The 50966-nt window shown below is 47.0% G+C and overlaps 1 protein-coding gene across 1 annotated transcript; it reads left to right on the top strand.

Annotated features, from left to right (window-relative positions):
* Nucleotides 1–3245: 3245 nt before the first annotated feature.
* LOC108519539 (deleted in malignant brain tumors 1 protein-like) lies at nt 3246–28312 on the top strand. The gene is made up of 13 exons (XM_017858615.1): nt 3246–3441; nt 3806–3913; nt 4542–4574; nt 8430–8583; nt 8878–9080; nt 9566–9886; nt 10457–10477; nt 11448–11477; nt 11769–11919; nt 14368–14576; nt 15568–15752; nt 24681–25078; nt 27729–28312. The coding sequence occupies exons 1-13, from the start codon at nt 3246–3248 to the stop codon at nt 28003–28005; spliced, it is 2286 nt and encodes a 761-aa protein (XP_017714104.1). The 3' UTR covers nt 28006–28312.
* Nucleotides 28313–50966: the final 22654 nt, after the last annotated feature.

The raw sequence follows: 50966 nt of genomic DNA, 5'->3' as shown, positions 1-50966 counted from the left end.
CCAGACTTTCCAAACCCAAGAGTGGGCTCCCTCTCTTGGAGTGGAGTTTGCTCCAGAGGAAAGTCCTAATTACATTCTAATCTCCTCACTCGAAGCTTCTTCTATGTTTCCTATGTTTCTGAAGACTTGTTAGCTCTCTGCTAGGAATCCATATGAATTCACTGCCTGGTGTTCCTATGATCACTTAGGAGAGGGGGCGAAACTCAAACAACAATCCAGAGTTTATCCCCTTCCTGAGGCAGTGCAAGGAGGAGGCAGAAGAGAAAACTGCTGGCTCCCCAGGGTTCCATTTCTCCCCTGCTGAGTAACACTGGGTGAGGGTATGGTAGCCACTGCACAGACAGCGTGGCAGAGGAGGGATCCTCTCCTTGTGAGAGGCTCATGGTGAGGGAAGGACATATGTTGGGGTAGGGAATTCTCACTTAAGGCCCCAGTAAGGAGCATTTTGATTGGAGGCATATGGGCTAGGAGTGCAAATGGGTAGCTGTGCCTGTGTGACCTGGTTCTTGGTCAGTTTCAGCTCCTTCCAAAGAACTGAAGTGCATTGTCTATCTAGCAAGCCTGGTGTTGGGAGGGCAGCCCCCATGAGATCTGCCAGGCAAACCCTTGTTATTACCTGTGGTTTGGGATGGAAGATTACACAGGAGATTTTTGCTGGAGTGGTATCCTGAGACTTGCTGACTTGGTGAATTGCTAAAACCTGCAAGGGAAAGGGTTGGTTTTGCTTCAACTTGGACATCACATCCAGACACAGAGTTAATCACCTTGGAGCTGGAAATGGTGGGCAGAATCTGCTTGGACCCCTTCTAAGGAGTATCTTTGAGTCCAGCCAAAGCACTGGCATTCAGCAGGTCTGGGTGAAACTCCTGGGTCTTGCTTAAAGCCTCTGGCCACTCCCTACCTCATTCGATGTGGAAGATTCCCTTATTTACCGGTTGTCAATTGATCTTTAAAGAGGATTTATTATTAGGGATGCTTTTGTTTGCACATGGCAGGAACTCAACTCAAACTCTCTTAAGCTAGAAAGGAATTCATTGGCTCAGGTATCCAGAATGTTTAGTGGTGGATCTGGAGCTTCAGGTACAGCTGGTTCCGGAAGTTCCAAGTCTTTTTTTCCCTATGCTTTGCTTACATCTACTCTTTTATCTGTGTGGGCTTCACTATCAACTTGCTTTTTGCATATGGCTGAAAGACAGCAGAGGGCAGCCCCAAGTCTATATCCCATTAGGAGAAGGAGTCAGTCTGTCCCAGTACCTCTGGCTGACAAGGCCTGGGAGGACTCTGATTGACCTGCTTGTCAACAGGTGCTTTCTTCCAAACCATCTCTATTAGCTCTGATGGCTCAGCCAGAGTTCTATACCCATCTTTGTGTTCCCTTGGGGCGATGGGAAGGATGGGGGCACTAGGCTGTACTTGAATCTTGTAGGATGCTACTTTTTAAAATAGGAATGACTGTTTCTATTAGAATAAAAAACAGGCAGGATGTTTGAGACAGAGACAGCAGTCCCTTAGTTGGACCCTTCCTTTCCTTTGATACTCTCTGCTCTTTGCTGGCTGATGTTACCCCTCTATCCCAAGATGGAACCTTCCCTCTCCCTGGCTGTTGTCCATGTTCATTACCATCATCTCTATCTAGTTCCAGGACTTTTTCATTATCCCCAACTGAAAGCTCTTACCCCTTAACCATTCATAATCCATTCCCCTTTCCCTCAGCTCCTGGCAACCACTAATCTGCTTTCTGTCTCTGTATACAGATTTTACTAAGAACCCTGATCATTTTCTGTGAATGGAATCATAGCCTTTTCTTTCTGGCTTCATTCACTTAACATAATGTTTCCAAGGTTCATTCATGTTTTAGCATGTGTCAGAACTTCATTACTTTTAATTGCCAACTAATATTCCATTGTATGGCCATGCCATTTTTGTCTATCCATTTATCAGCTTATGGACATTTGGGTTGCTTCCATCTTTTGGCTGTTGTGAATAAGGCTGCTATGAACATTAGTGTATGATTTTTTGTTTGCTCTTGTGTTTCCAGTTTTGGGAGATATATACCTAGGAATGGGATTGCTGGGTAATAGGGTAATTATGTTTAGTTTATTGTGGAAACACCGAACAGTTGCCATAGCTGCTGCATCAATTTGCTTTTGCCCCAGCAATGCCTGAGAATTCTGATTCCTCCATATCCTCACCAACACTTGTTATGATGTCTTTTTCATCGTGGCCATCCTAGTGGGTGTAAGGTGGTATTTCATGGTGTTTTGATTTGCATTTCCCTGATGACTAATGATGCTGAGCATCTTTTCATGTGTTGGTGGGCCCTTTGTATATATCCTTGGGAGAAGAGTGGCTTTTTTATAGATACTAAGCTGAAGACCAGAAGAACTAGACTAATGTCAGTATCTTAGCCCAGCTCCCAGGCTTACAGGACAGGGTTCAGTTACACAGAGGGATCAGGATGCCTGGCCTAGTGTTGTGTCTAGCATGTGACATTCCTTCATGGAGGCCTAACTCTGCCATTTTTCCTCCACTCTCAGGCATAGGCACCTCTAGGTATGCACAACTAAGTTTTATCATAGTCACTTCTGCCCACTGTCCCTGGAGCTCATGGTATTCAGTGGGTCCAGGTTTTGTTTCAGATTGAAGGCAAGCTGTGGGTTTGAAAGTGACTCAGGAACAAGCCTCAGGCTTGATGGGGTGGTCCCTGTGAGCAGAGTGAGTCAGCCAGAGGTGGAGAGCTGGAATCTCCCAAGAACCAGGTCCTAGGGCTGCACCTTGCCAGGCAAGTGGGAGCTGGTCTCGGTTGCATCCTGCTGCAGGGGTGCTTGAGCCCAGTGGTCCCTGCAGATCCAGGCTGATGGCTCCTGCACTTTAACCTCTGAATCTGAAGGCCTGGCTCAGCACTTGAATTTCTGGGCACTGGGATAACTCCATTGGAGAACATGCACAGCTCAGTCCATGCCCAAAGGTTCTGGAAGACAGCCCTTAAGGATAACATGTTGAAGAACAGGCTTCTGTCAATGTCTATGCTGCTGGAGAACATTGACTGGAGACCCAGAAACCTTGGCCTTCTGGAAGAATTCAGAACTTCACTCTGACCTCAGATCCTCTCCCTTTAGGAGATACAGGAGAGAGTGAATTTTCCTGTCTCTTCTAGAATCCAATTCTGGTGTGGCCCTGAGGCTGGTGAATGGAGGTGACAGGTGTCAGGAGTGGAAGTCCTATACCAAGGCTCCTGGGGCACCATGTGTGATGACAGCTGGGACACCAATGATGCCAATGTGGTCTGCAGGCAGCTGGGCTGTGGCTGGGCCATGTCAGCCCCTGGAAATGCCCAGTTTGGTCAGAGCTCAGGACCCGTTGTTCTGGATGACGTGCACTGCTCAGGGAATGAGTCCTACCTGTGGAGCTGCCTCCACAACGACTGGCTCTCCCACAGCTGTCAGCATAGTGAAGCCACTGTCATCTGTTCAGATGGGCCTCTATTTTAGTGCATGGTTTTCTCCATGACAAGGCTTCTCTTTGCACTAGCCTCCTCCCAGCCTGAGCTTCTCTTCTAGATGGCCAGTTTCTCTGATACCTCAACAGGGCAAGAACATCAGCAAATGTTGTCGGTGTCTTTGACTTTTATGGGTAGGCACTAGCTTCTTCCTTACATAGGTTCCTATAGCAAACAAGGGTTCAGTCCACTTTCAGCTGTAAGAATGAATTCTTCAAACACCTTTTTTTGAGATTAACCCTTAATGTTTATGTCTACTGTTCCACTCTCCTGGATGACTCTTGGGGAGCATTTCTAAGTGACAAGGTGGGGACAGACACTCAACATTACTCTCGCTCATCATCCTGGGCACTGGGACTGACTCATGTTTTCTTCTTTTCCTTGCAGCCACCCAAATAAATTCTACTACGACAGGTGAGTCTGCTCCACCCCAGCCTAGCAATATTTCTCTTGGAAATTCCACCCTCTCTTGTTTCCAGAAGTAGGAGGAGTAGGGTAAGTTCCCCCTGAGGGGTAATTTCTCTCTAAGGACTCAGACCTTTGTTAGGGTGATGAGCTGAGTTCCCACTGCCATCACTCTCATGTCTGGCTCACCGCAGAGAGCCCCTGTGGCCTCCTGCTATTGCCTGCTGATAGTGCTAAGTGCTGGCAGAGATGCTGCTGCAGAAGGAGGCTTTGGTCCTCCCATTATTTCAGATGAAAATAACTGTCTATATTAACCCATGGAAAATTAGGACCTTCATTTTAGAAACATAGCCAAGCCATACTTCTGCACGTATTTGTCAAATAAAGAATTCTTTCACTTTGAGGGAGCCATCCCCAACGTGTTTTTGTGCCACAGTGAAAATATCCTGGGCCAAATATGTTGGGAGGTGCTACGTACTCTAAACCTTACTGGCCATGAACAGTGTAAACTGGAATGGTGAAGGCTCTGAGAAGTCCTGTACTAAGGAAAAGGATTTAACTTTGTCAGTCAAACAAATGAATATGGAATGGAAAAATTATCTAGTAAATTCCTAAACAGCTTCATTTTTTGTTCTAGATTGGTGGCATCCAACAACTACAACCACTACAAGTAAGTATCACGTTTTCCACCCGAACCATAGGTCATGCATTTCTTGTCCTCAAGCTTGGCTATCCATGAGTGAATGCTCTGCCCCCACCCCAGCCTTCCTCAATCTGCACATAGCCCTGGCCTGTCCCACTACACCCTTCATCTCTTCGTTTGAATCAATGAGATAAGTATTCTTAAAATAATCGACTTAAAGGCTTTTATTTTGGGGGTATCTCTAAAGCTTTGGGAAGAAGAAGGGAGACAAATAGTAAATGGATAATTTTACTACAAACTATGCTTTTCCATGTCATTTTTATTTCACTATATGGATATGTTTCAATAGATTTTCATTGCTTTTAAAAAACAGTAGGACTACTTTTCTGTGTTATTAAATCTTTTCTCACAATCATTTTAAGTGCCTGTATTGTGTTCTGCTATAGAGATATGCCATGAATTATTTGACAGATCCTCAGATACTAGATATTTGTTTGTATTTCTTCATTACTGTAAATGATATTGTGATGAAGAATATTTTTATAGACAATTTTTTTTGCATATCTCACTAATTTTTCCTTTAGGATATAAATGGGTGTACTGGACTAAAGTCAACATCAACATAGTGCCTGGTACATAGAATGTACTTCATACATACTAACTTTTACTGTGTTAGGTATTTTAAGATCTTGCTGTGTGTATGGTCCAACTACCATCAAGAATGGTTGTAAAATTATGGAATGATGTAAGAGACAAAGTGATCTTCTTCCTCAGAGCTCACAATATTATTTAATACCCAACCAACTAGAAAATTACAGTTGTGACAAGTGTCTCCAAGGAAAAGTTCAGTGTGCAAAGAGGAAGTATTAGTAGAGATCTTCCTTGACTGGGGGGTTAGGGGAAGTTCCTTATGGAAGTGACATTTAAGCTGGGAGTTAACAGAGGAGCAGGTTCATTTGCTGAAGTGTCTTCTAACTAGAAGGAATGCTTTGAAGGCCCTAGGCTGGGAAGGAGCTTGGCTCTTTGAAGGAGGGTGGGGTGGGGGCAAGGAGGGACTGCAGGAAATCTGTTGGGTGAGGCCAGATCATTCAGGGCCTTGTGGGTGGGTTAAGACTTCCATCTTTATCCTAAAGGTAGGGAGGCTGTGGAAAGATTTTAATCTTGAGAATTAGCTAATTGGAAATATATTTGCAAAAGATCATGTTTATCTTTTCTGCCAAACTGCATTTCCTGAAGGCAGGGGCCGTGTCTGCCTTTTCCATAATGTATCCTTATTATGCAGCGTTGTGTCTGCCTTTCAAGAACTATTTATTGAAAGAATAAATGAATGAATGGATAAATTAATGAATACATACATAATTACTGTTCGCATCTTGGCATACATTCCATGCACTATACACACACACACACACACACACACACACAGTATGGCATGCTTTATATCCCATTGTATAACCCATCATTTTCATTTAAGTGTATATAATACTTTTTATGACCTTAAAATTAGCATTTTTATAGCATTGAAATTATTTGTATAGAAGAAGGTTTAATGACTACACAATTTTCCACTGTATAGATATACCATCATTTAGTTAAACAGTTACTAATTGTGGGACAAAAACATTGTTTCCAATTATATTTTATAATGTTAAGTGACTACATACAATAGCATATTTTATAACCATTTCTATTTAATGTTTAGAAATATGTAATTCGTATCCTTGCCTCTGAAAGTTTGACTTTATCCTTAATTATTTCCCAGTGTAGAAATAGAATGGCTGGGCAGGCCACACGATCTTCAAGAAACACTGTATTCCCACCAAATGGGAGAACACATTTCTGTCTCATAAGGGACTTGTACCTAGGATATGTAAGTGACTCTTGTAGTCAATGATAAAAAGTCAGATAACCCAACTGAACAATGAGCAAAAGACCTAAAAGATATTTCTCTACAGAAGATTCACAGATGGCAGAGAAAGCATTGGAAAGATGCTCAATGTCATTAGCCATCAAGGACATGCAAATGAAACACCCAGTAGGTGGGTCGTAGTCAGAAAGCCAGATCATAGCAAGTGTTGATGAGGATGTGGAGAAATTGGAAACCTATGCATGGCTTCAGGGAATGTAAAATGGTACAGCCACTTTGAGAAGCAGTTTGGTGGCTCACCAAAAGGTTAGACCTGGAGTCACCATATGACCCATCACTTGAACTCCTAGGCATATACCCAGGAGACATGAAAACATATGTCCACACAGAAACTTGTATGTGAATGTTCAGGACAGCTTCATTCGTAGTAGCCAAATGTGAATGCAGTGCAAATGTTCCTCATGGTAAATCAAGAAACAAATATGATACGTCCATGCAATGGAGTATTATTTGGCAATAAAAATGAATTTAATAGTGGCTGGACGCGGTGGCTCATGCCTGTAATCCCAGCACTTTGGGAGGCTGCGATGGGTGGATTGGCTGAGGTCAGGACTTCGAGACCAGCCTGGCCAACATGGTGAAACCCTGTCTCTACTAAAAATACAAAAATTAGCTGGGCGTGATGGTGGGTGGCTGTGATCCCAGCTACTTGGGAGGCTGGGGCAGGAGAATCGCTTGAATCTGGGAAGCGGAGGTTGCAATGAGCTGAGATCATGCCATTGCACTCCAGCCTGGGCTACAAGAGCGAAACTCTATCTCAAAAAAAAAAAAAAAAAAAAAAAAGAATTTAATACTGATTTATGCTACAACATGATGAACTTTGAAAACACATTGAGAAGTAAGTAAAAAAAGACTACCATATTGTACAATTTGTTTTATATGAAATGTCCAGAATAGGCAAATCTGTAGAGACAAAAAAGTAGATCAGTGGTTGCCAGGAATGGAGGGTGTTGAGAAGAAATGGGGAGTGATTGCTGATGGGTACAAGGTTTCTTTTTAGGGTGACGAAAATAATCTAAAACTGTGGTGATTTCAGAGCTCTGAGTATACTAAAAACCAGGGATTTGTCCCCTTAGAAGAAGTAAACAAAGAGTTATGAAAAAGAAAAAAAAAAACGTTTTAATTTATATCACTGAGTGTGCACGTTTTAAATAAGTTTTTATTGCTATAAACCACCAACAAAATGTTTGACTGTTTAGTATTTATCCCTTTCTGATAAATAGCAATAGCTAATATTGCTGGGTGCTTATGTGCCTGGCACTCTCTAAGAGTTTATATAGACATAGAAACATATCTCATGTTTATGTGTAAATGTTCATATATACATATCTTATTTAATACCCATAAGAGTCTGATGAGGCAGATGCCATTACCACTCTCATTTTTCTGATGAGGAAACTGAGGCAGAGAGGTTAAGTAACTGGCTCTGGATCATGGAGCTGATGGAGGCAGAGCCAAGATGCAAACCCAGGCTTCTTGTTGCAGAAACCCTGCTCCTAACCCAACGTTGTGCTACTTGTGAATTGACAGAGTCCTGTGCTCATGGAAGACGCTAGGGAACACCTTGTATTATGGAGAGCTCTCCACGGGCCAGCGCTGTGCTCAGCCAGGAGTATCCCACGTCCCTGTCTGTAGCTGATTGAACAATGATAGCAGTCACTTTGTTGCTTTCTTGGCATTTTTGCTAGAGGTGACACATGCTCCCTCTGAAGCTTAGGTCACCTCCTCCCAGAGGATTGCTGTCCAGGCCCAACAGGGAAAGCAGACTCGAATCAAAGCTCCTAATGTTGGGCCACCTCGAACCAGGCCCAAGAGAGGGGACTTGTTTACAGGGAAAGTTAAGTCATGTTATAAAGTGCAGAAGATGAAACTGGATGATACTTACACAGACGATTGCTTATCACAAAATACCTGAAGACCTGGTACAATGGAGATGTCCCCTCTCTCCTCTCTAGGACCCTCTTCAAATTGTGGTGGCTTCTTATTCAGTGCCAGTGGAACATTCTCCAGCCCATCCTACCCTGCATATTACCCCAACAATGCTAAGTGTGTTTGGGAAATAGAAGTGAATTCTGGTTATCGCATAAACCTGGGCTTCAGTAATCTGCAGTAAGTAATGCCTGGTCATCTGATGAGGGGTGAGTCCCTCTTTAGCACACCCAGTGGTTTAGACTGTGTCCTGGGCTGGGATGTTTTTCACTCTTGTGTGCTGTGGACAAGCTTTTGGTGGCTTTGGTTCTTATCATAAAGAATCAAGGAATACTGATGTCCTTTGACTTAATTGAGGAAGAGCTAGAAGAAAAACCTGTATTCAGTGGCATCACTCGTAAAGTCCAAACTATTTAAAAAATGGAGGGCCAATAGGAATTTCAATGTTGACTTGAATACATTTTCTCCATACAGGTTGGAGGTGCAGTATAACTGCAGTTTTGATTATGTTGAAATCTTTGATGGATCATTAAATAGCAGTCACCTGCTGGGGAAAATCTGTAATGATACCAGGCAAATATTTACATCTTCTTACAACCGAATGACTATTCACTTTCGAAGTGACATCAGTTTCCAAAACACCGGCTTTTTGGCTTGGTATAACTCCTTCCCAAGCGGTAAGTGCACACTAGACCATGCCTTTGAGGCTTGGTGGATTTACCCAGCTGCCTCTTTGGGGGCATCATGGTTCCCCAAGGAAATCAAAGAAGGGCCTCATCAATGCATTGCCCATTCTCCTTCTCTTGGCACTGACTGTGTGAGCCTCAAGGAGGGGCAGGCCCTTGGGAAGGCAGCAAAGGGTACAGACTGGGGGGTCACACCTGGCCTTGGGTCTGCCACTAACTTTCCGGGGGACCTGGTGACTCTCCTTGCAGAGCCACCCCTCTCTGTCTGGAGGTGAGGAGATCTGAGCTTGGCGATGTCTGGAGCCCCTTTCAGCTCTGCATGGAGTGGTCCAGTACCTCCACTCCAGCTTTTCCACATTTCTATTTGATGACTTTGGAGGTGGGGAAAGGCCTGTGGGATGCTTGGCCTTTGAGGTTTGTTGTGGGACATTTGTTGTGGGAAATGGCCATGATTTCCCAGTTAATGTGTCTTTCAGATGCCACCTTGAGGTTGGTCAATTTAAACTCATCCTACCGTCTATGTGCCGGGCGTGTTGAAATTTACCATGGTGGCACCTGGGGGACAGTTTGTGATGACTCCTGGACCATTCACGAAGCTGAGGTGGTCTGCAGACAGCTGGGGTGTGGACGTGCAGTTTCAGCCCTTGGAAACGCCTATTTTGGTGCTGGCTCTGGCCCCATCACCCTGGACGATGTAGAGTGCTCAGGGACGGAATCCACTCTCTGGCAGTGCCGGAACCGAGGCTGGTTCTCCCACAACTGTCGTCACAACGAAGATGCTGGTGTCATCTGCTCAGGTATGGCCCAATGCCATGGAAGGCCCATTTCACCTGTAACCTGCTATAAAGGGAGAGCTTAAGGCCAGTGGCTGATGGTGTCTGTGGCCCAGGCAGGAGCTGGTCATGTGTGCTCGTGGCCTGTGCACTCCAGAAGAGCATGCAGGGGGCTGCTTTATCTTTGGCCAGTTTCTGGACCCAGGGCCATTATGCCGAACACTCATCTGACGAAAGGACCTCCAGCAATGATTCAACTTCTTTATGCTTCAGTTTCCTTGACTGTTGAGTCGGGGTGGCTATGATAGTACTTGCTACCAGTGACAGTTGGGATGATTTTAGAACAGTCATGGTCAAGGAGAGAGTGATGGGTGTTATGACCTCAGCTGTAATCCTGATGACCACAAGTATGACGGGACTTAGGGAGCATCTGGGGAAGCTGCGAAGGCTTCTCAACAGCAATTGCTCGGTGGACCGGGGGGTCCTCGGCGAGGGGGTCAGGTTATGAGCTATGTACGTGTATCTCTGCCTCATTCTGGCCCCTCCTCAAAGCCACACGTCTGTGACCTATGCTTTTCTTCTATTCCTTTTCAGGAAACCCACTATCGACACCTGGTAAGTCCCCCCGATTTCCATTCCACTTCCCTGGTCTCCAGATCTCTCCATTGCTGCTGCCTAGACTGTGCATGGCATGTTGCTCACTCTCCAAGGAGTTCATCTGTGGTGCCCTCCTCTACAGCCCCTGTCCCCTCCCCTGCCAGCCACCAGGACGGTGTGCCCCTCTCTGTGCTTCAGTGGCTTGGCCCACCTAAGAGTAGGATCTCCAGCCAGTCCCAAGGTGAGGCCTGCCACCTGTCAGATTTGCCTGTCCTCGCAGACACCAGACCCTGACCAGTGTTGGCCAAATGGGGCCCACTGCATCGCTAAGCTCCTCCCTACCTGCTCCTGAGCTGCTCTGAGTGTTCCCAGCATGGCCCTGGCACTTGAGGTCTTTCCTTTCCAATACCACCTCCCACCGCTGCTTGCCTTGTCATCTTCTGGCCTCCCACAGCGGCAGCTTCAGGCCTGCCCCCTCATCCATTCTCCACTGTGCAGCCCCTTCAAGTGATTCCTCAGGGTCTTCTGGTGGTGACCCCCTCCTCAGCACAGCATGACTGCCAGGGTTCCCTATGCTTGGTGCCCTCTCACCCTCTGCTGCTGCTCCATCCACATGGAGGTTCCCAAATCTCTTCCACCTGGGTGCAGTTGCACCTGCTGTTCCTCTGCCTGGGACACCCCGTTTCTACCTCTTTGCCTGCCCTCTAATTACTGCCCTTTTTTCCCCACTCCATCTGGGGCAGGGGCCAGACTTTCAGGCTCCTCTCCTTCCCCAGGCTTTGGTCAATCTCAGCCTCTTCCTACTCTGCTGGGATTCGCTCTCCTCCAGACCTCCCCAAGGGCAAGTGAGCTCCCCAAAGGCAAGGCCTGTGTCCAGCTCCTCCCTGTGGACTCAGGCTTGGCACAGCATCTGCACAGCTCACGAGCAGTTGACAGCTGTGCCAGGGATGCCGGAAAACTGATCCTGATCTTTTCTTTTTGTCAACAGCTCCTTTTCTCAGCGTCACCAGTCCAAACAGTAAGTTCTGAGCTCCCTGATGAGTCTGTGGCAGAGTGGCCTGGAAATCCCCCTTTCCATTTCCTCAGTGACAATGGGGCTGGGGAGGAGATGGCTTCCCCAAAAGTGGTCTCCCTGCCCCGCCAGCCCTCAGTGGATGGTCCAGATCTAGGCCACCTCTTGCTTTTATTTGGTTTCTGTCTTGGGAATTATTTTTTAAATTTTTAAAGTAATTTAAATTTAAAATAGTCCCCAGGTGACTGTGCAGTGTGCTCTGAGGGTCCCCGACATTCCCATTTTTTGTCCTGACAGCAAATTATTCCTGTGGAGGGTTCCTGTCCCAACCATCAGGGGACTTTTCCAGCCCATTCTATCCCAGGAACTATCCGAACAATGCCAAGTGTGTGTGGGACATTAAGGTGCAAAACAACCACCGTGTGACAGTGATCTTCAGAGATGTCCAGTAAGTGTGCGCCAAGAAGAGTGCCTTGGGGCCTCACAGACCTTTCAAGAGGGAATAAATGGTACTTAGAACATCAGGAGAGATGTTTGCTGGAAGACATTTCTGACCTAGCCCAGAGGCATCCCGTGGAGAGTTGGGGAGGGGGCACAAAAGCCTTGGACTGGACAAAAGATCTGGTTTCAAGTTCTAGGTCTGCCACCAATTTGCTGTGTGACCACAGGAAGTCACTCAACTTTCCTGAGCCTCAGTCAAAAGAGGGGAATAAAATACCTGGTCTCCTCACCTTATTGGTTACTGGGAAGGTCACGAGAAAGAGAGAGGAGAGAGAGGGAGAGAGATGTGAAAATATTTACAAAATGTTGTCCAATGGAAAAGATGGTTGTTAAGTAGTAATGATAGACTTAGGGGCAATAATAGCACAAATAATCCTATTAGCAACCACACTGGTCAGGTATGGTGCCTCAGGCTTGTAATCCCAACAGTTTGGGAGGCTGAGGCAAGAGGATCACCTGAGCCCAGGAGTTCAAGACCAACCTGAGCAACATAGGGAGACCCCCATCTCTATGGAAAAAAAAAATACGAAAATTAGCTGGGTGTGGTGGCCTGCACCTGTAGTCCCAGCTACTCAGGAGGCTGAGGTGGGAGAATTGCCAGAGCCCTGGAAGTTCAAAGTTGTGGTGAACTATGATCGCTCCAGTGCACTCCAGCTTGTGGAACAAAGCGAGACCCTATCTCAGGAAAACAAAACAAAAAGAACAATTGTATCGGTTTTGTGGAACCCTTTCTCTCCACTCTCTCCTTTCTTCATGTGAGTTCCCCAGGGATCGGGCAGAGATGGAGGAATTGCTGCTGCAGAGGGTAGGGTATCTGCTCTGCATCCAATCACAAGTAGAAATCATCGTTTTAAGCAGAGGGGACATTACTAAAAGCACTTTTCTTTTCTTTTCTTTCTTTTTTTTTTTTTTTTTTTTTTTTTTTTTTTGACACGAAGTCTCGCTCTGTCACCCAGGCTGGAGTGTAGAGGCACGGTCTTGGCTCACTCTAACCTCCGCCTCCTGGGTTCAAGCGATTCTCCTGCTTCAGCCTCTCAAGTAGCTGGGATTACAGGCACATACCACAATGCCTGGCTAATTTTTGTATTTTTATTAGAGATGGGGTTTCACCATGTTGGCCAGGCTGGTCTTCAACTCTGACCTCAGGTGACCCTCCCACCTCGGCCTCCCAAAGTGCTGGGATTACAGGTGTGAGCCACCATGGCTGACATCAAAAGTACATTAATACATGATTTATCCAAGGAGGTGGGTGGCCCAGCTGACCGCGAAGAGGCACCAGTATTTTCTAGTGTCCTGAACGAGGGGCTACACTAATTTCTTCTCTAACAGCCACTATTGAACAAAATAGTTTGCCCTGTTGATTTCTGTTTGCAGTGGGTTTTGGAGTCTCTGCTTTAGTAGTTCATTTGGGATTTTGCAAAAGATACATCATTTTATTCTCTTTGTCATTACAATACAAAGATTGCACTTAAAACTTATGCAGTCCTATGGGAAAAGGTTGACCATGACTGGTTCCTCTAACCAGCATCTTGACAGCAATGACCATCACCATTTGTGACATTTTACAAAGCCCTTTTCTGTATGTTGTTTTATTTGAGCTTCACCATAGCCCTCTTCAGCATGTATGGATCAGATTGTTTGGCCTTTGTAAATAGGAAAAGCTTTAGAGAGATTATTTGACTTGCCCAATATTTATTCAGTTATTTATTTCTCTCACTATGAACTCATGCATATTGATTTTATTCTGTGGGGGCACCAGGGACTTTTCGATAGAAGAAAAATGGTCTAGATCAGGATGCGAGCCCTTCCTTTCCTGATGTAAAGGGCTGACACGTGAGGGGCTGTAGATGTCGTATTTGTGACTGCAAAGGGCAGGACTGAGACCCAGGCATGGAGGTTGAGGGAAGATGAGACTCTCTTGATTTAAGGAGACCTATGGCTTTCTTTTCTTCAATTTTCTTTTCTTTTAGTTTTTGAGACAGGGCCTTGCTCTGTCACCCAAACTGGAGTGCAGTGGCACGATCTGGCTCACTGCAACCTCTGCCTCCCGGGTTCAAGTGATTCTCCTACCTCAGCCTCCTGAGTAGCCTCCCTCACACTACAGGCTTGTGCCACCACACCCAGCTAATTTTTGTATTTTTAGTAGAGACAGGGTTTCACCACATTGGCCAGGCTGGTCTCGAACTTATGACCTCAGATGATCCACCCGCCTCGGCCTCCCAAAGTGCTGGGATTATAAGCGTGAGCTACCGTGCCCAGCCAGGGAGACCTATGACTTTCATTGATGAACTTTGTCAGAGTTTCTGGCACAGAGGTGCAACCCCACCCTGAGATATGACCCCTGTGTCAAATTCTGGGAGGAAATGAAGCCAAATGGTGTTTCCTGTCTTTGCAGGCTTGAAGGTGGCTGCAACTATGATTACGTTGAAGTTTTCGATGGCCCCTACCACAGTTCCCCTCTCATTGCTCGAGTTTGTGATGGGGCCAGAGGCTCCTTCACTTCCTCCTCCAACTTCATGTCCATTCGCTTCGTCAGTGACCACAGCATCACGAGGAGAGGGTTCCGGGCTGAGTACTACTCCAGTCCCTCCAATGACAGCACCAGTAAGTCCCCTTGTGGGAATGATCTGTTGGGACTGGGGACATCCTGAAAGCATCTGTGGCTCAACTGTCCTGTGGTTGTGAAATAAGAAATGAAGGAACCCTTTCAGGTCACCAGGGCTTGATTTTCAGCTGAAAGGGGCCAGGAGTAGTGGGCCTCAGGACTCTGGCTGCCCAGAAATGAAGTCAGGACTAGAACTAGCTGAGAGGTGCTGATTGGCCTTTCTGTGGTCAGCAGAGACTAAGTGGAGGGTCCCAGATGATGCTCTTAGTGGAGAGTGATGAGTCAGTGCCAGAGGCAGAGGTGACCTCTTGGCTTGAAACCTTGTGACCTTCTCAGAGTGTGGGACACTGTGTCCATGGCCTGAGACCTAACACATTTGGCTTCTATCTGAAGATAGACTGAGCTGGGTGGCTGGAAGTGGCTGAGATAAGGTCACTCAGCCACTTCCAGCAGAGCCTGTATGGCTATGATTTGAGTTGCTGTATGGACTGATGTATAGATTGGCCAAGGGCCAGGCAAGGTGACATCCAGGGTCTCTTATGCAGTCAGGATTAAAGATTGACTTGCTTCATGGCTAAGAGGCCTTGTTTCATGACATTCCCACAATTTGACCATGCAGTTACTTTCCTTTAGAGATAAATGGTAAACATTTATTATGGTAAACAAAATGGTAAACAAATATTATCTATAAAGGATAAATATTCCACTTATTGGCCAAACATTCCACTTATTTGCAAATGCTGCCTCCAATTCTCCATCAGAGAAATCCCGAGTCCACGTGCTCTCCCTGGGCTTTCATAAGGATGGGGCTGACTTGACCCTAGGGTCCTTGAGGGATTGCAGTGAAGTCTGTGCCCACACCCTGGGTGCCCACCCTCCCTGTCAGCCACCCTGGCCTGTGCACTTTTTAAGTGGAAAGGGCATCTGACTCCGTAGGACTTGTGGAGTCCGGGGCAATGACTGAGTGCCTTATCTGTCCTTGTCGATCAGACCTGCTCTGTCTGCCAAATCACATGCAAGCCAGCGTGAGCAGGAGCTACCTCCAATCCTTGGGCTTTTCTGCCCATGACCTTGTCATTTCCACCTGGAACGGGTACTACGAGTGTCGGTCCCAGATAACACCGAGCCTGGTGATATTCACAATTCCCTACTCAGGCTGCGGCACCATCAAGCAGGTAAGCCTGGGGCTTCCCATTCCATTTCTCAGTGCACGCGCTTTCTTATAGTGGTATGTGCTGTGCTTCTTGAATTCTGGGGATGCAGAAATTATGATTTTGGCATAATCAGGACATAATTGGAATAAATGAAGATAAAAAACGTTTGGTTTTTTTCCATCAGCAATAACAACAGCAGCTCCTGGAGCAGCTCCAGATTTTGCAGGGCCTGAAGCTTATACAGTTAGGGTTGGGGGTGAGGGGCAGGTGTTGAGAGGGGCAGGGGCCTCATTAAGTCAAAGAGTGCAATATCTATGAACTTTTATAAACTTTGTGACAACGTATGGCTGTGCAAACACATTGCCAGGCCTTGGATGAGGCCCGCACATTGCACCAGGCGGGGAAGAGGGGCCTGAAAGCTGCAGCTTCATTAGCTCCACAGTCAGTTGGCCTCTGCAGCTGCCATTTGTTGAGCTATCACCATCTAAGATGGCCCCCTGCATCCAATTTTGGGTGAAAGTGAAGCCAAAATGGTGTGTCCCTTCTCTATAGGCTTGAAGGTGACTGCAACTATGGTTATACTGAAGTTTTCAACAGCCCCTACCACAGATTTCTGTGATTTGCCTGGGACTTTGCAGATTTTAGCATAGAAAGTCCCACATTCCAGGAAATGAGGCAAACGAGGACAGTTAGTCACCCTACAAGTGGCAGATGCTGTGATTAGTCCTTGTCACACTCCCCCAGTGAAGGCTCGGCCTTAATTGTGTTGGGTTCTGGCTTGCTGTGAGTTTGGTCAGTGGAAGTCAGTTCACTGAAGGTGACCATTGTTCCTGTGCCCAGTGTGTAGCCTGGAGCTTGCCACCTGAGCAGCCCTGCTGAGAGCCCTTCACACCTGTTCACACCTGTTCCCACTCATTCACACCCATTCACACCCATTTGGAGCAGCCAGACAATTCTGTCAGCCCTGTTTCTTCTAACTTGGCTGATTATGCACAGCACATTCTACATTCTTATTCCTCCACTTATTCATTTATTTTTATTTTAATATTTTAATAATAGGTTCTCATTCTGTTGCCCAGGCTGGATGCCCAGGCATGGGTGCATCATAGCTCACAGCAGACCTGAACTCCTGGGCTTAAGCGATCTTCCAGCCTCAGCCTTCAAAGTAGCTAGGACTACAGGCATGCACCACCACACCCAGCTAATTAAAAAAAATTTTTTTGTAGAGGTGGGATCTTGCTATGTGTTCAGGCTGGTCTCGAACTCCTGAGTTCAAGTGATCCTCCTGCCTTGGCCTCCCAAATGCTGGGATTATGGACATGAACCACCGCTCCTGGCCTCCTCTATTTCTTTAAATAACCATATTGCCTATCACACTGAGTGCCTCAGGGGCAGGGCCAATGTTTTGTTCATCTTTGCAACCCCCAGTGCCCCTGGTCCTGAGCCTGAGAGTTGATATAGTGTTATTAATAGCTCATACAGATATCAGACACTGAACTAAGTGTACTATATAACTTTTCAAATTCTCAGGACAACTTTATTCCCACTTAATTATGAGGCAACGGAGGCTTGCAGAAGGTAAGCCACTTGCCCAGGACCATATGGCCATGAGCTGCGAGTCTAGGACACAGAGGTAGGGTTGTACCATCCATGGCTGGAGCTTCCCACAGCTCCACCAGGCTGGCCTGCGATAATGAATCTTAATCTAAAATTAGAACTGCTTCTTCTGACCAAGAAATAAATCTGCACTCCACATTCATTGGAGTGGATTCAGAATTTACCTCCATCGTAGGCAACATAGGCAAATGTGACGTCCATGCAAATGATCATGTTAATGTACAGGGTTCAATGGGAAGCACCTGAGAGTATCTTTGAAAGACTAAGAAAGGTCATACTGTCACGCGCATCTGTGTGAAAAGACCACCAAACAGGCTTTGTGTGAGCAATAAAACATTTTAATTACCTGGGGGCAGGCGAGCTGAGTCTGAAAAGAGAGTCAGCGAAGGGAGATGGGGTGGGGCCGTTTTATGGGATTTGGGTAGGTAGTGGAAAATTACAGTCAAAGGGGGTTGTTCTCCAGCGGGCAGGGGTGAGGATCACAGGGTGCTCAGTGGGATAGCTTCTGAGGCAGGAGAAGGAATTTCACAAGGTAGTGTTGTCAGTTAAGGCAGGAACTGGCCATCTTCACTTTTTTGTGATGTTTCAGGTACTTCAGGCCATCTGGATGTATACATGCAGGCTCGGGCTCAGAGGCCTGACATTCCTGTCTTCTTATATTAATAAGAAAAATAACGTAAAATAGCATTGAAGTGTTGGGGCAGCGAAATTTTTTTTGGGGGTGGTATGGAGAGATAATGGGCGATGTTTCTCAGGGCTGCTTCGAGCAGGATTGGGGCAGTGTGGGAACCTAGAGTGGGAAGGATTAAGCTGAAGGAAGATTTTGTGGTAAGGGGCGATATTGTGGGGTTGTTAGAAGGAGCATTTGTCATATAGAATGATTGGTGATTGCCTGGATGCAGTTTTGTATGAATTGAGAAATGAAACGAAAGACACAAGATCTGAATAAGAGAGGGAGGAAAACAGGTATTAAAGGACCAAGAATTGGGAGGACCCAGGACATCCAATTAGAGAGTGCCCAAGGGGATTCAGCATAATTATTTGCTTGGTTGGTGAGTTTTTGGGCTCTATTCTTGAGTTTTTTTATGTTGTCGTATGCCAGGCCAGATTGATTTAGGTAAAAACAACACTTTTCATTAAAATACAGAGTCCCCTTTTTTTAGTAGTGAGTAAGTTGGGGCTTCGGCGATTTTGGAAGAAAGAGAAATGCAAAGCCAGCAACTGTTTCTTAAAGAAGGATTAGAAACGGCTAGGAGAAAGTGAGAGAGATTGATAGTGTGGTGGAGATAGCTGGGGAGAGGTAGAGGGTGGCATAAGAATGGGAACAAGAATAAGATTGTGAGCATAAAAGTAAAGAATAGGACTTCATCAGGGTGAAAGTATTGGAGCATACTTCCTGTCAGCAAAGATTATCTATCCACTTTAAGAGAGACTTAAGGGTGGTGGTTTAAGATAAAACCAGGACATATCAGTTATGATGGTTTGAAGGAAAAGTGTAAACCGGCAGTGTAAACAAGGGCAAGGTATTTATGAGTAGTTGAGAATGGTGAATAGGAGTATGACTAGACAGAAGACCGTAGGGATGACAAGTTTTTGGGGTGCAGTTCAAGTCGGGCTGGTGTCTGAAATGAGACTGAGGCCTAACAAAAAGGAGCGTCCATACAGGAGCTCAGATGGGCTGTACCCTGTAGCATCCCAGGGACAGGCTCTAATTCTGAGAAGGGCAAGAGGTAAAAGTACTGTCCAGTCCTTTTTAAGTTGGAGACTGAACTTGGAGAGGTGTGTCTTTAAAAGACTATTAGTCCGTTTTACCTTTCCTGAAGATTGAGGACAGTAAGGGGTATGAAGGTTCCACTGAATACCAAGAGCCTGAGAAACTGCTTGGGTGATTTGACTAGTAAAGGCTGGTCCGTTATCAGACTGTATAGAGGTGGGAAGGCCAAACCGAGGAATTATGTCTGACAGAAGGGAAGAAATGACCGCGGTGGCCTTCTCAGACCCTGTGGGAAAGGCCCCTACCCATCCAGTGAAAGTGTCTACCCAGACCAAGAGGTATTTTAGTTTCTTGACTCTGGCATGAACTGGTTTCCTGAACTGGAACTGGTCAATTTCCTGAACTGGTCAATTTGCCAGTTCTGGGTGGGAGTAAATCCCCAAGCTTGATGTGTAGGGAAGGGAGGGGGCCTGAGAAATTCCTAAGGAGTAGTAGGATAGCAGATGGAACACTGAGAAGTAGTTTTTTGAGGATAGATTTTTATGATGGAAAGGAAATGAGAGGTTCTAAGAGGCAGGCTAGCAGCTTATAACTTACATGGAAGAGGTTATGAAATGACGACAGACTAGAATGGGCCTGTGAGGCTGGAAGGAGATATTTTCCTTGGTCCAAGAACTATTTACCTTGTGTGGGAAGAGATAGATAGGTGGCAGTTTCAGTGGGGGAGTAGGTGAGAGTGAGTGATGAGAAGGAGAAAAACTGGCCATAAGGGACAGAAGTTGGAATGCTAGCTGCTCCTTTAGCTCCCTTATCAGCATAAGCATTGCCCTGAGCGATGGAATCTGACTTCTTTTGATGGCCCTTGCAGTGAATGACTCCAGCTTCCTTTCAAAGTAAAGCAGCCTTGAGAAGAGTTTTTATTAAAGAGGCATATGATGGAGGACCCTTGGTAGTGAGGAAACCTCTTTCTGCCCATATAACAGCATGGTGGTGCAGGATATGGAAGGCATATTTAGAGTCAGTATAAATATTGATGTATAGTCCTTTTGCAAGAGTGAGGGCCTAAGTTAAGGCAATGAGTTCGGCTTGCTGAGAGGTAGTGGACGGGGGCAGAGCAGTAGCCTCAAGGATAGATGTGGAAGATACTATAGCATAGCCTGCCTTTGCTGGTGAGTAGTGATTAGGCCTGGTGGAACTGCCATCAATAAACCAAGTGTGATCAGGGTAAGGAACAGGAAAGAAGGCAACATGGGGAAATCGTGAATGTCAGGTGGATTAGAGAGATACAGTCATGGGGGTCAGGTGTGGTATCAGGAATAATTTGGGAAGCTGGATTGAAGTCCAGGCCAGGAACAATGGTAATTGTGGGAGACTCAAGGGGTATGAGTGAATATAGTTGAAGGCGCCAGGGAGCAGAAAGTATATGCATCAGGTGTGAGGAAGAAAATAGATTTTGGAGGTCATGAGAACTGTAGAGAGTGAGTTGAGCATAGTTTGTGATTTTGAGGGTCTCTAAAAGTATTAGGGCAGTGGCAGCTGCTACACGCAGACATGAGGGCTAGGCTAAAACAGTAAGGTCGAGTTGTTTGGAAAGAAAGGCTACAGGATGCAGTCCCAGCTCTTGTATAAGAATTCTGACTGCACAGCCCTGTACTTCGGCTGTATGTAACGAAAAGGATTGGGATGAGTTAGGGAGAGCTCATGTGGGAGCAGCTTTTATGGCTGTTTTTTAAGGATGGAAAGGGGAGTGAAGAAAGGATTTAGGATTTATGGGGTCAACTAGCATTTTTTTTGTGAGTTTATGTAATGGTTTAGCCAGGATGGTAAAACTAGGTATTTAAAGGCAGAAGTATCCAACCATGCCCAGGAAGGAAAGGAGTTGTTGTTTTGTAGAAGGGGTTGGGGTTTTGGAGATTAGCCAGACATGATTAGCAGGGAGAGCACATGTGTTTTTATGAAGAATTATACCAAGATAGGTAATGAATAAGGAAGAAATTTGGGCTTTGAAGGGGGATACGCGATATTCTTTTGAGAATAGATGTTGGAGGAGCAGAAGGGTGTCCTGTTGGGAAGATTTGTAGGAGGGGCTATAAAGTAGAAGGTTGTCAAAATATTTAATAAGGTGAGAAGCAGATGGATGGAAAGAAAGTAAATCATGAGAAAGGGCTTGGCTGAAGTAATAAGGGCTGTCCCTAAAGCCTTGCGGCAGTACAGCCCAGGTGAGCTGCTGGGACTGATGGGTGTCAGGGTCAGTTCTGGTAAAAGCAAAGAGAGGCTGGGACGAGGGGTGCAGGGGAATAGTGAAAAAAACATCTTTAAGATCAAGAATGGAATAGTGAGTTGTGAAGGAAGGTATTGAGGACAAAAGAGTGTACGGGTTGGGCACCAGGGGGCGGACAGGCAAAACAATTTGGCTGGTAAGGTGCAGATCCTGAACTAACCTGTAAGACTTGTCTGGTTTTTGGACAGGTAAAAGGGGAATTGTAAGGAGAGTTTATAGGCTTTAAAAGGCCATGCTGTAATAGGCGAGTGATAATGGGCTTTAATCCTTTTAAAGCATGCTGTGGGATGGGATATTGGCGTTGAGCTGGGTAAGTGTGATTAGGTTTTTAATGGGATGGTAAGGATGCAGGATCAGTCACCAAGGAGGGAGTAGAGGTGTCCCATACCTGTGGATTAAGGTGGGGAGATGCAAGGGGAGGATGCGAAGAAGGTTTTGAACCGGGGAAGAGCGCAGCAATCGGGCATGGCTATAGCCTAGGAATAGTGAGGGAAGCAGATAATTTAGTTAAAATGTCTCCATTTGATAAGGGAGCTGGGCAGGTGAGGATAACTTAAAAGGAGTGCATAAAAGAATGTTGTCCAAGTTGACATCAGAGATGGGGAGTTTTAAGAGGTTTAGAAGCTTGGCCATCAATACCCACAACAGTTATGGAGACAAGGGAAACAGGCCCTTGAAAAGAAGGTAATGTGGAGTGGGTAGCCTCCATATTGATTAAGAAGGGGATGGATTTACCCTCCACCGTAAGAGTTACCTAAAGCGTCCATGATGGTCCAGGAGGCTTCCAAGGCGATGGGGCAGCATCAGTCTTCAGCTGCTAAGCCGAGAAGATCTGGGAAAGAGTCAGTCAGTCAGCCTTGGGCCAGAGTTCCAGGGACTCTGGGAGTGGCGGCCGGGTGAGCTGGAGAGTCCGATTTTCAGTGGGGTCCTGCACAGATGGGACATAGCTTGGGAGGAATCCCAGGCCGCGGGCATTCCTTGGCCCAGTAGCCAGATTTCTGGCACTTGAAGCAAGATCCTGATGGAGGAGGTCCTGTAGGAATGTTTGACCACTGCGGCTTAGGCATTTTGAAGTTCTTGTTTGCTGGAGATGTAGCTGGGGTTTCTCTCACAGTGGAGGCAAGGAATTGCAACTCAGAAATGTGTTGCTACTTAGTTGCCTCTATTATTGTACACCTTGAAGGCGAGGTTAATTAAGTCCTGTTGTGAGGTTTGAGGGCCAGAATCTAATTTTTGGAGCTTTATTTAATGTCGGGATCAGATTGGGTAATAAAATGCATATTGAGAATAAGCCTTCTGATCCTTCAGGGTCTAGGGCTGTAAAGCATCTCAGGGTTGCTGCCAAACAAGCCATGAACTGGGCTGGGTTTTATATTTGATGAAAAGAGCCTAAACGCTAATTGATTTGGGAGAGGTCAGATAAAGAAAAAGGAGCATTAACCTTGACTATGCTTTTAGCTTCCTCTTTAAGAGGAAATTGTTGGGCGGGTGGGGGAGGGCTAGTCGCGGAATGAAACTAAGCTGGATCAGATGTGAGAAGGGGAGGTGATAGAAGGATTATAGGGTGGGGGAGAGGAGGCTGAGGAAGAATTGGATCCTGATTCAGTCAGGTGGGGAGCGACCTGAGGAGTAGCAGTCTGGGTAGGAGGGGAGAGGTCAGATGGGTAGGTAGAAAAGGAAGATTGAAAAGACTCAACGACCCTTGGGGTTGGGACTGAGGGGACAGGCGGGAGGGAAAGAAGGAGGATTTGGGACGAGTCGCACTGGGAACAGAGACTAGGGAGTCACGGATGATGTGTAAAAGAATGCCTGGACGTCAGGCACCTCAGACCATTTGCCCATTTTACGACAAGAATTATCTAGATCATGTAGGATGGAAAAATCAAAACTGCCATTTTCAGGCTATTTGGAACCACTGTCAAGTTTGTAGTGGGGTTAAATGGCATTGCAGAAGAAAATAAGGCATTTAGGTTTTAGATCAGGTGTGAGTTGAAGAGGTTTTAAGTTCTTGAGAACACAGGCTAAGGGAGGAAAAGGAGGAATGGAGGGTGGAAGGTTGCCCATAGTGAAGGAGGCAAGGCCAGAGAAAAGAAAGGATAGAGACACGAGAGAAGGGGTCGGGGGTGCTTGCCCCCCAGAAAAGCAGTGCTTGCCACTAAGGGTGAAGGATCAAGGCGGGCATCCCTGCAGTGATCAGACACCTCTGAAACGTGGGATAATCCAGCAGGCATCCCCACAGTGATTAAACACCAACGGAAGACTGTCTTCCTGAGTCTGTGACTGATGCCGGAGTTTTGGGTTCACGGATAAAACGTGTCTTCTCTGTCTCTACCAGAAAAGGAACTGAAATTAAGAGAAGGCAGAGATTGAAGGAAGGCGCCAAGATTGAAAAGAGAAAGAGGTTGAGGGACAGTGAGAGAGGTTGGGGAAGAGAGTAAAAAGTGGCCACTTACCCGATTTAAAATTGGTGAGATGTTCATTGGGCTGGTTGGTCTGAGGACCAGAGGTCATAGGTGGATCTTTCTCATGGAATAAAGAGCAGGAGGAGAGGGGATTGATCTCCCAAGGGAGGTCCCCCAATCTGAGTCACGGCACCAAATGTCACGTGCATCCATGTGAAAAGACCACCAAACAGGCTTTGTGTGAGCAATAAAACTTTTTAATCACCTGGGTGCAGGCAGGCTGAGTCCAAAAAGAGCGTCAGTGAAGAGAGATAGGGGTGGGGCCATTTTATAGGATTTGGGTAGGTAGTGGAAAATTACAGTCAAAGCGGGTTGTTCTCTGGTGGGCAGGGGTAGGGGTCACAAGGTGCTCAGTGGGGGAGCTTCTGAACCAGGAGAAGGAATTTCACAAGGTAATGTCATCAGTTAAGGCAGGAACTGGCCATTTTCACTTCTTGTGTGATTCTTCAGTTACCTCAGGCCATCTAGATGTTTATGTGCTGGCTTAGGCTCAGAGGCCTGACAATACGGTTTATTGTGGTCATATGGTTTAAGTCATATGATTTATTGTGACAACTGTTGGTACTGAAATATAAAGCAAAAAAAAAAAATTTTTAAGACAGTTTAGAGTCAGAAAATGTAGCTAAGAGCAGGTGGGCAACGTAGAACCCCTTCCTGCGGGTCTTCCCCAGACCTGGAACCAGAGTGTGGGCTCTGGCATCCTCTGCTGCCTCATAGCTAAAGGACAGGCACGTGCCATCGCCATCTCTGAGTGATTCTGGGAGGGGTGGAAGTCTTGCTGAATCATGTCCCTCTCATTCACACCCAAATCAGCTGTGGGATTCCCTTAGCAGGTGACATGTGCCTGACTCTGCTCTCTCGCCTGCCTCTTCTAGGCAGACAATGACACCATCGACTATTCCAACTTCCTCACAGCAGCTCATGTGGCACCATCACGTGGCATCATCACAAGGAGGAAGAACTTCCGTATTCACGTCAGCTGCAGGATGCTTCAGAATACCTGGGTTGACACCATGTATATTGCTAATGACACCATCCAGGTCGAGGAAGTCCAGTATGGCAATTTTGACGTGAACGTTTCCTTTTATACTTCCTCCTCTTTCTTGTATCCTGTGACCAGCCACCCTTACTATGTGAAGCTGAACCAGGACTTGTACGTTCAGGCTGAGATCCTCCACTCTGATGCTGCACTGACCTTGTTTGTGGACACCTGCGTGGCATCACCATACTCCAATGACTTCACGTCTTTGAATTATGATCTAATCCGGAGTGGGTAAGGAGTGTCTTTATGCGATGACCTTAAATCTTTACTTGATAACTCAAACATGAGTAGCCCTAAAGGCTTGAAGAATGCAAATTTTGATGAACTGCAGTTCCCAGTACTTCAAGCTTAACTAGATCCCTTTCTACATGTAGTAACATCCTGTAGCTTTTACCTTTGAGGTGATTTTACTCTGTGTTCTGTATCACATCCCTGATTTCTCATCAGGTAGGATGACCATGTATCACCTCCACTTAACATCTGGGGAGGTGGGTGTCTGGAAAATAGAACAGCTCAGCAGTGTTCACTCAGCAGGTTAGCTGTAAACTGGGATTAGACTCCAGGTGACTGAACTCCAGCCATATGGTTAAAAAGACCTACATATAGTGGGAAAAGCATTGATTTGCAGCAGACCAAGTTGAAATGTCAGCTCTGCCACATGCCAGTTGCCTGATTCTGGGCCAGTGAAAGCACCTCTATGGCCCAGCTGCTCGCCTGTCAGGTAGGGATAATGACACACACATCGTAAGGCTGTTGGGAGGATGAGATGAGAGAGAGTGGACGGGGCACTGAGCACAGACAGTGTGCGGCAGGTGGTGCACCAGGAATGTGCACTGAAGATGGCAGGAGCCCTGCTGCCCTCCTTCAGTCTGGGAATAGAAGCTCTGGGAGTCCATGGTTCTAGTCAAGCTCAGGAAGTGCAGAGGTCAGGCCAGGAATGTCAGGCTGGGGCCAGAGGGTCTCCAGGCTGGGCTGCTCTACCACAGCCCAGCTTCCTGGGATGACTGCACGTGGATGAGGTGGGGTTTGACTCTTCTACACTCATGACAACACCATGATGTGCAACTCCAGCCCCCTCTGAAGTCTCTGTTGATGGGTGTGTACCACGCTTCTTGGCTTACAATATAGACCTGGACACTTCAGTAGCCATTGCCTTCCAAGAGAATTTATACCAATAGGGTAAAGGGTTCTGCTAGGAATTAGAGGTGGGTGGATTCAATTCAACACCCCCTTGATATGCTAAGCATAGCACCTCTTTCCAGGCATAGTGTGAACATATATCAGTTCAGTAAGCAGGTGTTGAGGCTCATCTTGTTCACAGTCTATGCAGTTTGTTCAATTCACAGCAGCCCCCTTGGTGGCTGAGAGGAGGGGAGAAAGCTTAACCAGATTCCCTTTGTACAAAGAGTCATAAGGTGACATTTAAATTTGTGTGAATTGATTGACATTAATGAAAACGAGTGGGTGACTTAGTTCTTCCCTGCCAAAGGATTCTTTCTGGTCAAATCCTGCCATTTATATATGACAATGCAATTTGCTGGGAAGATGGGGATGTGTGTGCAGGGGTAGATGCACCCTGGCTATACCTGGAGCACAGGGACTTATAGGCTATCCCTGGCCATCAACAAGATCATGCACCTGGATGTACTTTAGAATGACCAGGGCTCCAAACACACCCTGCCCAGGCCCCACCCATACATTCTCTGTATTTGGCCTGGTGGGGCCTGGGTTACATTTAAAAAATCTTGAGTGATTCTAAGGTGGACTCTTGGCTGTGGCTTTGCTGTGGCATTCTGGTCTGCCTGAAGCCCTGAATGGCAGGGTTTGATGGCAAATACAATGACTGCCCGGGGGCTTCTGAGTGACCCTGACCTTTTCCCCCAGTGTCCCACCTCTGAACAAGCCTCCAGCTATTTTGATTCCTCCTTTGCCACTAAGGGAGCTACTGTGGAAAAAAAAATCTTGGTATTTGAGAGAATCTGGGTTGCCTATGGAGGAAGGAAGGAGGCTCTAGAAGACAGAAGGAGGGGAGCAGATCCTGGCCGGGTTCCCAGGCTGAGCCAGACTGCCCTGGAGACCACACCCACCACCCATGAGAAATGCCCATTCTAGGCCCATGGGCCAACTTTCCTGGCTCTTCTGTTTGCTGCACCCTTCAAAATCCCACCAATCTATAATAACTGGGTTAGTGTGAGCTGCTTCTTCCATATCTTAGGAAAATTCCTGTAAGCATATCCTTAGGTTATTTTCCTTCTGACAGTGGCTGACAGGAGGTGCCCAAGGGAATGAGGAAGGGGTTGATATCAGGGTAGGGGCTACTGGAGGGTTCGCAGGCCAGTGTGGAAAGTACAGTTGCATAGGGCTCAGGGCAGGCTGACGAGGGTCAGGAGAGAGAGGCCCTGGGAGAGGGAGGGCCAGGGCACTGTACTCAGAGTGCAGCCCAATGAGACCTTGCCTGGCCCTGACACCAGGAGAGAGAAGGGAAGGTCATTTCCTTTTCTGCTGTGTCTCAGGGTCCCGCTCCTGGGCGCCAAACTCCAGCTACTTCCCTGACTCACCTGGCTTACCTGGGTACATGGAGCGTGTGGTCATTGTGGAATTAGGCCCCAACCCACTGTGCAGTATGGGGCCTGCTTGTCTATCGGGAAAACCCCCGCAGGCTTTGCTACCTAAAGATGGCGGTGAGGTACCGGAGCTGCCAGGGTTTGTCTGCAGGCCCCACAGCGAGTGTCTGATCCACACGTTCTGACAGAAGGAAAGTCAGGTGTGCAGGAGGCAAGGGCAGTGAGGACAGGCTGTGGAGTTCCTCACCTGGCATAACTGAGTCATGAAGGAAGAATTGGGCCTTGGTGAGAGCTAAAGGGTTACTGTTTTCTTCCAGATGCGTGAGGGATGACACCTACGGACCCTACTCCCAGCCGTCTCCTCACATTGCCCGCTTCCGGTTCAGGGCCTTCCACTTCCTGAACCGCTTCCCCTCCGTGTACCTGCATTGTAAAATGGTGGTGTGCAGGGCGTATGACCCCTCTTCCCGCTGCAACCGAGGCTGTGTGATGAGGTCCAAGAGGGATGTGGGCTCCTACCAGGAAAAGGTGGACGTCGTCCTGGGTCCCATCCAGCTGCAGACCCCCCCACGCCTAGAAGAGGAGCCTCAGTAGGTGGTTGCTCTCAGACCGCACTGCCCACCGGGGCACAGACCCCTGACTCTCGGGGACTTGTCAAATTGAGCTCTACACTGTGCTGCACCTGGTCATACAGAGTTGAATCAGACCTGGTTCCTGCCTTCTCCAAGGCTCATGGTCCTTAGAGGACCCATTGCAGGGCGAGGTCAAGAGAGTTCTGACCTGGATGGCCCATAGACCTGATGTCCCAGAATCCATGCTTCTCATCTGCGAAATGAAAATGTCAATACTTACTTCTTAGCACTGTTGAGAGGGTTACATAAAAGAATTTTGGTGAAACTGCCTCAGCCTGTTCCTGGTGCAAGTCATTGAGTGCTTGGTAAATGGTAGTTTCTGTTACTCCTGTTGTCACCCATGTTAACAACACTAATGATGACACTATTCCTCACAATGATAGTAACTATAACAGCAGACGTGTTGACATCAGGGTCTAGACAGGGCCATGGGGATGCCAGCTGCATTGATTTGTCCTGACCGCTGGCAGGCTCTGCTCAGCACAAGCCATGTCACTTTTCTCCTCTGGAACAGGGAGTGCACCCGCTGCTGTGTTGCTGTGCTGCTGTGTTGCTCTGTTGTTGTGTTGCTGTGTTGTGTGCTGCTGTGTTGCTGTGCTGTGCTGTTGCTGTGCTGCTCTCCTGCTGTGCTGCTGTGCTGGTTTCCTGCTGTGCTGCTGTGCTGCTCTGCTGCTGTGCTGCTGTGTTGCTCTGTTGCTGTGTTGCTGTGCTGCTCTCCTGCTGTGCTGCTGTGCTGCTCTGCTGCTGTGCTGCTGTGCTGCTGTGCTGCTGTGTTGCTCTGCTGCTGTGCTGCTGTGTTGCTCTGTTGCTGTGCTGCTGTGCTGCTGTGTTGCCTGAGCTGCTGTGCTGCTGTGCTGCTGTGTTGTTCTGTTGCTGTGTTGCTGTGCTGCTGTGTTGCTGTGCTGTTGTGTTGCCGTGTTGTGGACATGGATGAGGGAATGAATGTTCGCAGAGTGATGCCCAGGATTTCTGGCCCAGTCTGGGGCCAGGTCAATGGATGTGGTGGCCGTGGTATTGGGGATGGGTAGGGCAGCAGTAGTTGTCACAAACCCTCTCCTTGTTCAGGGCGCTGTCCATGGGGCATCTTTGACAGCTCTCTCTCTTCTTTATTCCTATTCAGGCCGTCTTTATGTCCAGCTGATTCCAGACTCTTTCCTCACTTGTTCATTCATTCGATACATGTTTAATGAAGGAATGTTGTGCACCAGGAGGCAGATAAAGTCTTGCAGGAAAAGATACAATTCAGAATAAGTCTCATGAATGGTGCATGCAATGGGGTTGGAGTGAGGAGCAAAGGGCATCAGGGTAGGGCGAAGGCGCCTGCGGGCACAGGCTCACTTCCCTCCTCTTCCTCCTGTTCCCTGCAGCTGCTATAGTGGCTCACGTCCTGGAGGCCTCTTACCTGGGACTCTTGTAATCATTTCCCAGCTGGTCTAAAATGCACAATTCTCTCCCCTCCCATCCATCTGGAGCCTCAGGCCAGATTTGTTCTGCCAAAGCCCAGTTCCCAGTTCCTGCTAAGGAAACCTTCCCTGACTCTCCTTGGCTAACAAACGTGAAATCTCTTTAGTCTGACAGACAGCTGCCCATTGGGGTCTGGCCTCAGTTTCCCATTCAGCACTTCCTTCTCCAAATTTTTTATCCCTTCCCACCAAACAGTTCTGATTGTCTTTACCATGCCCAGGGGGCCACGGCCTTTACTTGTCTTTCTCTCCTCCTCTGCCGGGCTGTGTCCTGGTCCCCACTCTATTATTGTGGTCTCCTATCCTTCCCAGATGTGTTGGTGGCTGACACCAACTGGAGACAGCCAGCTCCCAGGGGAGCTATCACAGCACTGCCATCTCTGCTGGGGTCTTCCTGGCTGTGGTCCTGGCTGTGGCGGCCTTCACCCTGGGGAGGAAGACACACAGCACCAGTGGCCGGCCTCTGAGCTCCAAGATGTGAAGCGCAGAGAAGGTGTTTAGATATTGGCTCTGCCAGCCCAGGCACCCGAGAGAGGATGGAAGAAACAAGGGTGCAGAGCTTGGGGCCCGGCAGCACCTGAACTCCATTTACCTTTGCACAGGTATATGGTGGCGTGGGTGGAGGTGGGGTGAAGAAAGGTGGGGCCCAGGTTTTCCCCAGATCCAAAGGCTCAGTTCTGGGGCAAAATGTCAAAGGTAAACAGGTGCTAACATCTAAAGTCTCCCTTTTTTTTTTTTTTTTTGAGGCAGACTCTTGCTCTGTCGTTCAGGCTTGAGTGCAGTGGCACAATCTCAACTCGCTGCAACCTCCGTCTCCCGGGTTCAAGCAATTGTTCTGCCCCAACTTCCCTAGTAGCTGGGATTACAGACACGATAGACCACGCCCAGCTAAGTTTTGTATTTTTAGTAGAGACGAGGTTTCATCATGTTGGCCAGGCTGGTCTCAAACTCCTGACTTCGAGTGATCTGCCCGCTTAGGCCTCCCAAAGTGCCAGGATTACAGGTATGAGCCACTGTACCTGGCCTCTTTTCTGACCTTTTATAAGCTCACTTCTTAGGCCTGTAGCATAAATCTCAGCCTTTCCTTAGGGTAGAGCCAGCTGAACAAATAACCTTTTTCAGAGTAAGTGTCAGTTTGGATACTGTTTACTTTATTTCCCCTAAGAACTAGATCCCTTCAAATTAAGTAGACAGGTGGGGTGGTTGTCATACAGAATGAGAAGGGGCAGCTCGTGTGTCTTCCCAGTGTCCTTGGAGTGATTTTGTTCTTCCCAAAGCAGGATATGCAGGATGCAGCCTGGAGAAAGACAAGAATGCTAACTGCATCATAAGTTTCAGTGGCTGTGATTGAAAATTAAAGATGATTGCCTCCATTTCTCTAGGGACCTGCCTGTTGGTTTTTGACACATCATCTCCAGAACAGTGGACTGGGGCGGTTCAGGGAAAGAAGCAAACTCCTTAGGGCCCTTAGGAAGAGAGTCCTGTTTGCATGAGGTCTCCAGAGAGAAGGAGATCGACAGGCGACCCAAGGAGCTCAGAAGAAACAAAGGGATGAGCCGGGTTCCAAGGAAGCAGTGAATTTGCCTAGAAAATCAGAGAGAAATCAGGCTTAGAACTCCTAGGTTAGGCTTGGCAGGAATGGGAGCTTTTGTTTACTGCCCTGGCAGTGCCAGTGTTTGCCCCATGAAGCCAATCTCAGGACCCCTGTCCCAAGAGGGGACAGCTCAGACAACCTAACTCTGGATGTGTGAGTTGAGCTGCATGAGATCCCAGCAGGGCAACGGCTACAGGGGAAACCCCAGGACGAGGGCACAGAGAATTCCAACAGAGACTTGGCCACAGCTGCCAGCTCTGACTAGGGCTACCCAAGAGCTGCCCACCACCGACAGCTGTGGTGAGAGGCCGTGAGCCTCCGTGGGATGCAGGGTAAGTCCTGAGGAGCTAGGGGGCCCCAGGGACTGTCTCTTGTTGGTTTCCATTCTCCTTGCCATCACCCCCCACACTCACCCTTACCCTCCCAGGCTGGGGCAGTTAAGGAAAGCCTTGAGGGTCACCCTGTGACCATGAGTCTGCCCTGAAAAGCAATGTCAATACAGTGGAATGCAGGCACCAGCCCAGGACTGGATCTGAGCAGTTGCAGAAGAAGCAGGAACCTGGAGTGGTGTGTGGGTTTGAGATACACATCAAACACAGTAATGAAGTGGCAAGTCAGACATCTGAGAATTCAAAAAAGTTCAGAGGCTGGGAACCCAACATGGAATCCCAACTCCCCATTCATTCATTCACTCATTCATGAATGTCCAGGTTGTACCCTGTGCTTGAGAAGGAGCAGTGGAGGCTGCGGGTCCCCGCTGTGAGGATGAGGGGGACCCTGGGGCTGGGGCTCAGCAGGCTTGCCCTGAGTGGTCCCCATGCGTTCTAACCCCAAGCCAGGCTCTGTGCTTGAACCTGTGGCTACAAAGAGGGGTCATGCAAGGGTCACCATTATAAAGGGGAAATTTATTTCCACTGGAAACATTTCCACCTCCTGAAGTGTCCTCTCTCCTTAAAAAGAGCCCCAGTAGCCAGTGCTGCTTCACAGATAACCACCACAGTCTTAGCCACTTGGCAGCCTCTCAAGGAAGGAGGTAAGGGCCCCTTTATCAGCAGGGCCCAGCCAGGTGAGTGGCTGGTAGGGAGAGATGAGTTTGGCAGCAAGAGACAGTAACGTCCAGGTGACAGGTGGAGGGAGCAGAAGACAGGGCCACTGATGACAGGGGCTCTGGACTAAAGCTGTCAGAGTGTGACTGAGGGTCCAGTCACAGGGGACACAGAGAAGCAGGCTTGCTTGGGAGCAGGGACCCGTCCCCCCCATCCACACCACACTCAGGGAGGACTGGGCTCACACCAAGTGGCTGTGATTCGCAGCAACTGAGACTGTGGTTTGAGGCAAGGGTGCTCGACTCTACTGCACATGAGAATGGCCCAGGGGCTTTTGAATCTGCTGCTGCCAGGCTGCACCCAGGCCAGTTAGATCAGAATCTAACCAGAGGGTAGGCCTGGACATTGGTGACCCACCAGACTCAGGTTGTTCCAATATTGAGAGTTGCTGGTTTAGGACTCCTTAAATCCCTCTGAAAGAGTCCAGGTTGTGCCATGAGCTGAAGAAGGAGCAGTGGAGACTATGGGTCCCTGCTGTGAGGATGAAGGAAACCGTGGGGCCAGGGTCTCAGCAGGCTTCCCCTGAGTGTTCCTGAAAGATCTACTTTCCAAGTCCCAAAAGACCATATCAAAATACCACTGACCTAAAAGTGCCTCATTTCTGCTGATTCACATTTGCCCCAGCCTCTGCCATCCATGAGAATATGCCATAGAGGAAACACTGATTAAGCATCTTCTGCCAGCCTGGCACCTTGGATGTAATCCTCTAATCCTCTGTGTGACCAGGTATTATTCTCACCTGTCAGGGATGGAAACTGAGGCTGAGAGAGGTGAGTCAGCACAGAACGGCACAGGATTCGGGCAGTGAGTGGCAGAGCTGGGGTCTGAGTTGGGGTCACTGACTCCTGGTCTTAGGTTCCCTCCTCCCTGTTCCATCATTCTCAAGGCACCAGGAGCCCAGGAGCCCAGGAGGCCTGGCCTCACATTGAGTTTGCACAGAGAACTGCATCAGACACACTCCTGTCTGCAGCTCCTGTGTGGGATGTAGTACCAGGTGCAAAAGGAGGGGTTACAGGAGGGTTGTGATGTCTATACCACACCCACACCCCAGCTGGCCCCACAGGACTGCTCACTTGACCTGTGGTGGCTCCTCCAAGTTCTCTGCACCTCCAGGACCTGCTCATAGCCCAGTGATCCTGCCCCAGGCTCCACCCCCAGCAGAGTGACTGACAACCAGACGCCAGGAGAACACAAGGCTGGGCCACATGGCACCTGTTTTGAGCTGTCTCCTGTGACCTTGTAGGGACAGAAGCTGCCCTCCAGCCACTTCGAACCACAGCAGCATCTCTCACCACCCTCCTGTTGGCCCACCTGCCAGTGCCAGAGGGTGCTGCAGAGTAACCTTGGAACTATTTTATTCCTGAGGAACTTGTTACTGTGTTTACTGTGAGTGCCAGTGGTTGTCCATTATAGGAAGGGGTTCCACAGTTTTCATCTCTAATAAGGGACTGTTGTGAAAGCCTGTCCTGGCTCCTTTCCCTTACTTTAAGAGGACAGAATCTGATCTATTCTCTGACAAGAGAGTGGATGGTAGCTCCCCTTTCTGCCTGGTCCCTACCACAGGCTGAAGGTGGCATCCAGCAGCCCCTTGAGATCCTGTCCCTTCCAGCCCTGTTCCTGGCATCCGGATCCCTGCAGTGGCCAGTAAGGGGTTCTTCCCTGGGCAGGGGCTCTATCCTCTGCAGGTTTGATGGCACCTGAATGGCTTCTGGTGTGTGGGAATCAGGGACAGTCCCAGCCAATGATCGTTTCCTGTAGGGGATGAAACTTTTGACCTCAGCGTCTCTCCCCATTGCCTGTGTTGGCTGGAACACTTTTAGTGTTCCGAGTGCTTAGCGAGGCCACTCAGGCGTGCACTGACTGGAGGGAAAAGGTCCTCTCAGGAAACCTGTGTCTGTGAAATACTGCATTTTCCGAAATCATACAAGCTTGATGTTATATGGCCATTTGTAAAAATTAAACTGTAGAGTCTTACAATTAAGTAAATTATATTAAAAATAAAAGTATTACATACCAAAACTCAGCACTTTCTGGTTATTTGACTCCATTTTACTATTATCTGTGCCCAAGGATATTTACATCACATCATGTCTGTCTGCTGGAAATACTGTCCCCTGCGGAGTGACTGCCCAGCTCTCCCAGCTCCACATGCACTGGCGTCTTATTGCTGGCATAAAATGGCCGTGGGGGAGGATTCACACCATGGAAATCATGATACAAAGGAAGCTTCCCCCTTCCCAGAGCCTGTTGGTAGAGATTTCACAACACCCCACTGCCTACAGCTCACCCAGAAAGGGGCAACTACACTAGGAGAGCTTGGAAAAAGACTTCATTGGCCTGCCACCATGTTCAAGTTTCCTCCATTGGCATTACATTTTTTTTTGGAAAGCATCTGTATTTTAGCAAGTGTGGAATCCAAAGCTACCTGGGCAAGGAGATGCCTCAGGAAGCTCCCACAGGCTCTGATGGAAGCAGTGGTTGTGGTGCTTGGCCTACTGTGGGCCCCTGGGAAAGGGAAAGCTGTCCAGGTGCAGGTTTAGGGGCAGGCCAAAGATGGGGAGCCAGGTGGTGGAGGCTACGGGATGGCACATGTCAGAGTACTGCCTCATCTCCCTCTGCCTGAGTCCAGCACCAAATTCCTTCTCCTGTTCTTCTTAGCCATGAGGAAGTCTGATACCCCTCAGCCCCAGCTGTGGATCTCTGGCCTGAGCCAACCTTCAGGTGACAGTTCTGTTTTCCCTGGAACTCTATACCTGTAAGTGCCTGGGAGCCCATATGGTTTGTCCAAGCTTCGAAATGAGGAATAGCATCCCTGCGGAATCAGAGACAAACATTTGTTTCTGCAACAGCCTCTTCCAAGAGGCTTAAGCTCCAAGATTAAGTGATGGAGTCATGTGGGGGCACGGATGGCCCAAAGGGCTTGGCCTGGGATAGCTGCTCAGGACAAAGGAGAGGCCAAGGCAGAGTGAGGCCACCATGTTGGGTTATGACTCATCAGACAGAGATCTAAGATTTGTACAGAGCTGGCAGGGAACATAGAGGGGTGAACTGCTCCATCCTCATTCACAGCCTACTGGGGAGCTCTCCATGGTCAGGGAGGCTTGGAATGTGTGCACAGCCACCCAGGCTTTCCTGTGTTCTGATGAGTTAGAATCTCTCTTCAACCCTCCTCCACCCCATTCACCATTGCAGCTTTCTATATATGGGGCTACAGGTGGCAAAGATGGCGAGTCTTTGCTTCTTGATACCTGTCTTCTCCCAAGTATGTAAATACTGGAGGGCTGAGTGTTGGCCTGGGGTGCCTAGGGATAGTGCCAAGCTCAGACTTTTGTATTGGAGGGGTGGGTGGGGGTGGAAGATTATAAAGAAACTCACAGGGGACACAGGATCAGTAACTTCTCAGAATAGAGACCCACAGTGACTGTCCCAGCTTGTCACCTTCTCCCAGAGGGCTGTCTTCTGTGTGCTGTGAGGAGAGGAGTGGAGTTGGTGAGGGGGTATCAGGAAACTGCTGGAACTCTTAAATCTTTGTGGAAGCCTCTCTGGTTAGGTTTGGCCAGGATCTGGTTGGCTCCCATTGTGTCAGGATGGCTGCCTGGTTAATAAAATTGTTGTCTCTTCTCCCTTTCTCTGATCACTGGATTTTCCTTTAAATTACATCCAGAATTCTGATAGGGGAACCAATTCAGTATTATTTTCCTGGCACTTTTGTTAATAAAATCTCTGTCTCTTCTCCCTTCCTCTGATCACTGGGTTGTCCTTTAAATTACACCAAGAACTTTGGTAGGGGAACCAATTCAGCACTATTTCCCTGGGACTTTTCCAGTTTTAGCACTGAAAATCTCAAGTTCTGGAACCCTTCAATCTCAGACAAACCAGAATAACTGCTCACTCTAGAGCCTCTGGACAAGGCTATAGGGAAGAGGAAGTCCAGATGCTGTAACAATCACAAAACACAGAAGACTGGAAAACCTTTAACAATGAAATTTAGACTTTCACTTTTTTAGTCTCTTTTCAACTCAATTTGAATAATTCCTTTTAGCATTTCTTGTAGGGAAGGTCTAGTGGTGATAAACTAATGAACTCCCTTGGTTACAGTTAGTCTGGGAAAATCTTTATATTTCCTTTGTTTAAAAAGGACAGTTTTCCCATCTAAAGTATTAATGGTTGGATGACTCTTTTCTTTTAGTATTTTGAATATATCATTATCCCACTCTCTCCCGGCCTGCAAAGTTTCCACTGAGAAATTAACTCAGTCTTAAGGAGAATGCCTTTGTATATGATAAGTTGCTTTTCTCTTGTTTCTCTCAAAATTCTCTCTTTGACTACTGAAAATTTAATTATATTGTGTCTCAGTGTAAACCTTTTAGGATTCAACCTATTGGGAACCTTTGATCTTCATGAATCTGAATGTCCATTTCTCTGCCTAGGTATCAGAAATTCTCAATTATGATTTTCTTAAATATGTTTTTCTCCCTTTTTTCTCTCTTTTCTGCATCTGGAATTCTCAGAATATTTACATTTGTTTGCCTGACGGTGTCACATAAATCCCAGTCTTTTCCCCCTCTTTTTCATCTTTCTTCTTTTTGTTTATCTAACCAAATGATTTCAAATAACCAGTGTTTGAGTTCACTGATTCTTTCTTCTGCCAATTGTGCTTACTATCAAAGATCTCTTGAGTTTTTCAGCTCAGTCATTTTATTCTTCAGTGATAGGATTTCTGCTTGTTTCTTTTTATGGTTTCTATTTTTTAAATGAACTTATAATTTTGGTCATTGTTGTTTCATAGATTTCATGTACTACTAAGTCTGTTCTTTTCTATGAACTTCAAGACAATTATTTGAATTATTTGTCAAGTAGTTAATGGATTTCCACTTCTTTAGAGTTGGTTACTGGAGGCTTATTAGTTTCCTTTGATGGAATCATGTTTGCCTGATTCTTAATGGTCCTTGTAATCTTGCATTGGTGTCTGTGCATCTAAAGGAGCAGTCGCCTCTTCTGATCTTTAAAGACTGGATTTTGTAGGAAATGATCTACTGGGTCTCAAGACAGATATGCTGCCTCTGGGACTGCAGTCAAGATGGGATGACCCTTGGTCATGGGGCTTCTTTCATGTCTTCAGCTGGGTCCATGGTTGGCAGTCCTGTTATCCTGGGTGTGGGTGCGTATAGTTTCTGTGGGGTCCCCAGAGAAAAGAGACTGCTTTTAACACTATGGACAGTAGGGCTAGAGTTGACTATGCAGGCTGGTTTTGAGTCTGGGGCTGAGTCTATGGTAGCTGACCTGTTCCTGGGACACAGGCATACTTTCTAGAAGCAGATTTCCATGCTCTTAGGTTCCAATGGTGTGTCACAACCTCCTACCTGGGTCCTGAAGCTTCCATACAGGTATATGTGTCTGTGGATGGTTGCCCAATTGTTGTTCTGTGGAGAAGTGAGAGCTGGGGATTCCTATTCTGCCATCTTGCTCACATCACCCTTCCCCTCTGCCTTGGACATTTTTTCTTTAAATAAATAAATTCATCAGTTGGCATATAGCCTTGAACTGTATAAGCCTGGATAACTGTAATAAAAGTTTCTTAGGCCTACATTTGTGGGTGTCCACAATCACCTTTGATATAAGGAGCAATGTGAAAGTAGGTTGATGTTGACCTTCCTTCCTTCCTTCCTTCCTTCCTTCCTTCCTTCCTTCCTTCCTTCCTTCCTCCCTTCCTTCCTTTCTTCCTTCCCTTCTTTCTTTCCTTTTCTCTTCTCTTCTCTTTTCTTTCTTTCTTTCTTTCTTTCTTTCTTTCTTTCTTTCTTTCTTTCCTTCTTTCTTCTCTTTCTTCTTTCTTTCTTCTTTCTTTCTTTCCTTCTTTCTTTTTCTTTCTTCTTTCTTTCTTTTTTCTATTGGGGACGTAGTTACTAAGGTCATAATGTTTATTTTTAGTAGCTATGAATCAGTTTCTCATTAGGATGTAAATATAATTAGCTAACATTTAACCCCCACATTATAAGCAATAAATACCACTGTGATTTTAAAAACAGGAATGCTTTGTAACTCTTTAAAATCCATGGTATTTCTCTTTGAAAGCATTTCATGTTTAAAAAAAAAAAAAAAAACTCCCTTCTAAGCAGGAAAGAATGTTTTATGCTCTCCATGTCAAAAATGGCTGAAACAACCTCTGATATGTGAGAAGAATTGGATGGTCAAAAGCAGTGAATGAAAAGGATTTCAAGATAATGGCTGACTTAAAAGCTATACAACTCTTTAATAAGAGCAGTTACCAAATGACAAGTGATGGGCCAACTTGGAATGGAGTGAAATTCAGTGATGCATTTGGTATTTTTGTAGACTTTAAGTCTTAAGTGCTTCATCTCTCTGACGGCTATTACCACAGAATTTAAAAAAATGAGAGAGAGGTTAAAGCATCAATTAATCTGTATAGGAATTTGGATATTTTCATTGAAAATGAAGTCTTTTGAACTTTCTGGATCTGTTTAATTTAAAACATTCTGAGTCTGTACCAAAGTTGAGCAATAATTGCTCACAATAGTGCCAGGGTTATTTGTTGCATTGTGAATATGGAATTATAGTGGTAGTTAGCAATATATAGTCCATTGATTCTAGCTATGTCCTGGCTTTCCGTGGTTTAATTTTTGCAAGCCCTGTCAATATAGTTTAAGATTAGGAAAGTTATTAAGAATCATTTGGTGTAAACTGTCAGGATGGGTGTTTTCCAAGCATAGTATTTTTCATATTTCTATCTGATTGTTTTTGATATTTATTTGGTTGTATTCTAGAACAGCTTTGACAGGCTTGTGGAGACTGGGCTGAAGCACTGAACCAAAGTCGCAGATATGCACATATGCTTCTAAGAAGATGAAGTTAACATTTGTTAGATGAACCTGGAAGATTTCTTTGTAACCACCTGTCCAAGGAGTTTGGTATCACTAAAAGCGAACAGGCAGAGCATGTCTGGTTAGTTCTGGAAGGGGCGTGACTAACAGGTGATGGAGTGTTGTTCTTGTTGTTGAAAGACTTTCTTAAGGGGCGTTTTATTTTCTGGTATTCATGGGACATTGTAGGGGTTAGGATATTTTTAGCTTCATGTAACAGAAACCCACTCAAGTTGGCTTAAACACCAAGGACAAATACAGTAGTCCCCCTTATCCACAAAGTATACATTTCAAGACCCTAATAAATACCTGAAATTGCAGGTAGTACTAAATCCTATATATACTATGTTTTTTCCTGTTCATACATACCTATGACAACATTTATTTCATAAATTAGACAGTAAGAGATTAACAACAATGATAATAAAATAGAACAGTTATAAAAATATACTATAATAAAAGTTATGTAAATGTGGTCTGCCTTTGTCTCTCAAAACATCTTATTGTACTGTAGATCTTAGCAACTTCAGCGCACACATCTTTTTTCCTTTTTAAGCCGAGAATATTCACATTTTCACTTAAAGAACGCACTTCATGACTTCTCTATAGCATATCCAGATTGTCATGATTCCACGTCCTGCACCTTAAGGCCATTTTTAAATAAAATAAAGGTTATTTGGATGCTAGCATGGCTATACAACACACTCGATCTTGTAACCCAGATGGCTTCTAAGTGAATAATGGGCAGGTGGGACGTGGCAACTCAGGCCAGTTCTCAGACCTGAGTATGAAGTCAGTTGCTCCATGGGCACATTGGGCGCATGGGGTGAGAATAGATACATGGAAAAAATTGGAGTTCTATAAAAAAGGAGGGAAACTATGCTGGAGAAGCAAGTTATGAAATGCCCACAAGATCCTTAAACTCTTCCCAGTAAAATAAAAGCAAGGGTGCTGGGGAGGTGGATGATGACAGACCCTGGGGCAGTGGCGAGAAGACCAGTGTGACAGTTCTGAATCTGTGGGGGGCAGACAGAGGGGGTGTTTGAACAAGATGTGGAGAATTACTAAACTCTCCTGGAGAAGCAGAGAGAAAAACTGCAGTGCAGAAGGCTCTGAGGAAGGAACATACAAATGGGAGAAATGCCGGTATGCCTAGGACCATTTGGAAACTAGGAATGACCTGAAGGAACAAAGATCTGAGGGACACAAATCCTCAAAAGCTGGTGTGAACCCAGGTCTTTCCTCCAAGAAGACACTATTTGGGGTACCTAAGACTTTGATTTCTGGGGTCCCCCAGGAAAGAAGTTAGGTAGTAAGAGATTAACTGCTTCTTCTTCCCAGGAAGCTGCAGCCATGCTGGGATGCTGCTGGGTGAGGAGCACAGCTGCCCTGACACAATGGAGCCCATGGTAGCATCCTCAGCATGGACTACAAGAAGAAGGACATATCCTCTCCATGGGCTCCTGCATTTGCTCCATCTGGGCATTCACATCCAATGGTGGGGAGCTTTGTCATTCCCCAGTCCAGGGCCAGAAGAAAGATGAATGAGGGGTAATGGGACAGGGTATCTGGAGTAAGAGAAGGAAGGAGAATTGTGAGGAAGCATTGCAGTTTACTTTGGTAATACCTGGGAGCTTAACACTAAAACAGCCTTAGCACTGAATTCTGAGCAGAGAGGAAACTTACTAACTTCACTTCTGCCTCCCTTCCTCAGCTGGGATGCTATGAATGTCTAGATGGCTCCTAGCCCGGCAGGGTCGGCCTGTTCTACTTGAGTTGGAAAGCTCCTTCACACTGTAAACCCATCAGGGCCTGTGCAAATAAAGTTATGGGAAGGAAATGACAAGTGTGGCCTCTATGATTCATAAGAAGAAGAAGAGCAATGCAAGAGAAAACTGTTCTGAAGGCACGGACAGGCATTTCCAAAAGAGCCTCAGCTGGAGCAGAGACGTTGAAAAGATGCCAGTCCCACTGGAATTTGGGAAAACACACATTTAATAAAGCTAGGTATTGTTTCCAGCATAATTGATCAGCAAGACACATGAAAAGATTTGGTAAATAGTTCAGAAAGGTGGATGCTCCTGTTGTCTTAGTTGTTGTATAAATTGGCAACAGTCCTTGGTAGGCATTGCAGCTCTCATTCGTATGAGGAACAGTCCATCATAAGTCCATACCACGTTTCACTTACTTATTCATCAGCTGATGGACACTTGGGCTGCTTCCACATGATGGCTATTATAAGCAATGCTGCTATGGAAATTCATGTACCAATTTTTGTGTGGGCTTATGTTTTCATTTCTCTTAAGTATATACCTGATGGAATTTATGGGCCATAAGGAAACTCTCTGTGTAACCTTAAGGAAAACTGCCAACCTGTTTCCACAGAGGCTCGTGCTATGTTATTTTAACCACAATCCCACCCTGGGACTGAGCTGTGTGGGTCCGAGCACGATCCACGTGTAATAAATACAGACGCAGGTACTCATGCCATCCACCTGGACATTCCCACACAGGTGAACCTGCCCCTGCAGTGGCCCCACCATGACCCACTCACACCTCGAGCAACTTAGGGGCCTGATTCTGTGCCTTTGTCCTCCACGGACACAGAGAGGGCCGTGGGAGCCACAAGCAGTCAGGAGGTTGGGACCTCGCCCTGGTTCCACCCCTGATGTCCTGTGACTTTGGGCAAGTCTCCTGGTCTTTGTGGGTCTTCGTTCTTTGCCTGTCCAAGGACTCCTGCCCTGCCTCACCTCTCAGGTGTTATGAGGCTTTTGCAGTGTAACACAGGTGAAAGTGCTATGAGCTAACCTAAGGCAGGCGGGCTGCCCAATTAGGAGGTCATGATGGTCTGTGGTCAACTTGAGATTCTTCCTCTGAGACCACCCAGAGAGGAAACGAGAAGGAGAATCTGATCATTATATCTCATTCTAGGTGACAGAGGACTCTGAACCAGACTGAGAAAGATCAGTGTTCATTAGCATCTAGCCACACCTCACACCTCCCTGTCTAGACCACCCAGTGCTGCAGGTGATCCTGCAGCACCCTCAGATCCTGCAGCTTGGACAGCCCTGGCTCCAGGTGGGAGGGAGGGAATCAGATTTCAGGAGTGGCTCTATATAGCCCCAAGCCACCAGAGCTGTGCTCACTCCTGAGGCTGGTGTCAGGCTTTGCTCAGGATGAGGCTGTTCAGAGCCTTCGCTTGGGCACTGCTGTGCAGTACAGGTAATGTGTGGCCCCTGAGCCCTTTGTCCTGGGCTTCTCTTTGCTTTCCTGTTCCATTCTGAGGGTGTTGTAGTTTGCTTTTTGCATAGGAAGAAGCTCATGGCTGATTGGCTGTGAGATACTCTCCTCCATACAAAATGTGTCACTTTCCCCTTAGTACTGGAGGAGGAAGGGACAGACAGGGATTGTTCTGGTCACTGGGCTGATGTCAGCACGATTTTTAACATTTCTCAGCTCTTGGATCTATGGGCCTCTTCCTTGCCTTAAGCAACTTATACTGAGATTCTACAGTGGGCCAGCCTGGGCTCACCCAGAAGTGGCTGAGAGAATGAGACACGGTCTTGCTTTGGAGGCGTTCCAGGTGATGTAAGCATCTGCTGATGCTCCCCTGGCCCAGGCGAGCCTGGCTCTGCACATGTTGGGCAGAAGCTGCACCTGTGACTGCAGAAATAAGGTTGAGCCACAGTTTTCCTGGATCAGCCTTGGGTGAGGGAGAAGGAGTACGACCCACTGACCCTTCCAGAAACATACATGGATTCTGTTCCAGCATTTCTGTACACCTACTTCTTTGGGGTCAGTAGATCAGATGTGAAAACTATTCTATCATTCCTGTCCTCTTGATATTGGAGCATGTGTCTCTTAGACTCTATCTTCTTCCTCTTCGTTGATGTTATTATAAGCCCTATGGCATTTCCCAATTTATTTACGCAAAATAAGTAGCATGTGAACTTTATAATATCAAGGATGTATAATACCCAATGTCTATATAAGATATATAATCCTAGAAAAAATATATAAAATAAAGAAACTCATAACTCATGGAACGTGATGACAGCTGGTGCCCTGTGAATCACTACTGAAACACACAGCACACATTCTCCATCCCTAAGAGGCTTGTATTCAATTGAGGACTAAAACCAGCTCACACAGTCAAACAGCAGCACAAGAAGTAATGGCCCCCAACACCCCCACCAGGCAGTGGGTGGCAGCTGCAGACCCTGTGAGGTCTGGGGTTTGTCCAGCTGTGCTGATCAAGCCAGGCTTCCCAGTGAGGTGGAGCTCAGGCCTGGCCTCCAGCATGGGGAGGTCTGATGAGACCAGAGTAGGACGTGCTGAGCAGATGCTGTGAGCAGAGGTGGACTCACCTGAGTGGGGTGAATTTAGGAACAAAGAGAACACAGAGAAAGGTGCTCCCTCCATATTCTGAGTGTTTCAGGAAGGGCAAAGCTCACACTGGGGCCTGGGTTAGGCACATTTGAGCATATGTGAGTGCATTTCAGGCTCATTGCTGAAGTGGCTGCTTCTTGCTTCACCATGTGTGAGGTCTCTCTGGGGAGAGAAGAGGGCTTGACTCCTGGTCTTGGTTCTAGATGGGTCTGGGTTTTTTCCAAGACACTTGGTGGGCTTTGGGGAGGCCCACAGTCCTCCATGAATGTGATTGCGGAGGGGGAGGACACAGGGTCAGGGACCTTCCAGAGCTACCCTTGCAGAGTTTTCTTCCACCCATGAAGCTGGAAGGAGCGTCCAGGTCCCGTAAACCTCACATGAAGCGAGTATCTCTGTCATGTCATCTAAGTTGTTCTGAATGTTTGTCTTGGAGCTTGAAAGATCACCTGAAACTCACTGACACGTGTGGAGAAGAAAAGCAAATCCTACTTTTATTTGCTCTTTCTGTTTTTCTAAATTAACAGATACAGAGGCGCTGCAGGTAGGCATTGTCCTCTAGCTCTGGCACATAGCACATGGTACCCTGGGATTTAGTGTGAGCAGATCCAGGTCTTTGATGTTCCTAGAGCACCCTGGAATAGAATAATACGATGGGACCAGCTGAGTTCTAGCTTCTGCTTAGCACACTGATGTCTTTGACTGGAAAGGGTCCAGGGAAACTCTGGCCAAAGAAGTCAAAGAAATAAAAATAACAAGGTGCCTGTGTCCATTCTCCTGCTGACGGACATGCTGCTCCAGGTCAGACCTTTCACCTCTGTCAACCACAATTTTCTCATTTATGAATTGGAGATAGAAACAGGTAACAAAGAAATAATAATGGTGAAGACCATTAAACACTTATTCAGCTCTCAACATTCTCTAGGTACTACATTAATAATTTCACACAGGTTGTCTAATTCCATCATGATTAGAACTTTTTGAATAGTAATCGTTTTCCCAAAATTTTTAGGGTTTGAGAAAGTAAGTAAGTTGAAAACAGCTTCCCTAGAGGCACATGCTCTCATGCCAGATGAGGGCTGTCTGATGCAGAGGCTGGGCTCCTGCCACCATGTCTGTCACGAGTGTGGGCCACAGAAACACGTTGCCTGAGGGAGGCCCTGCGACTGCACCCAGAGCTCCTGCATCCAAATCCATGACACGTCCCTGAAATGGTGAGCCTTCCATAAATAAACGTGTCATTTCCCTTCACTTAAAAATTTATTCAAGTTGATTATTGATTTTATTATGAAATTTACAACAAGAAATGTTCAGAAAGCGTTTAGTGTGAAAAACTCTCCAGTTTTGCCCAGGATGAAAGGTTCATGGACAAGTGATCTTCCATGCTAAAGCAACAAAACTCATCAAAAACTAGGACACGACAGTCCCCTTGATCAGAACAGTTTTTCAGACTGTGGTGTCAGAATGTGGACATTGCATTTTGAGTCAAACCAGACAAGGAGAAAGCAGTGAGTGGGCTGGTCCATGAGTGCTGAGAGCCATTCCTTCTTTCCTTGTGACCCAGGGCTGCTCCAGGGATGGGGACAGCAATGTCCCCTCCTCTCCCTGCCCAGCTCTGTCCCTTTGCTCTCAAGCTCCTCCTCATAGTGTGGTCATTTTCCATTCTCCTCCCTTGACTCATTGGTAACTTCGGCTTTTCGTTTTGCTTTTCTGTTTTCATGGTTATTCAGGAATAATCCATTCACCAACAATGACAAGAAGTAAACATGGTCAATATATATTCACCCTTTCCCTCTCCTCACACAAGGACTACATATTTCTGAGTTGGACACCACATGTCTCAACAGGAAGTGTGGGACCTGAGCCTTTTTCTGGGCCAAAAGAATGTGGTACATGTATCTGAATATCAGCTTTAGCACTGATACAACTTCAGCTCAATCCTGAAACTTCTGTCTCCACATATGGTCTTCCTCTGTGTGCCCCCCAACTCCTTCAAGCCCCATGGAGCCCCCTCTCTTCTCCTGCCTTCTCTGCAGCCTCACTGTGCAGAGAAAGGAGCCACCTCCCTGCCCAGCTGTGTCCCAGGAGAATGGGAGCCTCTTCTAAACACCTGGAGTTCTGGAGAGCTGAGGGGCTGCTGTATCCTCGGAGTCAGAGATGAAAGCCTTGAAGGAAGGCGGAAGAACTGCAGCGTGGAGAGTGTGGGTCAGAGGGAAGAGAGGAGAGGTTTCCTCCTGCTGCAGGCAGCTTGTTGATGGATGGATTTATTTACTGAGTGCTTAGGCAGTTGCTGGGTACCTGCTGGGCACTTTACACATCCGAACACGTTTGCCCCCTTATGCTAGGTGCTACTTTCATCTCACTGAACAGTGTTCTGGAACCGCACCCTCGGGTCTTACAGTGACATGGATTCTCATATATATGAGGGGTTAGGCCTCTCTGGGGGCAGGAACACTGCCTATTTGCTATTTTTTCTGGCCTCCTTAAGAAAGGACAGTCGGAGAGGTAGAAAGGAGGTATTCGTGCTGACTTTCTGTTTTCCATTGTGGCAGTGGGGTAGAGGATAAGGAATATTTGCTGAGGGGTGCTAAATTTCCTCTATTTCCCAGTGATCTAAAAAAAATTATACTACAAATGGGTGTGAGAACTCAAAATCTCCGAGTGTATGAAACAGAAGCCCATTAGTTTTGGGGGAATGGCTGTTTGGTCACCAATTTTCTTTTTTCTTTTTTGTTTTTGTTTTGTTTTGTTTTTGTTTCTTTGAGACCGAGTCTGGCTCTGTCACCCAGGCTGGAGGGCAGTGGCGCTATCTTGACTCACTACAACCTCCACCTCCTGAGTTCAAGTGATTCTTGTGCCTCAGCCTCTTGAGTAGATGGGATTACAGGTGTGCACAACCACACCCAGCTAATGTTTGTATTTTTTAGTACAGACGGGATTTCACCCTGTTGGCTAGACTGGTCTCAAACTTCTGATCTCAAGTGATGTGCCTGCCTCGGCCTCCCAAAGTTCTGGGATTACATGTGTGAGCCACCGCACCTGGCCTGATCAGCAATTTTTCTGAGAACTCCTGAAAGTGGTGAGTATCAACAACCATTTGCCCCAGAAATAGCAAAGTCCCTCAGCTCAGGAGATGCCCTGGAGCCATGCTGGTTCCTGATTCTGTGGTTGTAGGACCCGCTCAGTGTGGGGGTGTCCTCAGTGTGGGGTTTCCTCAGTGTGGGGCATCCTCGGTGTTGGGGTGTCTTTGGTGTGGGGCATCCTCAGTGTGGGGTGTCCTCAGTGTGGGGGTATCCTAAGGGTTGGGGTGTCCTAAGGGTGGGGCGTCCTCAGTGTGGGTGTGTCCTCAGTGTGGGGCTGTCCTCAGTGTAGGGGTGTCCTCGATGTGGGGGGTGTCCTGACATATTCTCTGGGAAGGTTTTCAACTCAGTCAGGAACAAAACGGAATGTATCTGGGTCATCCGGGTGAAACCAAAAGAAAATCCATCTGTCATTTCCTCTCCTCAAGTGAATGTTCAGGATGTGATTTTTTTTGTTGATGGTACAGTTTTCTGGGATGAAATCCACCTGTCATCTTGCCAGTTTACCCCTACTCAACCCAGAGGCCTCTAAATAGAATTGGAGCCTTCCTTTCCCACTGCAAATGCATTTAGTACCTCCCTGTCTTCCAGGTCAGATTCTCTCTCCTTAGCCTGCATTGCAAAATACTTCCATTATGGCTCCTGGACCTCTCCTCATCTCCACCCACTCCTGCCTTCGGCCTCCCCCACACTGGGGTTCCTGGCACCGTCTGTGAAGCAGCTCATTGCCGTTGCTCACACTGGGCTCTGATGAGAACGCCTCCTTCTACCTCTGTCAGACTCACCTGCCCTCTCCTTAGGGTCCTCCACGAGGATTTCATGATTCAGCTGGAGGCCCAGCTCTTCCAAAGTGTCTGCATGACTCCTTCCCAGATGGGCAGAGCTCTCTCTTTTGCACCCTACTAGATACCTTCAGAAAAGGCCGAGGTGTCTTTTCAATGTACGCTGACACTTGTTTCATTCTTTGACACCACTGCAATGGAAGCTCTCTTTTGGGGTTCAAGGCAAAATCGATAATGAATGAATACATGAATGAATGATTGAATGAACTAAAGCAGTGATAAGATCCCAGAAGGCAGAAAACCCTGTAACATTTATACCCAAGACAGTCTGTTCTGATTGAGCATGGCAGCCACATTTCCATCAATTCCAGACCAAGCCAAACACAACCCAGGATGTGGATGAGAAAGATGATGGAATTTGTGTGACTAAGGTCCCCCTTCCCCTCCATACTGGCTTTTGGGCTTGGACCTCCAGGTTATGCAGGTGCTCTGGGTGATGAAGAACATCTTTCAGATGGCTGCCTCAGATATAGAACTTAGACCATTTGCCCAACACGGGCTCCAGTGATTCTGAAAAAGGATGTGCCGCCCAGGAGACTAAGATGGGGAAACAAGGAGAGAAGGCGGTTGGAGAAGGACCTGGGATAAAGGAGTTGGGAATTCCCTGTGTCACCATTTTTCTGGGCTCAGGATTGGCAGCTCTGAACATTTTCCTGTATTGTGTCTTTGCCCTTTTCAAAGATTGGTTTTAGATCTCACTGTCCTTGGCATCAAGGAAGAATTCAGGCTGGGCCAAGAACAAAACTAGTATAAAGTCAACCCTGTGTGTTTCCTAATGGGATATCTCTTAACGGTCTTCTCATACTTCAGATAAGCTGTAAACACTCTCCCATGCACATAAAGTTGGCTGGGGGCTAACTGAGGATGAGAGGTCAGGTTTGAAGAGAGTTGAAGGGAGTGAATATTGTGTTTATAGTATGATCACTGCGGTGTGAAAGGTGGTTGAAGGGAGTGAGAGTAGCGGGGAGACCTCTCAGGAGAGTGACAATCCATGTCCGCAATATCTCACTGTAGGTAAGAAATGGAGGCCCTTCCCTGCCTTGAGTCAAGGAAGCCAAGCTTGGGCTGGGGACCCTTGTTGCCCCTCTATTTGCCAAGGGAAGGAGAAGCAGGAATCACAGAGTGGCATCCACACACTCATGTCTGGAGCATCTCATTCTGACACAGAGGCTGTGACTGAAATGCATGTCCCTGAGATGCAGATTTTGTAGCTTGTGGGGCCTGAAACACAGCTGGTGCCTGGAATTAAAATTTCTGAGTGGTATTCCCATCCACAGGCAGGGCTCCCAAGGGGATTTGGAAGATGCCTGCAGCCCTGGTGAACAAAACATTTATTTTATTCAGGGGTTATGGAAAGAGACTAATCTGTGTACAGAAGAACTGTTAGACTTTCCATTCCTTGCTCACCCCAGGCCTTGCACTTCTGAGAAGTGGAGCTGATAAAAGCTGGTGCCAGTCGCTGGGGAGGAGGCTGCCTGCTGGAGGGAGGGTGATTCCAAATGCTAACACCTGTCAGTTCTCTGCCCCACAGCCTCACCTGTGGGAGTGAACAGGTAGAAGTCTTGGATCGATCTCTGCGGTCCAGATCCCTGAGCAAAATGTGTAAAGACGTGTCCCTGACCTACCAATCCTCTTCCAATATTATGACCATCATATATAACAGAACTTTCAGCCAACCATACACATTCTTTGATGCATATTACCATAGTGACTCAGAAGGTAGGTGGGGAAGGGGGGAATGTGCTGATTCTCCCCTTCTCTGTGGAAGCCAGCAGAGTGACATATTGCATATACAGATGTTTCTGTGACTGTCAGAAAAAAAGGTGAGACCACCTTCCAGTGGCCCAGTATTGAGTATAGGTAGTACAAAAAATGCATCGGGACATACAATTATAGCCTGGAGCAACTCATGTTGACACACGAGTGGACCAATGCCCAGTCTGTATCTCCAGAGGCTTGTATTCAGTTGAGGACTGAAACTAGCTTACACAGAGTCAAGTGGCAGCACAAGAAGCAATGGCCCCCAACACCTCCACCGGGCAATGGGTGGAAGCTGCAGACACTGTGAAGTCTGAAGTCGGCCCCAACTGCACTGATCACACCAGGCTTCCCAGTGAGGTGGAGCTCAGGCCTGGCCTTCAGGATGGGGAGGTCTGGGAAGACTGCAATAGGACATGCTGGGCAGGTGCCATGACCAGGAGTGGAGTCACCTGAGTGGAGTGAACTGAAGGACAAGGAGAGAGAGACACTTCCTCATGGTCCCTGTGGGCATTGCTGGTCCAGAGATGTGTGCACTGGGGGGGGTTGGGGCAGGACAGCTGGGTGGAGCATTTGAGAGGCTCAGACATGAGACTGGACCTCTCAGGGGTCTCCTTCCTGGAACATCCCCCCAGCTCTGTCAACTCCTTTCCAGCATGAGGGTCCCCTCTGCCTTCCCATCTGGGAAGCCTCACTGGGCAGGGAAAGGAGCTGCCTCTCCACAGAACCTGTGTCTCAGGGGGACAGGAGCCTCCTCTAAGTGCCCAGAGTCGGGAGAGCGGACGGACTGCTCCATCTTCAGAGTCAAAAGTGAGAGCTGTGAAGGAAGAGGGAAGAACCTCAGCACGGAGGATGCGGGTTGGAGGCGGGAGCAGTTTCCCTGTGATTCAGGCAGCTTATTAATTTATTTTTTATCGTACAGAGGACTTGCCAGGTACAGAACAAACCTTTTAAAATAGGAACATATTGGATCCTAGAACGCCCTCAAGGAAATGGCTATAATTGTCCTCGTTAGACAGTGTGGAAACTGAACCCTCATTACCGAGAGTGGTGGGAGCCCATTCAGATGCACTTTTTAAAGCAGGTGGATTCTTATTTTCTGAATGGTTCAACCTCTGTGATGGTTAAGTACAAGTGTCAACTTGACTGGATTAAAAGGCATCCAGATAACTGGGAAAGCAGTATTTCTGGGTGTGTCTCTGAGGGTGTTTCTGGAGGAGATGGGTGTGAATCAGTGAACTGAATGGAAAGATTCACCATCGCTGTGAGTGGTCACCATTCAATTCATTGGAGCCCAGAGAGTACAAAAACACCAGGGAACCATGCAGTCGTGCTCTCTGTCCCCTGGTGCTGGGACATCCTTCGTCTCCTGCCCTGGACATCAGAACTCCTGGTTCTCTGGTCTTTGCACTTTAGGACTTGCAGCAGTGCACTAATAGGTTCTCAGGCTTCATCTTCAGATTGAGAGTGATACCATCATCACCTCCCATGGTGAGGCCTTCAGACTTGACTGCACCACACAACTGGCATCCCTGGGGCTCCAGCTTGCAGACGGACTCTCATGAGACTTCCCTGCCTCCATAATAGCATGAGCCAATTCCCCCCAATAAATAAATTGCCTCTATCTATTATCTATCTATCTATCTATCTATCTATCTATCTATCTATCTATCACCTATCTATCTATCTATCTATCATCTATCTACCTATTATCTATCTATCTATCTATCTATCTATCTATCTATCTATCACTTATCTATCTATCTATCTATCTATCTACCTATTTATCTATCTATCAATCTGTCTATCTATCTAT

The sequence above is a fragment of the Rhinopithecus bieti genome, unplaced genomic scaffold (assembly GCF_001698545.2).
Source record: "Rhinopithecus bieti isolate Rb0 unplaced genomic scaffold, ASM169854v2 scaffold_42745, whole genome shotgun sequence".
Classification (NCBI taxonomy): Eukaryota; Metazoa; Chordata; class Mammalia; order Primates; family Cercopithecidae; genus Rhinopithecus; species Rhinopithecus bieti.
The sequence above is the reverse complement of the archived record's forward strand: the minus strand, read 5'-3'. Positions and strand labels throughout refer to the sequence as shown.

Coding starts and splice junctions, on each gene's coding strand:
- LOC108519539 (XM_017858615.1), top strand. CDS start 3,246: ATGTGTGATGACAGCTGGGACACCAATGATGCCAATGTGGTCTGCAGG. Junction 3,914..4,541: donor AATAAATTCTACTACGACAG/GTGAGTCTGCTC, acceptor TTTTTGTTCTAG/ATTGGTGGCATCCAACAACT. Junction 14,577..15,567: donor TCCCTCCAATGACAGCACCA/GTAAGTCCCCTT, acceptor CTTGTCGATCAG/ACCTGCTCTGTCTGCCAAAT.